The 58,031-nt window shown below is 39.4% G+C and overlaps 3 protein-coding genes across 8 annotated transcripts in view; 1 reads left to right on the top strand and 2 right to left on the bottom strand.

The window, feature by feature from the left end:
* Positions 1-9,303: 9,303 nt before the first annotated feature.
* On the bottom strand, positions 9,304-41,406 carry cgnb (cingulin b). Of its 5 annotated transcripts, none has more exons than XM_041809964.1 (20): positions 41,288-41,406; positions 32,883-33,988; positions 32,696-32,790; positions 32,537-32,606; positions 25,854-25,951; positions 24,771-24,903; positions 24,472-24,684; positions 21,395-21,522; positions 18,044-18,164; positions 17,580-17,792; positions 17,337-17,423; positions 16,625-16,879; positions 16,370-16,540; positions 13,750-13,911; positions 13,458-13,547; positions 13,251-13,334; positions 13,033-13,154; positions 12,766-12,874; positions 11,918-12,081; positions 9,304-10,546 (listed from the first exon to the last, which is right to left on the bottom strand). In XM_041809964.1, the coding sequence occupies exons 2-20, from the start codon at positions 33,957-33,959 to the stop codon at positions 10,411-10,413; spliced, it is 3,528 nt and encodes a 1,175-aa protein (XP_041665898.1). In that variant the 5' UTR covers positions 33,960-33,988; positions 41,288-41,406; the 3' UTR covers positions 9,304-10,410. The 5 variants fall into 5 exon arrangements, with proteins under 5 accessions (XP_041665898.1, XP_041665903.1, XP_041665900.1 ...); XM_041809969.1 differs by having other exon boundaries at positions 24,481-24,684; XM_041809966.1 differs by having other exon boundaries at positions 41,298-41,391.
* Positions 41,407-44,103: 2,697 nt separating this feature from the next.
* Positions 44,104-49,871, bottom strand: pygo2 (pygopus homolog 2 (Drosophila)). 2 transcript variants are annotated; one of them, XM_041809610.1, is made up of 3 exons: positions 48,856-49,871; positions 48,188-48,240; positions 44,104-47,525 (listed from the first exon to the last, which is right to left on the bottom strand). In XM_041809610.1, the coding sequence occupies exons 1-3, from the start codon at positions 48,905-48,907 to the stop codon at positions 45,861-45,863; spliced, it is 1,770 nt and encodes a 589-aa protein (XP_041665544.1). In that variant the 5' UTR covers positions 48,908-49,871; the 3' UTR covers positions 44,104-45,860. The 2 variants fall into 2 exon arrangements, with proteins under 2 accessions (XP_041665544.1, XP_041665545.1); XM_041809611.1 differs by having other exon boundaries at positions 49,681-49,871.
* An 808-nt stretch (positions 49,872-50,679) lies between these two features.
* The window catches only part of LOC121524477 (SH2 domain-containing adapter protein E-like), an 18,561-nt gene continuing 11,209 nt past the window's right edge, over positions 50,680-58,031 (top strand). The window contains exons 1-2 of the mRNA XM_041809893.1: positions 50,680-51,619; positions 56,428-56,554. Coding sequence (XP_041665827.1) covers positions 51,104-51,619; positions 56,428-56,554 — 643 coding nt within the window. The 5' untranslated portion in view covers positions 50,680-51,103. The remainder of the gene's footprint in view (positions 51,620-56,427; positions 56,555-58,031) is intronic.

Here is a 58,031-nt window from a genome sequence, read left to right as displayed (position 1 = left end):
ACAGGTTACTGTAGCTACAGAAGCCCCTAAGATAGGGGTCCAAACTATGACCTGGGGGTCAAATATGTCCGCAGTAAATATTTGATTTCCCTGTAGCAAGTTCTTGATATAACATTTAAAATGGCCAACATTAGAGCATGAAGCTTGTGCTTGACTGTATTGTACTTTGTATTTTCAGCACAAGACTGTGCTAATTCTGTAAACAAACATTTTTACAAGAATTTATTGATGTTTTTTGTGAAAACACTTAGACAACACAGTCAAAGCTGCCCAAAGGTGGGGATAAAGAGGAGAGTTTTGTGGTCCATTTTACAGTTAAGAAGTGATAACTGTTTTTTGTTTTTAACGTGAATAATAACAGCTCCTATCAAAGAAACAAAAACGAATTTCATTTATTTATGCTATGTATGCTATAGCATATTGAATATGCCCCATTTCAAAGTGTAAACTCCAGAATTACCTTTTAATTGGTAATGTTAACAATGTGGATGGGCACACTGATAATAATGATTGGGAAAGTAATGTCAGACATCAGGAAGTCAGAAAATAAAGTAAAAGAAACAGAGACAGCTTTATTGGTATAGATAAAGAAGACTCAAAAATGGGCAGAAAGTAGCAAAAGTCAAATGAAGTAGGAGTCAAAATAGGCGAAACCTGGCAAAAAGTGGCAAAAATATGTTAAAAGTGGCAACAAATTTTTTTTTTTGCAAAAGGCAGCAAAATGGGTTAAAGTGGCTGAAGTAAGTAGAAAACACTGAGGAAAAGCAACAAAAGTTAAATAACTGTTACAGAAAAAAGGTCAAAATGTGGCAAAAATTCACCAATATGTGTTTAAAATTGCACAAAAGCAGCAAAATAGGTTAGAGTTGCAAAAATGTCCAAAAAGTAAAAAAGACGCAAAACTGGTCAAAAAAATGCAAATTGGTTAAAAGCAGCCAGAAAGGTGACAAAAAAAAAAAAATGGGCAAAAAGTGTCAGAATCTGTAGCCAAAAGGGCAATAAGCAGAAAGGTGGAAAATTTCAGTCAAAAGTGGTAAAACAGGGCAAAAAGCAGAAAACGGGGTTATAAGTGGCAGCAATGGCCAAAAAGGGCAAAAAAGGATTAAAGTTTGCAAAAGAAGTGGAAATAATCTGCAAAAGCAGCAAAAGAGGGTTAAATCTGCAAAAATGGGCAAAAAGCAGTAAAACTGGTTGAAAGCAGCTATAGAAACTGCTAAAAATAAATAAATAAAGTGAACCTTGAACCTTAAAAATGGACAACAAGTGACAAAATAAGGAGCAAAAGTGGTCAATAGGTGTCAGAAAGGTGGATAAAAGGGGTTTAATAGGACAAAAAGCAACAAATTGGTTTAAGTATGCCAAAAAGAATTGGCAAAAAGGGTTAAACTTTGTAAAAAGAAGCAGTAATGGGGAAAAGTAGCCAAAGTTGGTTAAATTGGCAAAAATGGGCGAAAAGTGGCAAAAATTTCACAAAAGTCAAATAAAAAGGGGTCAAAACGGGTGACGAATGGCAAAATAGGTTAAAAGCTGCAAATTTGATTCAAAGCCTAAAAATGGGCAAAAAGGGCAAAAAAGAAGGTCAAAAATGGATTAAAAAATGGGTAAAAACTGGTTAAGAAATTGTGAATCCTGGTTAGAAAGTACCATGAAAAAATAATATCAACATTAGAACCCAATAATTTTTGCAGCTTTTCAGCTCCAATGCTGCTGATCCAACAAACATGCATTGACATCGTTAATAAATCACAACTGGGGAAGGGCCATTCTCTGGGGGTTTTCAGGGGCCCAGCCAATTCTGTGGGCAGGCCTGAACACAGTAAACTGTAAAAATATAGACAGTTATGGTCTTGATTGATAAAGCCCTGGATTGCAGCCTCAAACATCAGTACCAGTAGCATTTTAGGGTTGGACTCAGTGGTAGTTGGAGCCAAACAAGCCCCCCTGGATTCTTATTAGCCAAAACTTTAAAAAAATGATTGCTTTATTTAGTCAGCTATTAAGTAGCCATTTAGGCATGCTCAGTCACTAAGCATAACTACATAACATAACTTGAACAAGTTTTACTAACCTGAAGATTCCCAGGGTTAGGTATAAGTGACCCTTCCCCTACCCTAAGAGGACACACATCTATACAGTTCAATCTTAAATATGGGGAAATTTTAGTACCTTTTCCAAATATCACCATATTTGGGAAAATCTGACCTGTTATCTTCGGATAACAATAAAAAGATGGAATCTCAAGAAGGCAAGTGGAAATTTCTTGATATCAGACAAAAATTCCACCTCGGGCTTCAGTACGTACTGACAAAGACAATTTATTCTAACAGTTGGAGATCTGAAAACGTCACTTTTTTGGACAAGACTGAGTATTCAAAACTGCCAAGAATAAACAGTTTCACATTGTAAAGTTGTATGTGGCAGTCAGATAAACTGCAAACTAAGAGAAGAATGTAATCTAAGTACAACTAAGATATGACTTTTATTTTGGGGATATATACAGGAATGATTAGGTATTAGGAATGTATAGTGAACACAAAGAGCCGAAACAAATCCTTGTCTGACCTCAGAGAACCTGGTGATCCCTCCATCCGTCACACATTTGGTATGAATGCTGTTGAACCACGGCATTTTGTCCTCTGTAAACTGCCTGATCTTCTTCCGGATGGATCCCATCAGCTTCCTCTCCTCCTCCTCCCGGATCTTGTTTCAACAAATCGTGTCCACCTTTTCCAACACCATCTTGGCAGGGAGCAGTAACAGCTCCAGGAACTTCCAGTAACTGGGATCTGCCAACCATGTACCTCAGCTAAGTCTGTGTCAGACTTGCAAATTGGATAGAGTCCTGTTTGATAACAGTCTCATCACATGGCAGGCAGCTCTGCTGCCACTTCTGGGACCATGGCTGAACTCATTTACCTTTGGTTCTATATAAGGAGATATTTTGAGACATAAATTCTGTCATACATCCCAAAGAAAGTGTACTTCTTTTTATGCTTAGAGTTGTGACAGCATGAAATCATCATTTGTGTAGCACAAGAGGTCAAAACAGTCTGACATAAAAAGAGCAGTAAACAGAATACAAGTACTTTAAATTTGTTAACCTTATAAATAATTTTGATCCATATGTTTTCAGAATAGATAAAAAATAAGATGTAAAAGAATATTCGTGAACAGCCACATTTAAATTATGAGATGATAGACAGGCTTTATTTATTGTACTTGCTTTGTTTGAGGGTGTGGCAGAAAAATAAAGAGAGGCTGTTGCCATATAGAGAGACCAAGTCCTAATCCCCAAATCAGGTTAAACCATTTAAGTCTAACCTGTTATTTCTCTACAATGATGTCCCGTTTATGTAATTAAGTTTAATCTCAATAGCCTACTATAAATATAGCACATCTGCTTTGTGTGAGGAATCTACAGTGGATAAACAGACTGCAGGTAAAAATGACACAGATTCAAAAGGCAGCTTATTTTAAAAAAGCACCGCCCAAAGTAAACATGCACTGGTAGAGTAATAATAATGGTGTGCCCTTTCAGACACCTTTGTGCATCAATGTCAACAGTTCATGTTACCTTAGACCTTCTCTACTGCATGTCTGGAAGTTGAATTATAAGAAATCCCCCTTTTCATAGACAGTAATGACTGATTAATAAAGCCATTGTATGTATGTTCTGTAGTGTGTTAACATGCAAACTTCTGTATATGGGTGTGTAAGGACAGTGCTGTTATGAAATAACCATAGTCACATGGCTGACCGTTTATATTTAGCTTATTGTAAAAACACAGTTGTGCTGAAACCCTTGTTGAGGGTTCTTCAAACTAAGATAAAGACAAATATATGACTCCATACAGCAGGGCTATTCAATTACAAATTCAACTGGGCCAAATTTTAAAAACAAGAAATGTAGCCGGGCTGCACATGTTCGGCACCCATTAAGCATTTGGTAATGTCAAATTTGGAACCAATACAGATATATTTGGTGAAAAATATGCACTTTTTAGTCATAGTCTCCCTTTTGAATTTGGCAACTGGACAAAAGTACATCAAAAAGTGCATGTAAACACAATGGCAGAGCTGTATTTGAACATAACCTGAGGCAGTACAAATGTTTTTTCACTTAAATACAAATAAAGTAAATAGAATGAAAAGATAAAATGAAGTTCTATAAATAATCATTTTGGTTACATCTCACCTCGGCATATCTTATAGTGCATAAAATTTTAATTTGCACAGTTTTAGCTACAGTTGAAAAGGACATGTTACTCAGTATTATGGGGCTACTTCTATCAGCATCGCTAGCCATGCTTCAAAACAATGCAGTATATTAGGTAGACTGTCGCCAGGCTACACTAGTGTTGCATTCCCAGTCTGAAATACGGTGGAAATTTATGAAATCTTGTAAAACAGGTTGCCCTCTGCATCTCTGGTACAACCACAGGCTGGGCCGCTTGAGGGTTGCTTCTGGGCTGCATGTGGCCCCCGGGCCGTTAATTGAATAGACCTGCCATACAGGGAGACCCTTGTCAGGTTTCAAACCCCAAATCTTTACACTTTGAGGCAACACTCTTAACCACTACACCACTATAACTATCCTGTCAGTCCTTGACTATTTTAGTTTACGTCCCTTCAATTCACTTAAGAGCGCTCAAAATCATGACTTTTGATCCAGTTGGTGAGCCATAACACTGCTGTTCTGCCTGAAGTGCTTGATTTTTTAAAATGTGGCTGCAGACCTCAAATCTCAGACACCCCCTCTTCTACACCGCTGAGACCCATCTGTCAGAATGGAAGGGGTGGAATTTGCTGGTGCAGCATTTTATACGTTTTTAAAAATTAAACTTTATACAAGATTGAATTATGTATATACCTTTTTTAGCAGTAGTTACGCAAATGGTAGCTCGCTTTGGCTTTCCTAGCTTTAGCTAAAGCTAATATAGCTTCACTTCTTACGTAGTTTATAGTACCATAGATAGTATAGACGTTAGTATGTAAGCCAATGTAGCTAAAACGCGCCACAGTTTGTGTTACTAATTCTAAAATGTTAATTTTGTAAGTGTCACCCATGTAGCTGAAGTAGATTTGTTCCCTTTAGATTTAGCTACAATGATTATGTATCCATGTTACCCATGTAGCTTTATTTGCTTTAGCTTTAGCTTCATAATTTATGTAGCTAAGTTACCCATGTAGCCAATATGGATTTGTCAGCTTTAGATTTAAATTTAGCTATGCAGCTAGGTAACCTACGTAGCTTATATAGCTGATATAGCTTTGTTAACTTTAGATTTAGCTACAATGATTATGTATCCATGTTACCCATGTAGCTTTATTTGCTTTATGTTTAGCTTCATAAGTTATGTAGCTAAGTTACCCATGTAGCCAACATAGATTTGTTGGCCTTAGATTTAGCTATGTAGCCTACGTAGTTTATATAGCTGTTGTAGCTTTGTTAACTTTAAATTTTGCTACATTAACAATGTAGCTCTGTTATCTACATAGCTAACACTTTAGCCTTAGCTATGTTAGCTGCGTTAAAGTGGTATTCCTGTAAGCAGACTGTTTACTTGGCATTATTAAGCATTTTGTAATCAGGTTTTGCCTTTTATCTTTTGGTATTGATACCCTGACCCTTACCCTCATCCTAACCTCACACCTCTTTTCTCTGCCCTTCCCCCCTCAACTAATAAAGTATCTCTTCCCTTTTTTTAACCAGTAGGGTTGCACTTTCAAGGAAATGATCCTCACACTCATTTGATCATTGAAACTGATCACAGCTGTGCAAGCCATCACTAACAATGGCCCTCAAGTGGACCTAGGTTGTAAAACATTGGCTATTTTAATACACATTTTGCCATGTACAGTAAAAAAAGTGTACTCTGCCTTTGATTGCTATTTTAAGGACAAATTGAGTTTTAATTTTTTGATTGAACTCTTTTTTTACACATGTATGCTATGGCCCTTTTACAAAAAAAGCTTATACTCATATGTCAGTGAAATTTTAGGTGGAGTTTTTACAGAGTAAAGAAAAAGTTTAGGGAAATTCCCTATCTGTAACGGTGACTTAAGGACAGACGAGTGAATGAGGTGAAGTAAAGACTTCACTTTGATGTCATCAGTAATTACAGCAGGCTTTACCAACTAAGGATTACACACTGAGTCTCTGAGGGCGGCAAACCCAGCCAGAGCTAAAAGAACATGCGGCTGATGTGTTACTATTTAAACTGAATGAAAGAAAACGGATGTGAAACAAGAATACTGGGGGAGTATTGAACTAAAACTAAACTGTGTTTGGGGCTGTTATAGATATAGCTTCTGAATAGAAAGTAGCTACCCTCTTTGGCTTCTGTTGCATAACTCTTATTTTTAGACCAATAGAAAACATTTCACTTCTGTGTCTGTGTCAATTTGTGACTTCAGCACTGCTTGTGGACCAGCACCCCACTGCTAAACAAGCAACTAACTATGACCAGCCACCTGGCAGCCCACTAGAGAGAAAGGAAAAGACCAAATTCACCTTCTTGGCAACTACACAATGCAATTTTTAGCTGCACTAGTAGATACCCCCTGTTCTGTTTTTGATACCCTTAGCTGTTTATAAAATTCCTTTAAAAATAAATCACTTGACTATATTCTACCAAAACGTAAAGTAAAAAAACCTGACCTGCAAAACCTAATTAAAAAATGTTTAATAAAGTCGTCTGCTTACGGGAAAAATGCTTATCCTCCATGAAAACATCCTATTAAACTTGAATAGTTCACAGAATTTATGCAGCTAACATAGTTCTGCTGGCTGCATAAGGTACATAGATATTGTAGCTACATAGCTAATGTAGCTAACATAGCTAAAGCTCAGCTTACAAGGCTCATGGATATCTATACCAATGAACCTACGAAGCTAAGGTTAGCTACAGAAACTGTATAGTTATATATTATCTATGTTGCTGCATTAGCTTTTACTATGTTTGCTTAAGCTCATGTTGCTAAAGCTGGCTTAGCTACATAAGCTTACGTAGTTACATTAACAATGTAGCTAGCTATGTTAGCTTTAGCTATAGCAAACAAATCTAAGGTGAGCCACTGTTCCTGTAACAATTATCCTAAACAGGTCTATACTGACCTTTTTTCCTGTTTCATTCATGCAATTTCTCTCAGCCTGTAATGTTTCTCCAGAGTCATACAGAAAGGGCTGTATGACTCTCCAGAGTGATTGTTCTAATCATCGATTGGCACGGTCTTGATTTTGACAGATCATATAATTCTGCTTATTAATACTGTAATCATTCATTGAAGATGTATGGAGTTTCTGACCTTTAAAGAACACTTTACAAGAGGGACTTTCAAAATAAAAGCCTGAAGTCTTGTTTGAAGTCTTGTTTGAACACAGAGGTGAAAATGGTGCAGTGAAAGGTGAATTGGGTGGGCGGGGTAAGGTAGGGTGGGATTCACTGGATATGGGTTCAGACCTGCCGCTTACAGACACACCTCCCGCAGGTACATGAACACAAAGCAGTCAGGTATGATGTCATGGCTACACCCATGAGATAAAATCGTACGTGTCAAACAGCCCCTAAAGGGTTAGAAAATATATCAAAAACACCCTTACAAAACCAGCTGATCCAAAGAAACTCTTCTTTTGCAAATGTTTCAACCATTCAAAGTTTCTTTTCTTATACAATATACACATATAAACTTTCACACTATTTTTTCACTCACAGCACAGCAGGTTTTATGCGTACAATTTAGAGGCCTGGATATAGCTGTAATGGCTGTGGTTTAGAGGTAGAGTTGGTCAATCAGAAAGTTGAGGTTCCTGCTGTCACACGCAAACATTTTGTTGGGCAAGAGATGAAACCTCCAAATACTCCTACCTTTGCATCAGAGGCTTCTGCCAATGTTTGTGAATGAAGTGTGGCCAGATAGGTGAGACCTGCGATGCGGAAGTACTTCGAGCAGTCAGATGACCAGAACAACGAGTGTTTACCATGAGGCTTAAAGGAATGGCTAAAAAAAATGTTCAGATCTTTATTAATACAAATGTTTGTGTCGGTGTGAAGAATTGGAAATATTAGTGACATCTAACATTCAGATTCAGGATTGATAACCGTGGCAATCCATTGGAATCTAAAAAAAAAAACAACAAAAAAAAAACCTATGAAATGGTCCCTTCTGTTGTACTCAACATAGCGGTGCAAGATGGCAGAGGTTGTGGAGGAGGGCCCTCCTTATCTATGAATACAAAGTTTATTCTATTTTAAAAAGTCTAAACATTATTTAGGTGATTAAACACTTATTTAAAAACACTCAATACCATGGTTCTTTAAACCCACCCACGTTGCCACTTTTAACTACTTTGGCACTTCAAACACACTTTTTCTGCCTTTATCAGTTGTCAATATTGGCCGTATGATGAAATGTAAGTGGAGTTTTAGTCTGGACCAACAGACCTAATTCAACTTAAGTGTTTTCTTCATCATTCATTATTCTTTACACTTTAAAGTGTGTTTTAAGAACTGAAATGTGTTAATGTGTTCATCTTCAAACTTTAAATTATGTGTTGTAACGTTTGGAGTTTTATGCCTTAACTACATTCAAATGTCCGTATTGATGTTGGCTAAAATTATTCTGTACATTTTGGCATATCTGATATCAGCAAAAATCCAATATTTTGCACTCTTAATAATAAACTCATTGTCACAGGAAAGCAAGCATTGATATCCCAATATACAGGTATGTAGAAGTAAAAAGCTTGAGAAAAAAAAAATAGAGTTTATGTATGCATGTCCTCTAAGGGTCCCCATAAACAATCTGCAATATTACAATATTCCTAATGCAAAATCGGACATTCTGCAAAGTAATGGTGTTGATGAGACAAAATCCCCATCCTTTTGTTTCCTGGCTAGTTTAGCAGCACTGCAATTATGGAATAAAAGTAAATTACTTTGGGAGATACCCTCTTTATTTTCTAAAACCTGAAACTTTTGTTAAAAAAAAGTTCCACACTGTTTTGCACAAAAGCAGAATATCTGAGTTTGTCTCCCTTGGCTTACTTTAAATGGTCATTAAGAAAGGATCTTTTCATGTAGATTTTGAACAAAACAAATAGAAATACAGCAAGAAAAAAATGTTCATGTATATACCTTACTAACCCTTTCTTTTCCCAAGTTTTGCTCGAGACTACTCTTGCGTCTCTCTTCCTACTTTCTTTAATACGTTGGTTGAAATGTCAATAAAATTCTCACATTGTTGAAAGCCTTAAATATTAAAAAAGTCAAACATTGAAAAATACAATATACCTCTATTTATTGTGCACATGGTCCAAAATTAGCGTAAAATCTGTCAAACCTTTTTGGAATGCTTACAAAGCTTTAAAACACATTTCATTGTCTAAAAGTGACATTTCAAACGTAATAACACCATAAAAATGTCAGTAAGGGAGCATAATCCACATTCATCAAAGCTAGGTGCAACAAAAAGAAATGTGAATGCTATGAAATCTATTCTCTTAGTTTGGATGTACAGCGGATATAAAGCATATCAAAGATATTTTCTAAATCATTACAGCAGCAGCAATTAAACAGAGCACATGCAGAAATGTGAAAATAAAGACATTACACGACTTTTAAGGCGTTAGAGTGAAAACATGCACATAAATCAAGCTGAATAAAGCAATATATTAAAGCACCAGATAGAGAAGGGGGTTAAAGTAGAAAATGTTAATGAAGGGGGTTCATCTCTGAACATACACAGTGCTAATTTACAAATATTTGATTGTCACAAGAAATGAGTATGCACGGCTAATAACAGTGTAAAAATATAGGCTCAGTTCAAGTGGCCAGTTATGATCACATTTAAGGTTTAAAAAAAACACAAAACATCACTTCAATAAACAAAGAAACACTTTGAGCTGCTAACAACACTGACACATTTAACCTCTCATGCGTGAGCAAACAGATAGAAGACGTGAGATCGTGTTATTATATTTTTTGGTTTAAATTTGTTGCCTCTGAACATAAACCATGCCACAGTAATGTGCTACCACAGTAGTGTATTATAAATGTACAATCTAATATAAAGAAGACACAGTAAGGAGCCTTTCTGAAAGAATGATTCAAGTTTAAAAGTGTACCTGTAAATCTTCTACATAAGAAGAAAAAAACAGATTTCAACACATGACAGTACTGAAGCTATCAGAATCACTGCTGAAGGCTCAAAAAATACAATCTAATTATTCTGACAACCTGTCTCTGCGCTAAAAATAAAACCCGAGAACAACTGCAAGGCAAATTTGTAGTGCATGGCAACCGAGTTCTTCACACAAGCGAGTCCTTCCTGGTGCCCTGAGTTCCTTGCTCTCAAATCCCACAAGCTTATGCACAGGAGAGGAGATAAAACCTAATCATTGTTCTTCCTTCAGCAGTTGGTGGTCTGTAGGTGGCTCTCGTTCAGGATGGCGGTGATGTTGGAGTCATAAAAACCGTCCTCGTCTTCAGAGCTTAAAGTGGTGGAGCCCAGAGCTGACCGGTGTGTTTGGTGTTGAGACTTCCTCCTGAGAAGAAACGGATAGTAAAAAAAAAGGCTTCCATACATTCCTGCTCAGTGCAAAGCATGCATGTGTATGGTTAGTTACTACAGAGTGCCACCTAGTGTCAGAAAGACACATAGCGCTGATATGGAAAGTTAAAACACTAAAATTCCTTAAAAAGGATAACTGCGTCGAACGGTTTGTCTCTAGATGTGATTCGTGACAATAATTTGAATATATAGGGAGAATAAACAGCATTCAAGTGGTAGAAACCTTCCTCTGATGACATGCCTAAACAGCAGCAGGATCAGGAATTGATCCCCAAGCCAGTCTGATGAAGACTCTAGCCTCTGCTCTACCAACTGAGCCAATCCAGTGCCCTTTCGGGTGTAACTGGTCCAATTAAATACATCATATTTGGGAATACAGCACAGGAAACTTTACCCTAGAGCAGAGATACTTGACTCACAGTGCTTGAGCTAAATGGTGCTTGGCTATGACCAGTTGTGGCTGTTTTCAGTAATATATGTAAAAAAACTCCCTCCTTATTTTTTTATTAAAAAAGGTTCATTTTGGGGCTTTATGCCTTTTTGAGAGGGGGACAGGTGGACAGAGGTGTGGAAATAGGGATGCAGGAGTGGGGAATGGCATGCAGTGAAAGAGCTACAGGCTGGATGTGGACCTGGGCCGCCCGTGTACAAGGGGTTATTTTAAAAAGGGAAAACTATCGGATTGTCGTCAGAACTTATTGATTGCGAGTCACATCGATCAAGTTGTACCCATTTGGGCATTCAGTTGATGACTGCTAACCTTTTCATTTTTGTTTTTCTATGAGAGGGACATGCACTGATATGTCTCTCCAATAAGTCTACCTATTTAGCTGTGTTATCCGATCTTAAAACTGAAGCAACTTATGCTTTAGTTTGAGTGGTTTTTAAATATTTCAGGTTTTGGCTGATAAATACTGTAACTCTTGGGATATTATTTTTTGTCATTTTGTCTCCCGAGTAGTGCAGGGTTGGGCACCACTGCCCTGCAGTATCTTGTAACACAATCAAAGATGACATTAGCTGTGATGTGGTTGAATGCTAACATTAGCCCATGCCTTGCAGAAGCCAATATGCCTACAAAATTGTTGCTTTACCTTGAAATATGATTTCAAATTATAAGTATTAATTTTATTTTGTCAGTAGTTGATTAATATTGAAAATGACATAATAAGAAAATGTCAGCTGCATAAATGTATAAAATAACTGGCTCTTATTGTCTTGTTAACTCTCGCTAATTCTGCAATTGCACTGAACTATAAAGTTATGCTATACTGCAAATAATGTTTCAATAAAATTCATTCTTTAAGAAAAAAGGGGGAAATGTGTAAATTAACTTCATCCCTACTTTAGTTCAGCCTCCAGTGCTGTCACTTTGGCACGCAGTGCCTCCTGAAGCTCCTGCTGCTCTTCCAGGTCCCTGAGAACCTTCCGGCGCACTCCTTCCAGACGCTCCACCTCTCCCTCGCTCTCGTCCACCTGCCGCTTCAAGGCCTTCACACGCAGAGACAGCTGGGAACGGAGACAGGGAGAAGCAGAGGGTTAAAGGGGAACACAGGAGGTCACAGGTGAACACATGGGCCGCAGGAGAGCAAAGAAGACGAAGACACGCCACAGAGGTTTGATGAGTCGACAGGGAATCATCTATGGCTTCATGTAAAATGGTTGAGGCAGCAGAAAGATGAGAGGGTGAGGCTAGTTAGGGGGGATTCTGAGAACCAAGTGGGAGAGTCAAGTCAGGAGCAGTGAAGGTGAGACTGTTTTGTGTTAGAAGAAGGAAAGGAAGGAATTCTGCACTTTGATAACTGTGCTAATGATAGTGCAGGTTTTATAAATCTAAACCTCTTTCTATATAAACCTGATACTGCTTAGCTTGTAAACTTTCAAAGTCAGAAAAATCCAGGAAGATATAATGTCTGTCTGACATTAGAATAAAAGCACAGAATTTGCCCACATTTGCCATTTTGCAAAGAATGAGATGAGAAGAATGATACCTGAAGTGAGTTGATATTGGAAATAAGCCGCTAACAGTCAGTTAGCTTTAATATAAAATAGAAATAAGAAAACAGGTAGCCTGGCACCTTAAAGGTGCCTTATTTAACCCATTAAATCATGTTTTAGTTTGAATTAGTAATTGTAAGGGTTCAGTCTGAATGTTAGCATTATTAATCAGAAAATATTACCACAAACAGTTACCTGGTCCCTCTGTTCAACATGCTGAGTTCTCTCTTGGTCTAATGTGGCGTTTAGTTCTTTCAGTTTCCTCTCTGTTCGCCGCTGTGATGCTTGGATGCTGGCCTTCTCTCTGCATAGAAAAACATCAGACATTTTTTTATTTAGAGCACCTTTTGAAGTATGTGATTTATTCTTGTAGAGCATGTTAAGATGCTCCAAGCCTACTTTTTATGGATTGATAACATCTGTGCCCTCCTTATTTTGAGGAGACCAAAGGTGCTGTCATACCTTTCCTCACTGCGTAGTCTCTCCTCCAACTCTTGAATTTTGTTTTCCAGCAGGGTCGTTGCTCCTGCTGAGGGACGAGACTGTCCCTCCAAGTCTGCCACACGAGACTTCATCTCCTTCAGCTGGGAGAGAAATCAATCAAATTAACTACTTGAAAAACAAAAAAAAAACCCATCTTCTGTTTTTTTTGTTTGTTTCACTGAATGAATGGATGGTACCTGTCTTTCAATTGCACTCTTGTCCATTTCCAGGTCATGTCTCGCTGATCGCTCCTGCATCAGCTCTGACCGTAGCTGGTCCACCTGATGGGTGAAAGTGATACAGGATAGAAGTGTCAAAAGGTTAGCTGTTGTCAGGTGTACTTAATGTCATAACTTCTGCTGCTTATTTGCATGAGTATTCAAATATGTCTGTGGCACAAGCACCTGATCTCTGCTTCGTGTTATGCGATCGTTCAGAAGCTCCACACTGCTCCTCTCCTCGTCCAGTTCGATCTCCAGTGTCTTAATTTTATCCTTTGAAACACACAAAAAACAGATAAATATACACTCTTAAACATCTTGTTTAAACCTCATCTGCCTGTACTAAAATCCACTATCCTCCATCCCAACAAACAAATGATCTTCTATAGTCAATTTACCGACACATAAACCCCTAAATTTGACCCCATGTTACTTCAGATTCCATGGTTCATGATCTCTGACCACCCAGCCTCACCTCCAAGCCTCTGATCTCTCTGGTGCGGTCAGTGTATGTGCTCTTCTCTGATTCTAGCTCGCTCTCTAAATGTTTGAGACGGTTGTTGAGGAGGTCTCTCTCCAACTGTGCGCTGTCTCTCTCCTCACTGCACACCAGAAGCTCCTTCTTCAGACGAGAAACCTAGAAAATGTGGTGGAAAAGACCAAAACACATAATAATCATAGCTGTTCTTTTCCCATTAGGTTTCGGTCTTCCACTTAAATCGTGGTTTGTAAAAAGCAAACATACTGTACATGTTTCTGTATTAAAGTGTTCATGAGTTCTTCTGCTGTATAAAATGTAGCCTTGATTTTCGTATTTTAAGTCAAAATCTGCAAGAACAATTCTGTGAAAACTGCTACACAAAACTGTACCAAAGTCATATTATGTGCCATGGGCAGTAGAGAGTAGATTCTAGATGCCACACTGTAGGAACTTAAATCTCAGTGTGTGTATCTAATTCCTGAAAAAAATATACCGTTACTTTACATGTAAAATGTAATGAAATGGAAGGTACCATCTAAATGAGGCTTAGTAAACATTTGAGCAGGAAGACTGCTTGAACTCATTCATCCATTCATTTGTTACATCATCACTCATTCATGTGTCTCCCTGCTGTGATCAGCTGATTACAAGTTTACTCACTTAAGTTCTAAAGCCTAGGATGGATTAGTGTACAAGCAATGGCAGCAGCCTACAGGTCCCACATGTGCAAGGGCTCCTGGACTGGCCAGACAATTTATAATTTAGTTAATTCAGAGGAAAAAGTGGTTTTGACCTGTATCGGTCCATAAGAAACATTTTTTTAATTCACACCTGATTGGTTAGATATAATGTCACATAGCTATAATAGCCACATCTAGCCTACCTAATCCGTGTTCATAAAGTCAGTTTAGTTTTCAAATGATGTTACTGCTCTCAAAGTGCCAAAATGTCAGAAAAAACATGACAGCTTAAACTTAAACATTTCTTCAGTGTCCAGATCCACCTCCTCCATGGCATTCCCATCACCAGTGTCTGGGGGGTGTCCTTTCCTTCTGTCAGCCTTACTAACCTCACTGAAGACTTTATGATGGAGTCTAATTACCAAATACAATGCACATTTCTCTTTTATCCAGACCTTTAAAATAAATTGTTCAGCTATACTAAAGTCCTGATTGCTATTCTAAATAATAATTACCTGCTGCTTTGCCTGATATTTTTACTTAACATATTAAATTCAGACTTTATTATCTGCTTATGATAATATGAAATAAGATTTTGTCTGGACTTTCCAGGTAAATGTGACTTTAAAAACTGAAGATCTAATAAGAAATATGATTAGAAAGAGCACAGTGTCCTCTATAATTCTCAGAAAGAAGAAGTTTGGCAAAACCAGGACTCTTTCAAGTGCTGGTCGCCCGGCCAAACTGAGCAATCGAGGAAGATAGGCCTCAGTAAGAGAGGTGACCAGGAACCTGATAGTCACTCTGACTAAGCTCCAAGAATCATGTTTGAAGATGGGACAAAGTTCCAGATGGATAAACATCACTGCAGCCCTCCACTGATCTGGGCTTCATGGCAAAGTAGCTAGACGGAAGTCTGTCCTCATAGCAAATCACATGAAAGCCCACTTAGAGTTTGCAAACAAAGCATCTGAAGGGCTCAGACCATGAGACACAAGATTCTCTGGTCTGGTAAACCCAGGGTTGAATGGCTTGGCCTAGATTTTAAACATTATGTCTGGAGGTAACCAGGTCTGCTCATCGCCTGCCTAATACCATCCCAACAGTGGAGCATGGTGGTGGCAGCATCATGCTGCGGGGGGTGTTTTTCAGCAGCAGGGACTTTTAGACCAGTCAGTGTTGAGAGAAAGCTGAATGTAGCAAAGAACAGAGATGTCATCAAAGAAAACCTGTTCTGCGGTGTTCAGGAGCTCAGACTTGGCCGAGGGTTCACCTTCCAAACATGACAATGACCCTGAGCAAAAAGCCAGGACACACAGCAGTGGCTTAGGGTCAACTCTGTGAATGTCTTAGAGACTTCCCTATTGGACAACTCTTGAGGGACCTGAAAACGGCTGTCCATCGACAGTCCCCATCCAACTAGACTGAGCTTGAGAGGATTTGCAAAGAAGAATGATAGAAAAACCCCCAATCCAAGTGTGCAAAGCTTTTTGTGTCATATTCAAAGACTCAAGGCTGTAATTGCTGCCAAAAGTGCTTCTATGAAGTACTGAGTAAAGGGTCTGAATACCTAAGTCAGTGTGGTATTTCAGTGTTTTATATTTTAAAAAAAAATCAATTATTTCTAAAATTCAGTTTTCACTTTGCCATTGTAAGACACTGAGTGTAGATTAATGAGAGAAAAATGAAAGATTTTTTTTTAATTACAAAACCATGTACTGTTTTATATTTAAGAGGTTCTTGGCCACTTCATGCACTTACTTAAATTTCCTTATTGAAATTAAAAGTGAAAAAAGCATGAAAAAAAAATAATTTTCATTAACTTCAGATTGGAACAAAGTAGTTGAGCAACCCACAGGCCCTAAGATTTAGTCTGAATCTTGTTCCTTCCTTTTCCGACTTATCCTTTCTATTTTTAACCCATTAGCCCTCACCTCCTCCTGCTGGGCCTTGAGATTGCCCTGTGCTCTCTGCAGCTCAGCCAGTCTGTCCTTGCTGTTCCTCTGAGCTTCGAGCAGGTCTTTCCTTGAGCGCTCCCTGTAGTCGTCCAGCTGTGTTTGTAAGGTGGTGATAGACTGACGAGAATCTCCCATCATAACCTCCATCTGAGAGCGCAGAGATACATTTGTATATTAAAACATTTTTACAAACAGTGATTGTGTTGCTTTCACTTAGGCAAACCCACACACCTCTTTGTTGATCTTCTCCAGCGCTCGGTCCAGCAGCCTCTTCTGCTCCTCCAGGTCACTCTTTCCCCTCCTGAGTGCGTCTCTCTCCAGGTCTCTCTCCTCCACCCTCCGGGCCAGCTCATCCCTCTCTTTAGTCAGGCGAGTTGCTCCTCTCTTGGCCTCATCCAGCTGAGACTTCAGAGAGCGGTTCTCGTCCTCAAGAGCTTCCAGTGCATCCTCGTTGTCTGGGCTGTGAGGCACAGAGTGAAGCCGCGTCTGGAGAATAGGAGAGTTACCACTGATGAGCACAGGTCATAGAGCAACTTCTATCACTATCAAGCTGTGGGTGAAAGTTCTCTATATGTAGTTATTTATATGTTTGTATTTTATGAGGCAATGCTTGAAAAAGACAAATATTTATCTCAAGTTTTCTAGTCTTTTCTGATTTGCTGTTGCACTAAATTAACATTGTTTTGTACACTTATTTTTGCAGGCTTTGCTTAAACCTTCTCCCATCCAACGCACATGGAACAATGTCTTATACAAATTTATCTTGCAGGGATTATTTTCTAGGCCTACATGTTGGGAGTTTTTCTTTGGATCTCATTTACTCCCCGGGTTGAAAATAGCATCTGTGTGGGTGGCTTTTCCCTTTGTTCAGATACAGTACGTCTGTTTTTCTAATTTTGCATACATATGTGTGAGTGCCTGTGGACAGCTGTGTATCTTGTACCATGCGAGCCAGTCTCTCTCTGAGGCGAGTGTTTGCTTCCTGGAGCTCCGTGTTGCTGCCGTCCACGACAGTTTTTCCTGAAGATGACTACAGAGAGGAAGACGCAGAATTTCCTGACAATTCTGATCCACAAAATCTCCTATTCCTTCACTTTTGCAGTAATTTAGCCCAATCAAAATGTGACTTAAATATATTCTCTTTATACTTCAATTACTTTTCTGTAGTTTCCAAATGATTCCTCACCTCCTTTGCCTTCTCGAGCGCCTTTTTCAGCTCATCTTTATCTTTATGCGACTGCTCCTTCAACTTGCTGATCTCAGAGAGCAGCTCGGCCTCTTTCTCTCCGCTCGATCTCTTCAGGGCTTCGAGTGCCTCTCTCTTCTCATCTAACTGGCTCTTTTGTTTGTCCAGATCGGTGCGAGCCCTCTTCAGATCATCATGGCAACGCCGCAGCTCCTTAGGATGAGCAATCAGTGATGAATAATGTGTGTGAGTAAGAGGAATGAGCCAGGCCGCATAACAATACAATGACATGAGTACTAGTGTTTGTGAATGTGCATTTGTATGTGTGCTGCAAAAATGAATGAAATTATAGGAAAATTACAACAGATTTGAAAGAGCAAAACCATGTACAGCAGAGGAGATGAGCTCCTGCTTTTCACCCACACAGTCAGCTTAATCTGCCTCCTGCCTGACATGTGAATTACCTCGGCTAAAGAGCTGTTATCATCAGATGCAGGCATCTGTTTCTTCATGCTGAGCAGTGAATCCTGAAGATCCTTCAGCTCGCCCTCAAAATCTTCTTTCTCCTGACGGCATTTCAGCAGTCTGTAGAAAGAAAGTCGATGTCAAAGAGAGTGGTAACAGAACCTCTTCAAGCTGAATACACCCTCACTGCAAGGCCATAATAACACAGCAGGGACTAACAGCAAACCAAGCACAAGGGAGTCAAACTAGAGCACTAAAGCCCAAAAAAAATCAACACAGTCAGTCTATTCTCAACAACAAGGGGTTTACATACAAGATTTTAGCTCATGTGTTGTCAACAAGGGATGATTAGGAAAAACAGAACAATGATTAATAAATATTCATCAAAAATCAATGAAATCAAGTGATTTTTCTGCTCACTGATTGGTTGGAAAGACTGACATGATTGGGTTCATATTCACTGTAATTCTGTAAGTAAAAATTTAACAGATCCAATGATCAAAACAGATGTCATCAGATCTGAAATCCACTCTGGCATTTGAGCTTTCGGATTGAATCTCAAGGCTTTCAGAGTGAATTTCAAGGCTTTGGGAGTGAATTTCAAGGGAAGTATCTCTGAGCATCTGATTGAAAACTAGTCTAAAGCTGTTCAAACCAAAACACAGCAAGATTGATTTTCTCCCTCACATTCGCCCGTCGACGTGCTTCCTGCTCCTGCCGAACGAAAAAGTCAAGTGAAAGAGTGCATGTGTTAAAAATAACTCAAGAGAAATGTCATACTGCAAGTTTGAAATAAGAAACAGAAACTTTAGGAAATCCACATAGATTTAATTTTCAGTATGTGCATCAGATTTTTTGGAGTAAATGTCCTGATTGTGAAAACTATTTAATATGATGGGGATTGTTTGATGCTTGGTTGAGCCTGGAGTGTGTTACATCTGTAAAAGTATAACAACAAAGAGTATCTGTGCATGTAAATCTGCTTTATGAGACACAGTAGCCCTGCTGCTCATGTGTTTATTCATCTTTTATTTGATTTAAAATCAAAGTTAGACTCCTTCGTCACTCCAGTTCAGCATGCAAGTTTAGAAACAAAGGCTTCTTGAAAAGACACATCGATTTTTCCCACTTTTCATGGTCTTTGAATGTTGCTTCTTGCTTACACTGTTCTTTTTCTTTGAAACTCTTTGAAGTTTGATGCTGAAACTAATACCGTATGTGTTTTCTGAGCTCATGAATGATTTGTGTTTAGAGAGGCTTCAGAAGCTTCTGATGTAAGAACAAAAACTCACAAAATGCAGCAGTAGAAGCTGCCATGTTGCACAACAAAATGTTTGCGTTTTTTGGAGATATTATGACATTCCTGCTGAAGGAACAGTCTCAAAAATCTGGGATTTTTTGATATCTGCCCCACAAACTCTGGACTACATCACCCTTAAGGTGAATTGCACTTAAGACATTACGGGCACCAGCCACTTTTATCTACTTATTTACACTGTTTCATTCTACTATCCTCAGGTCTCCTCACACTTACATTGCACTATTGGCACTATTTTTGCACTGCTTTTTAAACAAACAGTTTTTATATTGTTCATATTGTTTATATTGATGTTTGTTGTTATATTTACATTCTAATTTTATTGATATTGCACCATAGATAAGAGAGAAATGCAATAGAGTTGACTTTGATTTAATATCTGCTATATGACCACTATCTGTCAATATCAGTTACATTTCCTACATCGTCTGAGAGTTCACTGTGTTGGCTAGAAGTGTATGTTCATTTGTATCAGGGTATCTTAGCTTAATCAGGTACGGTATCACAGCATGGTTTGGTAACATGTGCAGTTAAAATCCAAACTGACACAACTGATTAAGAAAAATTGGAGATGAAAATCAAACATCCCTGCAGATTTTTTTTAACAGGCTGCTCTCACGCAAGATTGGAAATAATGAATCTCATGCTTTACATCCAGATTTGAATCTGTCCTGTCTCTTTCCCCTGGTTCATGGTTCGTTTCATTGTCTTTTTTAAAAAAAATGCACGTAACCAAGTGGTGAAGTGGTGTGCAAACTTATAGGTGAACAACTTAACCGTTAAGATCTTTACTCTTCACAGTTGCAGTGTATGGCCAGTTCTGTTCTCTATGACTGTTCTCATCCTTAAAATTCAGACTTTCAACTTTTTCACGCTGGTCATGGCTTTGTTGCTCCTGGAGGGAGAACTAAATACTACAGGGACACTCTTGTAACTGCAGCTATTGAACTTCTCAACAAAACTGGCACAAGATGACGCACCTTAATGTTAATGACTGAGTTTTAATCATCAATATTTTTTTTTAACATTTAAAAGTTAGTTTTTAATGTATTTTGTCTGATTGTGTCATGAATCGTGAATCAGTGTTGTTATTTGCTGTTTCTGTCTCTGGGTTGCTGAACTCCTGCTGCACAACAAATTAACCTTTTTGGGTTTCTAATAAAGAACCTAGAACCTTGAGTATGAACTACTGCCCTGTGGTAAGAGGTTCATGGATCCTCTCTAATAGGTTTAAAAATGTATCTATTCCTGTGTCTATACACCTACTCAATAGCAGCAAATAAGGCAGGTAGGGCAATGGACTAGACCAGTGGTTCTCAACTGGCGGGTCGGCAACAAAAAGTAGGTAGTGGAGTAGTTTTCAGTGGGTCGCGAATGTGTGCCAATAATCTATCAAGAACATGCAACCCTACTGTTTATTTTACTCGGTTCAATTGTGATAATGGGTAAATTTAAATGTTTTAGCATTATTTCAACTCATTTATCTCCTTTTCTTGCAATAAAAGAGCTGCTTTTACCATGTTAATGAAGTACTTTCTCTAGAAAATTGGCTAAAATTTACTCATTGCATGGGAAAAGAGGGGTGTAAAACATGACAGTTTTCCCTGCCTCTTGTTACTGTGATAAATTTTGTTCCCTCCAACATCTTAAGTGAAATATTTTTATTCACTAATTGGCATTGTTGAAAATATTTTGAAATTTGGGTTATGATTTGTCATCAAAGGTATTGCTGAGTCCAGTGGTCCTGAGGCTAGACCATTTGAGAACCAATGGACTAGAGTGATTTCTCTTGCATTTTTGCAGCGGTACTCTGAGAATATTATGAAATGTATTCCAGGTTTCTTTTTGATACTAATTGTATATGCTGAAGTGTTTTTCATGTGTAATCTGTATGCTGTTGATTGTTGTCTATGGCTGCAGCAAAAGTGAGTTGCACCAGACAAATTTCTCACTCTGTGGGACAATAAAGTTTATCTTAGCTTAGCTGATATGCAAAGAAAATGAGAGGAACATTGGACTTAAAGATACTGACTCCTTAGTGGTGGCTTCCAGCTGTGTCCTCCACTTGTCTCCCTGCTCTCTGCTGCTCTCCAGCTCTTCCTCCATAGTCAGGATGGAGGCATTCACCCTCTCCCTCTCCTCCTCTATCTGCTCCTGGGACTGAAAAAGAAACAAAAAACATTATCCCAAGCTGTAAGAGCGAGCTTCTTACTTTATTCTTTACCCTTTTAACAATATATCATGAGGAAGTGGTGATTTAAAAGAACTGAAATTAATCACATTTTTTAGTTTAGTGATTTTTTAAGCAACTTTTTATCATAAGGAAACAGCAGATTTCTTGCTTTATGCCATCATCTGTGGGTTTTTAACTTCTAAAAAAACTTCATGTAAGGAGTAAAAACCATGAAATGTAAGATGGAGCTTGATGCTGTCATCGCAAACAGCGATCCAACTACTTTAATCCTCCTCCCGCCAAATAAATCACCACATCAAACGCCGCTGCCAGCCTGTCTGCTTATCTCCTGCTCTCTGGCTGCATGAGACTTTTTTTTTTTCCTGACACCGCTGCTTCTGTTTCCAAATTCTGCATAATGATCTATTCCTGTACATACCGATACGCTTCAGATTTCCTCTCCACCACATCCTAAAGTATGACGCTGGTGAAACTCTTCAATGGAGGCAAAAAGTTTTGCAATCACAAGTAGTGAAATTCTCTTTTCTATCTGTGCACACAGGGCTAAGCCTGACCTGATGATACCCTGAGTCAGTGTTTGAACACTGGCTGCATACTGACACATAAAACAGAATGACAAGACAAGGCCTGGGTGCATAATAGGGCGAGCGCAACATCAAAGCAAAATTTAATATCGCTTAATAAAGCATGCAGAGTGCACAAACTGCCTGACAGGTAGAACCTGACTGTTTCACCGCTGCATTTGCACGGAGAAAAATATTTTTGCTATCTTCAGAATTCATTAAGAGACTTTGATGTTATTAAAAATATAAGAACTTTAATAGCCAGAAATTGAGAAATAACAGTTCTTGCTTCAGTGCAGGTTTTTCTGTGGTCTTCAAAGGGGTTTTAAATTCCTTATGGGTAAATCCCCTCCTAGTTAACCACTGAAACAAATAAACACATAAAAAAGGGGAATTTTGTTGCAATGCAAGTCTACTTTCTGTCAAAAATATTGTGAAATAAAGGCCAAACAGGAACAGAATCATTCCACTAGTAGTCTGCTGCTTGCATCCACTTTCTCCTTTACAAAGTGACTTCAAGCTGTTTCTTTATGAAGGATTTTTTTTTTTGTTTTTGTTTATGAGTAGAATCTCCTCTCTGTAAGACCTCCTGTCTATAGGAAATCCTTGAGTGTGACAATTGAAGTAAAGAACAGGAACATCTTTCTCATAAAGCAGAGCTGCAGCTCACCCATTCTTCTAAAGGGATGTTAAGCAGTGTTTGCTTTCCTCTTGGCTGAGTTTATTGTAACATAAGAGTTTGTTCAGTGATACCAGGGGTACTTCACTAGCATTTTTTAAATGAAGAAGATGTGAATGTCTTCTGAGACTTTCCCTGGTCCAAAACACACCAGGACTCAGTCAGCTCCCATCAAAGTGACTGTACCTGTTGTACATGCAAGAAAAGTCAGATTTAGGAAGAATTTATGGGGAAAAATGCAGAACTTGAAACACAGTTAGAGTTGTTTTTCTTCTTCTTTGAACATTATTCAAGTTTTTCAGTCCAGGAGTTTTTAAGTCTCTTGGGTTTTTTGTCTTGTCTGCACAGTTTTCTTCTGTTAGAAACAGAATTTAAATCATTTTTTCCACTTCAGATCTTTCTTTTGGATTAAAACACTGACTGAACTACAGATTTTTGTCCAATAAATAATATATTTTGTTATTTTCTTAACGATTAACTGTATTTTTCAAAGAAAAACTCAGGATGTGCACTTTAAAAAAATAAAAAACTTAACTTCTGGGCTTCTACTTGATTTGAGTTAAAGGTACAGTATATAGTATTTGTAGCTCAAATGTCTGTTTTAATAAAAAAAAAAGAAAACTCCAATGTTATGTATATTATAGTTGAGCTCTTACAATACCTTAAATATTTGCAACAATTTTCAAAACCAAAGAACTTCTTAATTTTCAAAATTTTAATGGGATGTGTCTTTTTACGGTGTCACATAGACACGACTTGTTTATTTTTTGCATGGAAATGCTGTATGTTACGCTAAAGACTGCTAACTTATGCAGAAGAAACTGCTCCTGGGTGCTGCATGTTTTGTGCTGCTTATTTGTGATGGACCACATCAGTAGTCGGTTCAATTAACTAAGCTCACCCCTGTAATGCAGAAACTCGCTTCCAACCCCCTGAAACATTGCAGCCCCTCTAGGTATTTCCAGGTGGAGTAGAGACTATGTCTGCTGCTCAGCATGTGAAATTCAGAGGCTTACTTCTTGTTTTGTATTGAGGACTCTGTTCATTAATATCTACACCCCATAAACAGTGAAACAATGTTGAGTTTTCATGGAGGAATTTTTCAAAATGAGGGAGTAAAGCTGTTAAAAGTACCCTTCATAGTCTGCTGTTACTTGAGGGGATTGTGGACAGGGCAGGGGCACATATTTCTGTTACAAAAGCCTGGAAAAGTGGTTTTTGCATAATATGTCCCCCTTAAGGTTCAGTTAATGTTCTTTTATCTATCTCCTTTTTCTCTTTCAAAATAAAAGCAGGTCTTTATACAAACAGGAAGCCAGTTACCCTTGGTTAAAGAGACTGCAAAGATCCAAAATGAAACTAAGAAAGTTCTAAATAAGAAAAATAGTTGAATTTTAAAATGTGTAAAATACTGATGCTTAATCACAACTAATCACAGAAACCCTGAGATTAATCATGATTAAAAATTTAAACGGTTTACAGCCCTACTGTTTAATAGAGACACATAAGAAGTGCTGAACAGAGTCCTTAATTCAAAACAAGAAGTAAACAGCAGAGACAGGTGAAGCAGGGCTGGTCTCTACTCTTTCTCATGTTTTGGTTTGTTGTTGAGAGCCCTGTGGCGTTGGAATCTACTGTGCTTTTAAGAAAAAGCAAAGGACAGTTCCCGCCACCTGTGTGACCTGCTCCATGGTCCTCCTCAGGTCTTCCATGTCGTGGGTGTACTGCTCCCTCAGAGCCTCCATCTCTTTGTCATGACACTCCACCTCCTCCTTAAGCGCCCCCTTGAGGGCCGTCAGTTCCCGCTCACGCTGCCGTAGGATCTCCTCCTGACGCTGGCGCAGCATGTTGGCTTCAGCCAGGTCTGCCTGCAGGGCCATCACATCCTGCAGAGGAGAAACAGAGAAAGTTTGATACGTAGACATAAAAAAGAGGGATGATTGTGTGTCTTTGTGTTGTGTGTGTTATGTACCGTCTTGAGTAATTCTGAATGAGGTGAGTTTTCTTCAACCCTCCTCAGCTCCTCCTGAAGCTCAGCCAGCTGATCCTCTTGCAGCCGCAGACGAGACTCTGCAACCTCCCTGGCCATACGCTCCTCTGCAAGTCTGCACACACAAATACACAGTCATACACACTTGCAGGTTATTGATATCAAAAACTCATTAAGAAGTCTATCAATCATCATCATCCATCAATCAAGCCGAACTGAAGGACCTTTCAAAAAAGCCACCAGAGCAATAAGAGCAAGCTGATTGTTTGTTAAGTGCACACACTGTTTGTGCCAAACCACACACACAATCCACACCGACACTCAGACAGTCACAGTGGCAACTCTAGATGTCTGAGAGGCAGGGGCAAAAAAAATTCACCTGCTTTATAGTGAAGTGACATAAAAAAGATCAGGAATGAATATTTAACCATTAACCATTTAACCATTAAAAAAAAGATACAAAAGCAGGAATGTCTGTGAAAAACAACCCATGGCATTTTCTCTGCTATTAGATATAAACCACAGAGGGACATTTGTCCAGTTTGAAGACATCAAAGAAGTCCTATTGTCAATTTTTGGCCATTAAGAACTCCTAAATAGAGCACTCGGTCAAATTCTGTCCATTAAGAGGACCCAACAAAGTATTTTGTTAAATTGTGTCCATTCAGAGGATTTTCAAAAAAATATTATTCAAATTTGTCTATTTAGAGGTCCAAAAAGAGCCCTTTGTCAAAATTTTTCCATAAGAGGGCACCAAAGTCACCACTTTTACAAAGTTTGCCAATTCAGATTGCACCACAGAGGGCATTTCTTAGTGCATTTTAATGAAAATGTGTCAGTTTAAAGGGAACTAAATATTTATTAAATTTGACCATTTAGAGGCCACCAAAGAGGGCATTTGTTCAATTTTGTCCATTCAGAGAGCACTTGAGGTTGCACTTCAACATACCAATCTACAATAAAGGTATTCAAAATGGCACTTTATAATATTAGGACTCCTGGAGTTAGATGGCTCCCCCTACCTCCACTCTAAGTCTACTATTGGACAGACATACATATCCTTACTCATCATGGGCTTGCTGCAGGTCTTTTTTGCAGCGACTGAGTTGTTCCAGAAGTTCTTCAAGGTTCCCCTTCTTGAAACTCCCATCAGACCCTTCTTTCTGTCAAAATACAAACACAGAAAAGTGTGAGACTTGAGGGTGAGTCAGAAAGAAATGGGGCACAAAGAAAGAGCATATTCAGCATAAAGAAATGGACAGGACGTCTGGAAACTTCCACAGAGTGTCACTGCCGACCTTGCAGGAACATTATTCGCTCTGTCTTGTCTGAAACTTTAAAAGAGTAAAAAAAAAAAATCCCTGACTTGGATTCCTTGCCCTACTTTCTGACAGTCAAAAAATCTCTGGGAGAACGGGGCCCCGCCAGTGAGCTCAGACTCCGTCAAAAAAAGACAATCTCCCCACGTTAACAAGTCTTTCTGACAGGCTGCAGGGGAGCAGAGCCGGAGCGACGTCGCCCACATCCCTGCGCTGCTCATCGAGCCTCCCTCTCAGTGAAAAAGAAGGTAAAAGAAAAGCCTGCCCATGAATCCTTTCTCATCCTCCTACACAGTCATTAAAGACATGCACACAGAGACAGGAGGAAGAGACAAAGTGAGGATCACGCACGACTGGGATCCTTAGGGGACCTCACATTTCTGTTATCGGTGATAGATTATGAAGATGAATTTTGTACAAATTTGTTTCATTTTATTCTGGCTCCCTGCAGGACAGTTTGTAGATAATCCCACTGTGGGACTTTTCAGCTCCTCACAAAGACATAATTAACGAAAGATAACATAATTGAGAAGATGCATGAGTTCTTTTGAGCACTTTGAGTACATTGCATCAGCTTTATCCTTATGTGTATTAATCTTCTACAATGAAAGAGTCTCTGCTGCCCTGCTCTACGCATTAGTAGTCTTAGCACAAATACTGGAGGATGAAGTGATTACATAATGTAAAGGAGATTCAATTAAAGCTTGATCTTAAAGAAACTGATTTGGTCTTTCAAGCCTTTAGTGCAGTGGTTTCTGGTATGGGGGCTGGGACCCTGTAAAGGGGTTGCTACAAGTCCCAGGGGTCATGAGATAGTTAGGGGAATGGTAGAAGGAACTTAAACAACTACAGCATGCTTTGTTCACAGATAGGTTCATTTTTGTAGTCTTTTTTGTTTCCTTTCTCTTACAGTGAAGGATTGTTTTTCGCTTCAAGCCTTTAAAATGTACAGAGCCGTCAAGTTGGAGGGAAAGCTGAGTCTGGAAATGTTTCCGTCTTTATTTACTCCTAAAGTTGGAACTTTTCTAACTATAACCTTTATTCAGCTTCACATAAAAACACAGGACTCCCCAGGATAATTAAACATTTAGAAAGCATTATGTAATGGACAAGAGTTTGAAATTTATTTCCTTTGATTTCCCAGAAACAGAATCAATTTTTTCCATAGCTTTGTTTTTAAAATACAACAATCCTTTACTGGACTTGATTTAACAGATATCTTAAGCTATGCAATTTTAGCAGTTCAGATAAAAACTTTTTTTAAAAAGTTATTTTATAGGAAAAGTATGACCCTATAGATGTGTGTGTGCATGCACACACTTTCATACTGCTAGGGAGTGGAGCGCTACAAACTCAATTTTATATTTGCACTGATTATAAAGTCATTCAGACTGAGAAGTCTAAATTAATAAGGTTCTTAGTTTAATATTTCAACTGGAACAACCATGAAGATGGACTTCCAACCAGAAAAACTGCACTACAAAAATGATTTTTGTAATTCAGATCCAATCAAATTGTTTAAATTAAACTTAAAGAAATTAAACAAGAAAGATAACTTTATTATGGTAGGTACATTTTATATATTTTTATGAACAATAATGGTTACAAGACAAATACATTTAATGAACTCAACTCTCCCAAAAACACTGGATACATACTGCCAGGTGCACACACATCATTACTTGCTCACTGCCTAAGGCTCTGCTTTGGCAGAGTTTTCCCAGCATTCCCTGGGGCATTGTGCTTTTTGCTAAAAGTCAAAGAAAACTGTTTCTTCTCATACAGTAATCACTGTTAAGATTATTTTGACCATGCTCTTGATAAAAGTGTCACTAGACCCACTTAGATCGAACAGTTGAATATTGATGAAAAAATATGTTTTACTTAAAAATTAAAAAGAGCTATTTTATCTATGTTTTTCTGAGTTTATAGAAGGCACTTTTAGTTTCAAGTAAACAGTACTCAATCATTACGAGTGTTTTTGTAATTTTACTCATTCCATAATTCGCAGGGTTTTCCCAGGATGCCTTTGGCTGTACCATGAATGAAGTTACTGACTCAGTTAGAGGAAACCTGCCTGTGGGGAGCAACCACAATACATAATGGATGGTATACTAAAAATAATGGAAGAGGACTTCCTGGTTCAGCGTTTATCTTTCAGTCACTATCACTGAAGTTTGCCTACCTTGAGTCACATAAATATTCAAGATTAAAGTATATGATAGAAATAATAAAAACTGCAGTATATAAAGAACATTTATAGTCCACTTTAGCTTAAAAAAGACAAGTTGACCCAACATAAAAAAATGAGAAATGTTCAACCAGAGGTTTCCCCTTGTTTTTTATGGTGTTGAGGAGCCCCACAAATACCCAAAGCCTTAGGGTGTTGCTCTGTATAATGAAGTGGAAATCTTCAGGGTTGAAAAAAGAAGTCAATACAGAAGCGTAAAAACTGCAGTTCCACAATTGCCCACTAGAGGCAGTCAGCCTATAGTGGGCAGTTAATGTTACTGTGGCAGTGACTTTGATTTAATTATGCATAATTAGAGGCATAGCTGATGACTGCAGGCCTGTACAACATGTGGAGGATTAAGACACATTTCAACTCCAGCTCTTATCTGTTTTCCAGTTAGTTTAAGAGTGCATTTCCATTATGGTGCCTGCCGCTGATTGGCTTTAAAAGGTCCTTCAGTTACCAAATGGCTGATATATGTGCAGCAACACTAGTAAACAGGGATGCACAGATGCATTGGCTTAGCATCTGTATAGACCCTTTAAACAGACATCTGCCAATGGCAAATAGTGTGGGCATGATCTGATGTCAGTAGCAGATGTCTGTTTGTTGCGTTGTATAAATTTAATGCTGGCATTTGGCACACCTAACTCCTGATTTAGAGAAGAGATTTATTATTGGGAAGAGGAAGTCACATGTTGGACAAACTATAATCTGTTACCATAGTCGAACACAAGGGAAAATGTAGGCATTGTGGGAGTGTTACACTAAAAGAATCTATAAAAAAACATTGGCATCGGTATAGACCATTGGCTAGAATGTTACTTTAAACGTCAGTTTCAGCATCAGTCCTGAGTTTTATAATCTGTGCTTCTCTAGTAGTTGAAGTGAATAAGTCCTCATGTGCTTTGTTTTCTTAACACACATCGATAATTGATTACTGTCTAGACAGATATCACTGTATTTGACTCAGGTAACACAATAAGCCCGCATCTGATCCTCTAGTAAGCAGAGGACAATCAGGGTGTCAGTGCATCATTCTCCCACTGACACATATTTAATGGTAACGGCATTAAACCTGTCACAAAACACTAGCTGTTAGAAGAGTGCAGGGATGTGAATCCTGCTGAAGCCAGTGCGCTCTGAATTCAAAGTAACTGCAGAAAAAAGGATAAGAATGTGTCAGTTGATTCATGAGGACATCTGTTTTTATCACAAATGCCCCAAAACGGTGTTTGGCAGAGCTGTTTAAAACACGCTCATCAGATCCTTCTCTGATGTTATGTTTTGGCTTCAAATACACAAAAGCAAAGCTTTGGTTTGGAGCCAGAGTTTGAGAAGAAATAGCCTCAGGCAAAAGGAAAAACCCTACAGTTTGAAGCTGGCTGTGGATGTTTAAGCAGCTTTATCACTTCAGAAGAGCCTGAGATGACTTCTGCGAGAGAAATCAGCTGCTAAATCTTCTAAAATGGTCAACATGGTAAGTGCGATGAAAAAAAACCACTTAAATTTTGCACAGCAAGAGCTCTCTAAGAAGGATCTGTCCCATCTGAGACAACCCCCAGCTGGTGCAAGGTTCCAGTCCAACTCAATTATTGATGGTTCTCAATGACGGCGCCCTGGATGCACACTGAGCCCTCAACAGCTCTCCTCTGCAGGTGCATCGTTGCCGAGAGACAAGACGGGCAGATGATACACAGGCTGCCATGGTCACAAACACACTGAGAATGCATAACAAGAGGTCATACATAATAAAGTGTGCGTAATATAAGAAGCTAATGACACAGAGGGATAACTTCAGTATGTAGATTTATGCAAAAGGATGCAAATGTAAAACAAGTGGTGCGCTTGTGCGCGTAAAAACATTTTAATAAGGTGTCATGAAGGAGCAAAGATGCCACCAGAAACGAATGAGGCATACTCAGTGTGCTCTGTCATTTTTTGTGCATGTTTTGGGTGTGCAGAAAAAGGATCCTTAGAGACAAAGTGAATGAAATAGAAACTTCATGTCCTCAGAAAAGAACTCAGCCTGCCCACCATCTGCTACAAGATCACTTTGCTAATAAGATGCTCAGAAGAAAACAATACTACCAACCTTTTATTGGACACACAATGCTAAAACTAATTGGATTTTGTGCTCTTTTGTTTTAAATACAAAGCCTTAATTTATTTATAGGAACAAAACTGCCTGTGGAGGTTCTAGTTGTCATGTTGGAAGCTTTTAGTTTAGATGGCTGCACACCAAAAACAAATAAATTATGCTATTAAAACTTCACAGGGAAATGCTGCAAGTATCGGTTCAACTGCTATCACACGAACACTACATATGAATATACGGTGTCTCTGTGTTCTAGCCTATTATAAGAAATTATGGCTTTTTACTCCTGCAATGTCAAGAGGCTACTTTGCTAGTTTAGCTGCTACATTTCAGCTTGTTCAATGAGTTTCAGTTTGTTTAACATTTTCCTAACTACTCTTACAGCACATTTTATCAGGATTTGATAAGAAAACTATCATAAATGTTTTCATAATGACAGCTGCTTATCTTTACTTAGAAAAAAGACCAACTAGAGGTTAGATGTTGCTACGTATGTAAAACCAAAGGGTGCCAAAAATAAGGGGCACATACTAACTAAAATCATAGTAAATGGATAGATAGACTTGAGCTTGTGTATGCCTTTCTGGTCAGCAGATTTCTCATAGCACACTAATTCATTCACCCTGTTCACGTTATAATGGCAGAAGATGCTGACAACTTGCCTGACAGTATAAGCTAATCCCATTCATAAACATTCACACACCATTGACACAGTAGTGGCAGCAATTTGGGAATAAGTCTCTTGCTCAAGGACACATTTACATGTTGCTGCAGGAGCAGGCTCCTGTGTAGGAGCTTGGCTTTTCTTAGATGCAAGTCAGTGTTCATTTTTCAATTTTGGTCTTATGCCCTATTGACACAGGACTAGTATTACCTAGGGACCTACATGGCTGTAATTTGTGGAGTAGAAATTCCAGGGCAAATTATTTAACAGCTGTTAATTTAGGGCAGCTGTGGCATAAACCTTACTTTGGTCAGAGTTAGGGTGGTCTAATAAATTTGTTAAGCACTGTATTTAGTGCATGTTGTCCAGTGGAAACTCTAGTTAACAGTATGTATAGGACACATGCAGGGAAAGACACCTGCAGAACATGGTGTGCACAAAATTGCATTTTTTGTATGATTTCAGAAATAAAATTTCACAGTGTATTTTCATTACTGCAGCCATGCAGCACCCTTATGTTTTCCTTCAGAAATGTCTGTAAATTCACGTACATTGCAGACCTTGCTTATCCCCTGCAAATGCACCAAACACTGGCGTCAGGGGTAATTCACAATTGATCAAGGTCCACTGATACTAGACCTAATCGGAATTGCACTTAAGTCTTTAGACTAAAATGCCTTTTAGTTTCAGTCACATTTTAGTTGTTTCCACTCTTGAAAGTTTAAATCTAGTTTTAGTCAACCCAAAGAGATTTTAGTCCAGTTTAGTCAATTAAAATTCCTGACATTGTAGTCTTAACTTTTCAAGTTTTTTACTTTTTAAATATAAGTTTAAACATTCATATGTATGTACCACTAATACTTTTATTAGTTTGAAGTACACTGAAGAAAATACAGACACACCTTGAATGCTCTCTCACCTAATCTCTGCTTGTGTTTTTTGTGATAGATACACAGAAGATGAATATCATGGATTTTGAATGCCCTACAGTCCAGCATTGACATTTAATATTGCTTTTGTCTCCTTAACAAATGCTTAGTGTACTTTTTGTCAGAGTTTTGTCCTCAGGTAAAAACATTTGTCAACTAACATTTTACGTCATAATTTTAGTCTTCAATTTAACACTTTTGGAACCACAGCATAAATGTCCTAATCCGTAACTGCACCAAAAGATGCTGCATTGCTTGAAAATGCTTACTGAAAAAGCAGAGCAGTTGGACATCTGAGTTTTCATTACCTAGCTCACATACTGTTTCAGTTATTAAGACTATAATTCAGTGCTTGAATTAAAAAATTAAATCAAACCTGTCCTGCAAAAATACACAATTTTGCTCATGAAACTTTGTCAAATATTTTACTTGGTGTGGATGATGCAAGGCTACTCATATGTGCTGCATATGGTCAGAAAAATCATGTTAAAATGTTTTTTCTTACCTTAAAAGATCCTGTAGTGTCACATATGAGGCTGACCTTTCTTTTCAGCGAGGCCTCACTCTCACTGGAACTGATCAGAAAAAAAAAGTAGAGGATTACATAGGAGAAAACAAGTTACATTGACTTTACATTGACATATCATGCTGGTAGTTTATTTACCCATCTTTGAGGATGTTGTAAATCGCCTGCTTAACTTGCGTGTCCTCTCCACTGATGACTGCTGTGTTTTGACTCAGGCTCCTTGGAGGTATCTCCTGGAAATAGAACATAAACAAAGTAGGATACAAACAAAGGGGCAATTTAAACCCTGCAAATAACTCATAATCTTCTAATCGCTTGTACTTACAGGCTTTTTTGCTACAGCTGGAGAGGTGTCCTTGGCAGCAAACTTCCCCAGTGACTGAGAGCTAGGCTTAGGGACCTCAAGGGCCGTCACCTTGGCAACTGATGCAGGGCTCCTTCCAAGGCTGGATGACGTCATCAGGTTGTAGGAGGAGGAGGAGAGAGGAACGGCATAGGGGTTTGGTGTTGGCGAGGGAGGGGAAACCTCTGGTTGAAGATCTTTTCTAGAATCCAGACTTCTGGACCTCCTGCGCTCGTCGAACCTGAGCCGTTGCCTCGCCCCGGAGCGTCCTCTTGTCTGTGGGGCGCTGCCTGGCGTCCCATTGTTGAACTTACTGATGAGCTTGTTGATGGGAGCCAAGGAGTTAGTGTCGATCACTGGGACAGGCTCCTCTGAAGTCGATGGTTGAGGTTTTGACTCTAGAGGGGATTCTGTACTTTTAGCACGTCTCCCCAAAGGAGCAATAAAACCAGATCCACCCTGCTTGAACCCTTTGGGTCCAACACCGTTTACTTTAACCCGTTTAAGCCCTGCTTCATTATACTCTTCCTTATCTGAGTTTTTCTCTGCCTCTGTTCCTCTAAGTCCTGCTTTTGGCTTTTCCACCTGTCTGTCTCTCCCAGCACCCCCCTCCTCCTCCCCTTGTGTCCCTGCTTGACCGTCCCCTGGAGGTCTTTTAAGAGGACTCCCAAAAATCTCCCCATCCTCGTCCTCTGCTGCAGAAACAGGAGAGCACGCTGTAGTAGCAGCGGGGCTGTAGGGGTTTGCTACTTCTGCTGGTCCTTTGTTGATTTTGGGGAGGCTGTTAATAGGCGAAGGCGGCCCCGAGGTGGGGCTGGTGGTGTTTAGCTGAACCCCGTATGAGTCACCTTTCTCGCCATCTTTCAGGACCACGTAAGGATGCCCAGAGATTCCCTGAACCCGCACCGCCACCCCATATTTACTGGAAGGAGAAGCTGCTGCGATGTTTCCTTTGGATTTATCAGTATACCCTCCGCCTGTGTCATGGAGGTCTTTGATGAAGCGGATCTGGACTCCATAATCCACAAGAGGCTTTTTGTCAGTGGAAAGGCCGCTCATGTTGACTTCCTGGTTTCTATGCAAGTAGCCTGGGCAGATAGGGAGGGAAATGGCAGAAATGCAAATCAGATGAATCAGTGAACAAGCCATGAAAGCAATGAAACGCTGAACATGATGGTCCAGAGATCCTTGTGTTTTTTAGTTTTATTTATAAAGCCCCAATCTATCTAATGGCACTTTATACTTACAACAATTATTGGCATCATTATTTAGAAAGACACAATTTAATCCACCAATCAGCAAGCAATTAGCTGAAGTGGGCAGGAAAGACTTTCTTTCACAGGCAAAAACCTCCATCAAACCAGCATAATTAGTGGACAGACATCTGCCTAAACCAAAGAAAGACCTGCTTTAAGAGTCTGCACGTCGCAGCTCAATAAATCCCTCTGATGTCTCCTTTTACCCTGAATATAATCCTGCTTCCTGACAAGGTTTCTTGTCTTTTGCATAGCTTCTTTCCAGGAGGATCTACCCTGATTCGGTTACTGTGTATATCTTGATGAAGCTGACATATTTTCATGCTGCTCTTCAGGTTATTTCTGTCTCAGACATAATGGACTGTATTCTTATTGTGTTTATCATACCATTGGGGCACTGAGGCTTTGAGGCTTTTATCCAGAGGGTGTGTTCGACAGGCAGGGAAACAGACAGTAGGAGTGGATGGATAAACATGCTTAAAACTTACAGTGATACCATTTGTGTTAATGTTTACATAAAAAGATGTTAAAGACACAACAGGGACATTTTCTTGACAAATTGTTGGAGTTTTGAGTATGTTTTAATAAATTCAAAAAGCTCTTACTCAGAAAAAGAGAGACAAGATCTACGTGTCTTACTGATAAAAACAGAAACAAAGATAATGTGGACATTTGTCGATGATTTGAAGGTAGTTAACATGTCATTAGGAGTGCTTCTGTGATAGGATGAATGACTTCTACTGCTCTAGATGAGTCTTTTGACCCCTATGATAACACCAGAGTTGACTTGGTGTAGGACTCAGGTGAGGCCAGGTCAACTATAGGAGCATATTGCAGTCAACCTGGGTCCTGTACTGCTCTGGCCTCCTGATAGCCATTCTCCACGCCTACAACAGGCCTATGCCCTATCTCTCCAGGTATCCTCCCAGCTGTCTCCTCCATGACGCACAGGGTCATGCCTGCAGTGAGCTGGATCAGGTTCGTATCAGGCAGCTGACTCTTCCCATATACCTGCTCTCTTGAGCACATCAGCATTAGAGACACGGTATCACGGAGGGGTCCAAGTGGCACCTATGGCCATTAGTCAACAACCAGACCTCACAAGAGTATACGGGGAACACTACTGTCTCGCTCAGGGAACCGATCACCCCAAGCACAAGTCCAAGTCTGCAGTTGATCTCATCATTGCAGTCGAAGGTGGTTGGACTGCTCTACAACTTCCACACTCTCAGCATTCTCAGATACAGATTCGATGGCAGCATCCAAAGCATCCTCAAATGCCTGGATCTTTGTTTCAGACCTGGAGATGTGCATTACCAATGCTTCAGCCTCCACACTCAGAAAGGTACCACAAGGACATCTACAGTTTCTGCAAGCATCACAGCATCATCAGCAAAGTCTAGATCAGTTATCTGGACATCGCCCCATTATCCAGTCCATACAGGTACTGAAGAGCGTAGGGGCTAAGACTCACAGCTGACTCACCCCAGAATCAACTAAAATGCATAAAAGCAAGTTTATGTTACAAATTGGAGATTTATTAAACTAATGTGCTGTTTACTGCATGGTGGGAAATGTAGGATCAAGCATTTTCAGAGCTATACAGTGGTTTTTATATAACAGGATATTTTGGACTGTGGTGCAACCATTTATTTACTCCTTTAACTTTTGTTGGTTGTTAGTCTTCCAACTAATTCAAAGGCAATTATAAACTGTTCACGGGTCCCTTTAATTAAGTGGTTCTCAACCTTTTTTCCTTGGAGCCCCCTCCACTTGTATCTACAAGGACTGGGTATCATTTTTTATTTATTTTTTTTTTGCAATACTGGTGCTAGAACGATTCTTTTTAAAAGGTGTCATTGCCTAAACTGTGCCTGAAACAATACACCTATCAGCAAGGGGAAAAAAATTGTTTTTAAAGTTGCTGAATACAATCTCTGTATCATGATTCAGAAACAAGATACCAATAAAGCATAAGCAAAGACTAAATACATGTATTTAGTACTGATGTATTCTCATTTACTCAATTAATCCTATGATGGTACAGGATAGGCAAAAATAAGCCACTGGGCTTCAGCCTATTCCTTTTTCAGTTGCTGTCTGATAAATTATGTATAAAACGATTTTATTTTTGTTTCCAAACCGAAATAAAGCATTCATTCATTCATTCATTCAGAGGAAACAGATCTTCACACTTGTGCCTTTCTTTAGAGTGACAGAGAACACACTGGGGTTGGGAGGTACAGAAATGAAGCACCAAAATCTGCCTTTTAATTTAGTACACTCGGTATCAGATGCATTGGTACCAGTATTATGTTAGTACCAGGTTTTGATTCTCATCCCCATGTAAGACCTGCATAAAAGAAGTCATACATTTCTGTCAAAAAACAACATTGGGTCTCACTGTTACATTGATAAACACTGAGAAAATTGGTGTAAAGAATTCAATAAGTGTTTTATGATCTTGTTAAATATGTGCAAATCCAATTTTGACAGCCCAACATAATCTTTCCTACTGTTTTAAATATAGATACAGCTGCAAGTAGATTGTAATGATACCTAAATTTTAAACTTGGATATGATGTCGATTATTAATAGATGGCATAAGTGACTGCTTTGATAACATGGCAACCAAAAAATAAGCCTAAGGCACCAAATATTGGAAATCTTCTTGTTTTAAAACACCAAATATTTCACTAAAGCTCTTGCACACCAACAAAATTGCATAAAATCTGGCAGTGTTTTGATACAGACAGGTTTATGTGCAGTTTCGACAGTGTGCTGGAACTTGTCTTGACTCTTCGTCTTGACTCATTACTCTTTTATACATCTGTCTCATAATATAGATGCTCTACTTTGAAAGTTTCTTTCATTATTGTCAATAATTGAGATCTTTAAACATGTGGTACCAAAACTTTATCTAAGGACCAAAGCTTATGAAAACCTTAGCTGTGCTTGCATTAAAGCCTTACAGTTCTTTCACATAAATCCTCTTTTCTAATAGCTTAATGAGAGTTGAAATTGTAAATTATCACTTGTGTGGTTAATCTTTTCACTTTTGTCAATTCTAACCAGCATGTTAACCAAAAAACCTGTTATATTATAAAAGACATAGAAAACTGATCACATTTAAAACACTGGAATCAGTATAAATTTCGGATTATTTTTCCCTTTTTGCAGATTAAACTCAAGCAGCTCATTCATGTGCAAAGTTAGCAGTATAACCTCAGCGTGTGTACCTAATAAGCTCTTAAAATGAGCTTGGTGATGAGAAGGAGAATACTCCTCTTATTGTCCAGGCTCTGTGGACCATTAAACACTGGGGGCTATGTCAGGAATGGGCCTCTCTCTCTTTCTCTCTCTGCCTTTGCTGAGTCTCCCCAGTCACCAGACTTCAGAGTAGAGTCACTCAGGCGTAGACTGTTTACTTTGAGCTGCGCAGACACACACAGAAGCACAAGCTTATGAACAAACACACATACGCAAGGGTGCGCACAAACACTCGCACAAGCCCGCTGTGTATTCCCCATCTGGTAGCAGGTAGTTTATCTAATGAGCATCGCTCCTCCTCAGTGGCTGTGAAAGTGGAAGGAAAGTACCAGGTAATGTGGAATCGTGTTAAACAATGCTGTGACTGATTTCCTTTTACAACATGAAAGAAAGTGTTGTTCCTCTTGTATTTAAGCTCTACTAAAGCTGCTTAACAGATACCACCGTTACACCTCCACCACATTTTCTTTGTCCAGACCTTCACTTCCCACAGATGTAACTCAATTAAAAAGTAACCAACTCTAACTGATGCCTGGTTACAGTGTAACACCGGGCGCCTCGACTAGCAATGAGGTTTCGATTGGTGAATCAAAGTCAGCCTTTGTCTTTCCTAAAAACATTCTTAGGATTCCAGACGTTCTCTTTACACTCGGCATTGCGCGTGGTTTGCATTTGTATTAATAAGGACAGATTAAGAGGAAACTGAGAACTAGGGCAGCGGTTACTGCAAAGCCTACACATGCAGAGGAAACTGTCCACCCCGGCAGTAAATAAGAAAGTTAGCAGACTAATTAGAAGACAGACTAAAAATACTGCAGAAACAAAATTAATTCACTAACATAACAAGAAGCAACCAGGTTTGGAGATCACAAAGCATACTGGACATCAAAAGGATGATCTCAATTTAAGAAAAAAGACATTTTAGAGCATTTTCAATCACACAATCTGTCCCTACTGTTTTCTCTGCATTCAGCCTGCTGGCCACCCACAAAACTCCCAGGTGTAAACACTTTTCTTGGGTAAATTTCAACAGAAAGTCTCTGCTTTGTTGTTGCACACGTTCAACTAGCAGTAGCAGTGCTCTGCTTCGTGACAACTGTTTCACCTCTTCTGTCTCCTGTCACAAGGAATGGCTGTGTCAACAGAGACAGGAATGTCACCAAACGGGACGATCTGCTGCCACTCTTCCCTTTCTCCTCGCCCAGCAGGCATTTCTCCTTTTTCACTTTTCCTCAGGCCCTCATCCTAACCTGCACCCTCCTCTGCTTCCAAACACACGCCTGGTCTCCAACTTTCTCCCACCAATTCTCTTGTCCTTGAGTATCTGAAGAAAGATACTTTGATACAAAAGAGCCGTAAGAAGATGAATAAAAATCAACGATTCTTCAGATTTTAAAGTATTTTCAAACTTGAAACTGTTCTGGCTTCCAGCCTCCAAATTTCTGATTTACAGCTTTTCTCTGTTTTGTATGGATATCCTGTGAGTCAAATGCATATCAACCTAAGATTAAGGTCAAATTTAACATACTATGATACTTTTGGACACCATGTGTTATCGAATGATACAATTTGTTCCTCTTATGACCGATAATATCAAAAAGTACAGCTAAAAAGAAAATCTGCATAAATCCATCAGAGTTCAACTGATAAACTAAACATAGACTAAACCATATATAAGTTAAAATGGCCAAAAACAAACAGCAAAGACACGTTAAATTGAGCTCTAATGCTAGGGATGCAAAAATGCATTAGTTTAACCTCGGTATCGGACAATATCAACCCTTTGACAAATACTGGCCGTTGCCAAATAATGTTGGCATAAAGAGTATATGTTTATCTGCTGTGTCAAATTACTTTAATGCTGCTAACATTTCCTCTCATATTTGGCCATGAATACAAATCAGTGCTTGTTCAAAAGGTAAAAAACATTTTTTTATTCAGCTATTAGGTGTGCTAGATCATAGGGCAGGGCCATTGATCAAAAATTAGATTAATCGCAATATGTCCTATCAGATGTGTTGGTACTGGATTTTCATATTTATCCTTACCTGAAATGTGTTTTATAATACTAGATTAATACATTTCTTTAGGCAAAGATGTTGTGTTTTTGCACATCAAACGTTAAATCGTCTTTTTTTTCTAGAATAACTTACAAAGTTTGTTGACTGTTGATGACGACAATACATGCCGCCATGGTATGAGACGATGAATAGCCAAACTTTGTGATATTACAAATTATAATTTCAAATATAATCACTACAGTGGAGACCAGGGGAGAAGAAAGTCACACCTATGGTTTGAAAGCAGTTTGAAAGCTATCAGTAACAACAAATGTAATGAACTGCAATGGATTGTGGGTTATGTAGTTCCTCCCTCCTTGTATAAAAATATGTACAGTCTTATATCTTCTTTTTTTCACTATTTTTGAATGACGTTTATGCACAGAATCAAATGTGTCATGGTTATGAGTAAGGTAGCTGGTTAAGTTGGTTAATGCACACAAAGCACTGTGATAAAGATTTTACAAAATGTCTAATGGCTTAATTTGCTGATAGCTGGTCATGCCACATTATTTACCAATACCAATGTCAAACTGATGCATCTGGACATCCCTACTGGTACCTGATTATTCTAGTATAAATCAAAAGTAGTTACACTGATGGATAAATGAGTTTTCAATGAGCCGGTAAATTAATTAATTACTATTAAATCAATTTTTAACTAATTTTAAGTGAAAAACTACACTCGTTTAGCCTGAAATATACTTCTGAAACCGTAAAAAATCACATCCCAGCTAACCTGATGATGTTAAGTAGGCCTACAAAAGGTCTGGAAAATTAATAACCAAACATTTGGTCAAACTATTATCACATGTCAAAGTGCCATGGTACCAAGGAGGTCAAGAGGACAAAACTGGATTGATAAACTACAAACGTGCAGGTTTGGCTGTGTATTATAGCAACAACACGGTCCCTTATTAGAGGTATGTTTACCTTTACAACTCTTAGCTAGCTTGAAGTGTGCCCTCAAGCATAAAGTTTAGGTAAGGACTATTTCTGGGGAAATTTACTTCAGATGCTACCAAAAACATCAATAAAACCAGACAACTACCAACACCTCTGTGTGTAAGCATAAAGTTAGCCAAGATATGAGGCTTATGTTACTTTTAAGTGAGCCACGTAGCCTACATGTAGCTAACAAAGCCTGCATTGTGTTTCCCTGGCAGAAGTGTGTGTTGACACAGCTAGACCCATGAATTAAAAAATACCACGCTTATATTTTTCTTTTTGTCAATTAAAAGTATTTTAAAGGGGAAACCCCTGGCTTACAGCAGTCGCCCCTTCGCACCTGTCTGCTCCAGGATTAATTGCGTCACACCCACCTATCCGGTCAGTCAGTATCGGTGTGCGTCGAAACCACCACCGGCTTGTTTACACGAGCCAGGGCGAGCACGAGCCCAGGAACAAGGTAAACAACCCGCACACCTGCCCCCAACGACTCCCCGTCGCATCCTATTTGAAGCCCTTACCTGCTATAATAGCCCTTCATATCCTCTTTACGCAGCGCAGCCAGATCCAATTATAGCCAGCAGCGGAGAGCACACACTACAAACACACAGTATGCATCCAAAAACACACCGAAAAGCATCATCAAAGGGGTTTTATTGAAGCTTCTTTTCGGTCATTCTCGAAAACAAGCATTAGAAAGAGGTCGAAAATCTAACCACAAAGCCACAGGTGTCCATCTCTGCTCGTCCAAATGATATAAAATGTCCACTCAGCACAGCACAGCTCAGACACTTTCACCACAGATACAAAAGTACATGTAGAGTAAACAGACAGCAGCTGTGTAAACACTTACTCTGCTGCACCTGCTTCAGTGATCCAAATCCTGAAATGTTCCTCCTTCCTCAGTCAGGGTTTTCTCCAGCAGCAGCAACAGCAGCACCGCTCACTATCAGTGGGATGAGAGGATGTAACTCCGGGAAATTTCTCCCCCGCTACCAGTGCAACCTGTTGCCAGCACATCGGACAGTCCTCGTCCCGCCTCAGGACCGATTCCATTGGTGGGAGGCGCCCCGAGAAGGCGGCGCCTGCTGCGGGCTCGATTTCATCCTTGTGCATTCAGTGAGCGAGTATGTGACCCATATATGAAAAACTGACTGAGCAAACAATTGATGGGCAAACAAATTCTCAATGCCCCCCGTATTTGCATGCCAGTTTGTATGCTCTTTAGTGATTCTCAACTGGTGGGTCGGGACCCAAAAGTGGGTCGTCAACGAGTGCAAGGGAAATAAATGTGGCAAAAAGTCCATAATGTATGGAAGCCCTAAAAGAACATGTTTTTATGTTTCTCTGATGGCAGGTTAATTTCATTTTCTGTCTTTTTCCTCAAGATTCCAACATATTGATCCCCTTTCACCTACAGAAAAAGCCAGTTTTGCCAAGAAAATAGGGAGAATTAGGATCCAAACAGCAATATTTTTCTTGAAAAAATTTGAGTGGTATAACATTTTTTTAAAGTTGGTCGAGATATCTCATAAGAGGGGAGAGGTGGGTGCTGGCACCTGAGAACTACTGTTCTATATCTATGCCAGTTATATTAAAGATGATATGGCAAAAACATTTGTTATAACTGACTTTGATGCAATTATTAAGAATGACATTTGTCAATAAATTCAAAAACCCTTTCCTTTTTTTGCTTGGTTACTTACCTTTAAAGTCAAAGCCACAAAATAATTATAAGGCCACTTCAAAAAAATAGGTACAGTATTATAACCATGACTTTGACCTAAAATTGATGTCAAATGTCCTAGAAATATTTTCCATTAAAAAATGAGCTATTGTCTGAAATTTGGTTAAGTAACACAAATAATGTGATCTGAAATTGATGATTAAGTATCTAGGCATATACAAACAATGCACGTAACTTTTCTAAAGATAAGTAGGCTTCAAAATAATATCCTTCATGCCTATTCTCAATTACTTTTTTGGATAAGAAATAGGGCTGCTAAAATATATATATATTTTTTATTATGATTAATTTAAGATTTTTTGTAGTTAATTATGATTGGTCTACACTTTTTGCAGCTTAACAAATTCCACTATTTTGTATTTTAAGTTTTATTTTATTTTGAATGTCTGCACTGTCTTTGACTAATGGTAACTGACCTCCTGTTTGGATGCAGACCTGCTTTTATTCTGAAAAGAATTTTGAGTAAATCAAATATTAGGTCATGAATTTAACCACAGAAAAAAGGAAACTGCTATGGATTGAAAATGAAATAAGAACAGTTAAAAGGTCAAAGTTTGATAACACAAGGAGCATATGAATTTTGACTTGTCTACTGAGCTGTCAGTAACTTTTCTGAAGTGAAATGATCATTGGAGCTATCCCAATATTCCCTGAAAGTTTGGTGAAGATCCGACTTTCCGTTCTCGAGTTATCTTGTACACATACAAACAAAGATACGGAACCCTTTACATAACCCCCCCTGCCGATTTCATCGGCGTGGGTAAAAATTAGTACACTAACGGTTCTAACTGCTCTAATTATAAGACAAATAGAGAAGTTACAAGTCCATATCTTAAAACATCCGAAAACGGTGTCTCAAAAAGATTTAAGAATCAAAAAATGACCTTGCATTTCTTAGATGGCATCCATCTAATGTGTATCCGAGTTTGAAAAATGAGTTAATGTTGATAAATATGAGATTCTTATAATGGAATGAAGTCATTCAATTGATAATTAAAGTGACTAGTTCAATTAATGGGCCATTTTTAGATTCTTTTGTATGACTTATAAGTTGCAACATCATTTATGGACACATTTAGTTTTTAAAGTGTGTGTGTGGTTTTTTTTTTTTTTCAAACCCCATTGCCAGTTATGGGCTTCACTATCCAGTATCAACACAGATCACAAAATATATTTTACTACTCATGCAACAATCAAGTAATGACAAAGAAAACTTTTGTTTAGTCATATTTATCCACTAAGTAAACTCAAGATTATTTAGGCCCTTTAAAATTGGGTTAAAATGTCCTAAATGGAAATTCCTTTTAATTATGTTAGAAATTATACAAATTCAAACCACTATTTTTAATTCATTTTTTTAAACCATACTGCGTCATTTGAAACCTTCTGAACAAAGTGTTTAGTATTGCAATGCATTAAAAATAAACACTCATATTATCCAAAAAAGATCTTCCAGGAAATGTTAGACATTGTTTGGAAAGCCATAATTAATTTATATTCCAGTGAAAAACATTTAAGCTCTGTTCTTTTACAGCAGTTTTTCCCCTAGATAAATTTCCTTAAAGGACAGACTTATTCAAACCTGATTAAATTTTCACCAATTTATCACTGAGAGCTTAATTATTCATGCAGGTTTGCTGCTTTTACTGTACCATTATAATTTGTGATTAATCAGAATTCATTTCAAATGTACCACTTGAGCAAAGCCTCTATTGTTTAAAAGCAATCACCAAATTGTGTGATTTGCCATTTGCTCTTTGGGAAATATAATTAAGAATTTATAGACTTTCTAGTAAATAAAAAGATGAAGAAACACCACAGGGACAACTGTTCATCCCTACATTAAATATTAAAAAACACCCTCAGTGAATTCTCCAATCCTGCTCAAATTAATTCCATCATAAACTAAAGAAAGCAAAAGTTTCTGTTTAACAGACCGATCATTAAACAATTAGAAAATTTGGTATGCTGTATCATGACTCTGAGTATTAGGACAATAAAATTACATTTACATCTTTTTAATCAGGTTTTTCAACCCTAATTTTAATACAATTAGCAAACAAATTTTAAAAAATGCAAAAAACCACAGACATGGACAAGTACAAAAAAATCTTTCTTTACTTCAGAGATCAGTACCTTTCCCTTCCCCACCTGGTGTGGGACTCACTGGTTCTTCCAGGATCCACCAGGAGGCGCCAGAGCAGAGCAAGAGCACAGCACAAATACCAGTACAAAATTAAAAAAAAAAAAAAAAAAAAAGAAGAAAAAGAAACAGCAGAGAGAGCAAGGAAAGAAAGGCAACCTGGACATTGAGTAAAGACATAAGAAAGAGAGAATGAAGGATAGTTTTAAACACCTTATACCATGACAGAAATGTGAAAAAGGGTATTTTTCGCTCTTAAGTTATTTGGTCTACTTCACGGCCTCTTACAGCGCAGAGACCAGAATATAAACAAACAGATCAGACAGTTACTGCATTGATTCACATGCAACCCTCCCCTCCCCTCTTTTTTTTTGTTTTCTTTTGTTTTAAAAAAAGGACTATGCACATCTGATATGACATGATGTTACTACTTGCTATGCCAACACCATCTGAAAGCACTGATTTCACAATTCATGTGGACTGCAGAAAGAGATAGAAAGAAATGGTTGACTCAAATATACTGTATAAAAACCAAAACGTCATACTGTACACAACCAAGACACACAAATTCAACTTCGTATTTTGTTCATTGGTCAACTCTGTGGCATGTCCACAACTTATAAGGAGTTGAACTCTTCTTTTTGCAAGGTGAGAATAAAATCTAAGCCTGGGTCTCCTTTGGATTCAACATCACTGTTTACAAAATGACAGATTGAAGAAGTACAGTGTTGGAGTGTTTATGTCCATTTTTTGAGACTTGGCAAAAGAACTTTAAATATTTCCTCCCTCAAAGATCTTTAAGTGTGCTTATGATGTCATTCTGAAATATGTTTTACATTTGCTTCAATTTAAAGGTTAATTAAGGAGAGGGCGGTGCAACAATGGAGCATTTTATGGCAAATGAAGCTTGGGATAAATGTATTAATAAAACCAAAGTTTCTCTTGGACTTTTAGGCACTCTTTCAATATTTTTTGAAATTTAGTTTCTCTTATAATTTCTGTTTAAGGTGTGAGATAGAGAATAAAACTGGTGGCTTTGAGTCACTGTAGCAATAAATGGCTGGGGAAGATTTTAATATTGTGTGCTTTACCAATGTGTGTGTGCCCAAGAATGTTTTAAATACCATCACATGCATGTGGTGCACGAATGTGAAGAGCCAATCACAGTCAAGTCAGTGCGGGAGCCTCCGTGCCAGTCAGTCACAAAGTGTGTGAGGTAGTGTGTTGGTGTCAGTGCGTTTCTGGTTGGCAGGCTAGATGTCTGAAGGACTGTGTAGTTTAACATTCTTTAAGATTTGAATCCTTTTAGGGAAAGGATAGGATGAATCATTTGCCACGAGCCACTCAAAGTGCTATGTATCAGCATGAATATCAGTGAGTGTGGATCTCGGTGTAGTGAACAAGTAAAGGGCTAGTCAAGAGAAAGTTGGGCAAGTAGCTGACATGACACAGGTCATTCAATTACATCAGAGCAAAGAGTGTCTCTGTTTGTCCTTTTGCTTCACACCTCCACGTTGCTCCCTTGTTGTCCACTCCTCAACTCTCATTAGCTGCCACCAGCTGGCCTAACCCCTGGCGCACAAAAACGGCCTGAATGTCCTTGGTCTTGATGCAGAAGTCACAGGCCCATACGGCGGCACTCTCTCGAGTAAGCAGCCCATACGCTGGCTCAGTGAGGCCTGTGCAGTCCCGGTGGAACCAGCGTTGGCACGATGCCTCGCATAGGATGGCGTCCTGATCGTCGTGCACCTCTGCCATGCAGAGGCCGCAAGGGAACACCATCCCGGGGCCACCAAGTTTTCCAGGGCCAGAACCAGGCCCAGTCGAAGGGGCAGCAGGGCCGGGGGGCAGAGGAGACTGGGTGTTTGGGGTGGAAGTAGAGTTGGAAGGGGGGTTGGGGTTGCTGCCAGGAGTGTTGCCGCCATTGTTGTTGGCCATGTTGTTCTGACCTGAATTGGAGGCTGGGTTTGGCAGGGGACCACCAGCACCAGGAGTGTTATTCTGCTGATTGTAAGGAGTAGAGCCAGGAGCAGAGTTAGGTGGGGTAGATTGTTGCTGCTGCTGCTGCTGGTTTGAGTTGTTCGAGTTGGGGGTGTTTGTATTGTTTGGGGGTTGTAGCTGACCGGGTGGAGGATGCTGGGGCTGGCCTGACCCATTCAAGGGACCAGTAGGAGAAGAGTTGGGGTTAGGCTGGGTTGGCGCTGAGGGGGGCTGACCGGGTGTGTTTGCGTTTGGCTGCTGGACGTCAGGGTGGCCAGGGAAGCCTCCTCCTGGCTGTGAGGGCCCAGAGTTAGGAGGAGGACCAGGAGTTGTATTATTAGGAGGGGGGCCGTTGGGATTTAGGTTAAGCTGTTGCTGCTGCTGAGGTCCAGGTGGTGCCCCTCCTCCACCAAAGTTCTTTCCATCCTCACTGCCTGGCCCTGGTGGGCTGGGGCCAGGGTAAGGACCATCCTGTGAGGGAGGGAATTGTCCTTGAGGGGGCATACCTGGTAATCCTCCCACCATGTTGCCTCCTGGGCCACCCCCCATGCCCCCCATCATGTTCATCCCAGGACCCATACCTCCTCCCATGGGAGGCAGTGGGCCATGTGGGGGCCCTCTTGGACCTCCACCACCAGGCAATGGTGGGCTGTTAAATGGATGTCCACCCTGTCCATGCTGCTGCTGTGGTGGCATGCCAAAGCGAGGGTGGGGTGGCCCCCCTCCTCCAGGACCTCCCATAGCTCCTGGGGACAACATAGGGTTGAATCCTGGACCTGGGTGCATGGGTGGACTGAAGTTTGGAGGCATATTAAACTGAGAAGGCCCGCCAGGAGGAAATCCCCCACCTCCTCCTCCTCCGGCCCCACTGCCTCCCCCACCACCTCCTCCGAAGCCAGGCATGCCTCCAAAGCCTAGCTGGTGGTGTGGTCCTGCGTTGGATGGGGGGCCAAATGGAGGCCTCCTTCCTGGCTGGCCACTGCCTGGTCCACCTGGGCCTCCCATGAAGCCCATGCCGCCACCCATCCTACCTCCACCTCCATAACCACCTCCTCCACCTGCACCTGGGCTGGGGAGAAATGGAGCATTGCCTGGTCCGCCTGCGCCACTGGGTCGGGTTGGAGGAGCAAAGTCATCGTCAAAGGGGTTGGAGGCAACCAGGTGGTCCACCATGGGGGTTGGAGGGGGTGCAAACTCGGTGAGGTGAGAAAACCCTGCCGCCTAAAAAAAGAGAAAGAAAACAAACAATATTGTTTATTTAAATATTGCTTTCATCAAAACATAGGTTATTTAAAATGACGCTCTAGCGCAGTGGTTCTCAACTGGTGAGTCGGGACCCAAATATAGGTCACAAAGCTATTTCCAATGGGTTATGATATGCACCTGGAAAACAATCTGGCAAATAGTCTATGCATAGTAGCTTCAAGTGGACAGTGAATTCATACATGTACTTTTAGGTTATCCTATGATAACAAGTACATTTTAGTGTGTCTCAGAATTACTAGTAATTTGTTTCCTTTTCTTTAGATAAAAGGAACAGAAATTACCAAATTTCCATGCCATCTCAGAGAAATGGAGTAAAATAAGATGCCTGCATGCATGTCCTACTGTAATAATGTCCTTTTGAAACATGATTGTTTGCCCTGTATTTCTATTGATTCTGTTATGTTGTGTTCCTTTTTGGCCAACACTGTAACATTTTTCATTAAATGAATATCGGTGGTTGGAAATTTAAAAAAAAAATTGGGTCAAGCTGTCCCTTAAGGAGATGGTGGTTAGTCCTGATGCCCAAGCAGTTTAGAATCACTGCTCTAGTGGGTTTGAGCACACTTAGCAAACATTTATGCTGTGGTCACACAGTAATACGAAGTCAGAAAATTAACCTGAGTGGTGGATTTCCTGGCCTTCTTCTTCTCTGGGCTCTTCATCTGTGATGCTGCAAAAGTAAAATAGGGAGGAAGGGGTTGATAGGGGAAAATGTAACATTAGCTACAACAAAAATAGGCCTCTATGCTTCATGCTATTAGTCCACCACCAGTAAGGTGCAGCATCACATTTGGATCGGCCAATACCCCTTAGTGACAGAGTGGAGCAGCTTTAGACCTAGGGCCTCTTTCTCAAGTCCAACAGTTGGGATGGATTCAATGATGGGACATAGACTGGCATGAGGACAAGATGCTGAACATCCAGGCGTTATCATCACCAAGGTTATGAAGCCTTGAATCGCAAATGACCCAGGCAGACCAAATGACCCAGGCGAGAGGGAGAGAGGCCGCAAACAGAGGCAGAGAAGGTAAGGTCAATGAGGGAGACAGGAAGAGACGAAGACATGAAAACGAGGAAACGGAGCTGAAGGTACATTGATAGCAAGATAGACATGAACCCCGCTCACAGATCCACTCTGTAAGAAACAGCCACCACCGGAGACAGTCGTGAAGTTTACATATGGGGGAGGCGAGAAGGGATTTGCTAACAGCACCAGTGCAGCCCATTGCAGCGCAGTAATGGATGATTCCGATCTGATTGGGAGATGGGTGAAATTAAGTCCTACCTTTGCTTCGTTTTCCTTGTCCCGCCAGTAGTCTCCCCGATTCGGCAGCCATTAGCTAATATGACTGTCGGTGAAGTGGCATATCACCGTTCATATGCAAGAAAAAAAAAGTTAAAAATGACGACGTCTTGAAGGCTATGAGCCGAGTAGGTGGAATCTGCCTTCAGATCATTTCAATATCGCTAAAATGATCATAATCACAGCAATCACTAGCACGAATTGATAACTTATTTTGATTACAAAGCCGGCCCAGGTCTGAAACTCCTTTCCAGCTGCAAATCTTTCGCCACGGTGTCTGTCACGCCGGGATATGGTCACCAAATAAGCTTCAGGTAAAACGGAGCTGGTTTCACGCTATTTCGCACAGTTAGTCCTGCTGCAAGGCAGTTTTTACGAGCGGTGTGAAAGTTGTTGCTTGCTACCTGGCGTGACTGCCAGTACAAGTAAGTTACAGAGTACCCCACCTCCCTCTCTAAAATGATCACTTACAGATGTGTAGCAAGGAACCCAACCAGCTAGCTTAACGCAAGCTAGTTACTATCTCAGCTAACTAGCTAGCCACGTTACTCAATGTGGCTTGCTAGCAGGGTAGAGATTTCACACAGTAGCCTCCACACCGACAAAATTAACCCAAACTGTGATTTATATTTCTACATTCATTACTGAAAATGTGCACTTGTTGTTGCTAACCACAGTTGAGGTGAAGCCATCGATCATGTTTTGAAAATTGTTGTTTACTATGCTATCATTAGCTGGCTAGCTAACGTTAGCATGCCACTGAAGATAGCTAGCCATCTTGCAGACTGTCTTGGAAGCAAACTGTACCCTTTCTCCGTTGCTTGCTCTGCTGTCCTTTAAAATGAAAATCTCTGGTGTGTCATTGCCAGCAAACCAGTCCTCACTCGGTGTATGCTTGTTGATCCACCATTCAACTATAATTCATTCAAAAACGCAAATTTTGCCATAATTATCATGGCCTTCTATCGCCACCGGACAAAGAGGGACTAACAGGAGTATCGCGCACCATGGAAGGTTCCATCTCACCGTTAAAATGGGGGTGCCGATAAGTATACCTCATGAATATCTAAATTCATTTATCAATGAATGATTTCAGTTCAATTTGTAATGTTAAGGATACATCCATTTACTGTAGAAATTTTTTCAAAATCTTCCTGGCCAAAAGAAGTTTACGCTATTTATTTGAACTTTTAGATTCAGTGGTCACCCTTTTACTGGCATATGTGGAGCAGCTCAGAACGGACCATTTTCCAACTCTTGCCTTTGCAATTAAAGAAGGGCCGGACATTAATTAGACAGCCAATTAAGCACATTATCAAGTGACACTATGATTAATATTGAATTAACGTCCAACATCAAAGTATTAATATGACTGTCAACTTCAATTTAAGTCGCTATCTAAGTAAACTTTCACATGAATGGAGATTAATAAATACTGAGCAGATGTTTGTGGTAGCCTACTGCTCCAGATATGCTAATCAACAGTAATTGTGATGCCAGTAAAGACGCCTTTTTACTTTTCTGATACTAGAAACTGGTTATCGCAAAAATATTTCATTTTACACTACAGGTAAAACAGAGGTAGGAGTCTGTTAATTTTCAAGGATCAATAATGATCTCAAATAAAGGGAGCCATTCTTGGGGGGCTGAGTATATCCACGTTATATTTAACTCCCAAAGTAGTTGTTCTATGTCTACTATTAAAAGCTTATCGCCGCCCACCAGGTCCTGCCTGCCCCCTCTTCACTACAGACAACCCCCCCTCTTCTATACTCCAGGCGCAGACAGGAGCTTCACTGCGACAGTAGCAGGCTGCAAAGGACCAGATAAGCCACTCTGGGAATGGGACCACAAATCAGAAGCAAGAAGAACTTTCCCTTCTTTCGGGTATTCCCACTCCGGAGACATCTGTTCATTCAAAGGGAATAAACTTTTCCTCTAAGTAGTAGGAGAGACAGGTGTAAGAAGGTACAAATGGGATAAAGTATCATTTTTCTTGTGCCAGAAAGGCATGCAGGCTGTAAGCTTTTACTTACATATTGTAAAGAAAAGAGCCATTTTGAAGCCTTTAAGTGAGGTGTGGAGATCCTGTTGGTAGAATAAAGCAGCGGAAGTCTTTTGTTAGAAAAGCTGTGATTTCTAAAGGTGCGTCTCTAGGGCCCTGCTGGTGCATGGCGCTAAAAGGTGTCGAGGCAGGCGGAGAAGTTTATTGGTTTCCAGCTGAGTTACAATGGCAAAGTGGTTCAAAGAGTTCCCCATCAACCTGAAGAATGGTACCGACAGGATCCGCTCAGCCTCCGAATCAGGCTCACAACCAAGAGCAAACAAACCCGGGCTGGTAGCTAGCATTGGTACCAAGACAACAGGCTCCAAAACGGGCCATCGCAAGAACTCCTCTTCTGACAGCACAGGAGGAGGAGGTGGTGGAGGAGTCGGCTCTCTCCTGTCCGGGAGAAACCGAAAAAACTCAGCGATAGAGTTGGGAAGAAACGGTGTGAGCCCTGTGAAAGATGGGAAAGTTTGGGACAACCTGCTGTCTGGGAAGAGTCGTAAAAACTCCAAAGCAGAGGCGGTGTTTGAGGAGCAGCAGCATCGACCTCTGAAGAGTTCTCCATCTGCTAACGCTTACATCAACCGGCTAATCAGGGTGGACAAACAGGACAAAAGCCCCAACTTTAACAGCAGCACCATCACCAACCAAGTGGTACCTGAAGCTGAGAAACCAGCGCAGTGCAAGACCGAAACTGTGAGTAACTAAAGCTGGATCCACTTTTAACAATGAGACACAGAGAATGAGTTTATTTTCCTCTTTTGTCAGTCGTCATGTTGGATGCCAAGTAGTTATTTGTTCAAAGCTTACTTATCTTATTTGCAATTGTTATTTTTATTCTCCAAGTTTTATCATATTGTTTGTTTTTCAAGACTTACGTAGCTTGGGCATTTGTATTAAAATAATAGTTTTACTTTCTTACTTACTTTCTTACTTTTCCAATCATCATGCCGAGGAAGCTGATGTAAGTTTATTCATATTAACAGTCTTAAAAAGCACTTAAGTGCTTGATATTTTGTCCAAATTTGAGCATTTATACTGAAAAAGGCTACTACAGAAATTAATGTTGTACTTTACACCTTCTGTACAATTGTCTGGCATCCAGCCTACCACTTTAGTTTCAAACCTAGAAGTTGCACTGACAAGACATGTTAAATTTCCAAAATGATGCAAAGTTAAGGATCAATCTTCAGAATTCAAAGGTGTTCACATGACCTTTGAGTCACACTTGCCTCCTTATATATATTGACATGTCCTAGCACTTCACTCCCAGTGTGGAAAGTAACTAATTACATTTACTCAGATTACTGTAATTCAGTAGTTTTCTGGGTACTTGTACTTTTTTGAGCACAACTGTACTTTAACTTGAGTATAATGCTCTTGTACCTCTTCCAGCTCTGTTGACTGCACCGTAACACAAGATAATGATTCACATCATATCTCACAATAGCTGATGTACTCAGCAAAAACTGGACTATTGAATTCTCAGTGTTAAACATTTCAGAGCTTATTTTAACTCTCCAAGTGTCATTTCAACTACATTCTGAATGAACTGCACTTCAGTGTTGGAGTTAATTGACCGTGTTCATCCATCAGTGTTAGGTCAACTTTATAGAGAGTCAGTTAATCTAAACTCCATATGCTGCAATTTCAAATCTGGGGATGTGTGGGCAGAGTTTTCCATCATACCCCCTGGCAGAGTTTTTAGATGTGTTTTATATGTGTTTAGTGTATGTTGCCTGCTGTAAAGTGATGCTTACTGGAGTTCTTTTGCTCCTGTTTCTGATAGATTGTTGTTTTTTTGTGAAACACAGTTGCACCATGAATGAAGTTATCCACTGAGTTAAGAGTTTCTATCTGTGACTTTAGGTGAGCCTAATAGTGCACCAATATGCATTGCCTTGCTGCAAGAGTTACTCCCCCTCTGTCAAATTGTAAGATGTTTAACACTTAAAAAGTGCAGTTTCACTATCTGTAGTGTGGACCAATAGACACTTTAAAAGTGTTAAAGTTAACTATATATGACTTTAATTAACACTGTCAAGTATGCTGTGTATTTGACTTTATAATAGAGGTGTGACTTTGTCTGAACTATCTGATTACAGATCTATTCTCTTGATGTTTTTGCCAACAAGGAAATATATTTCACTGTATAACTAATCAAAAGCTACTCAGTACTTAAGTAAATTTTGAATTAAATACTTTTTACTTTTACTGGAGTAAATTTTTAGACCAGTACTTTTACTTAAGTAAATTTAACCAGGGTAACTCTCCTTTTACCTGAGTACAATATTCATGCATTTTCCACCTCTACTTTACATTTTATTTGACAGCTGGAGTTCACTGATACTTAAATAAAGATGTGCAAATGTAATTAACATCACCTTAAGCCACTGGTCAAGGTATAATGCAATAGATTGAATCCCTCCTTAACAGCTGCTTATTGAGGCTTATGTGAATACATAAATGGATCAGTACTTAAAATTAAATAATACACTATAATTATTATTAAAAAAGGCCATCAGCATAATGATTACCTTAATCCTATAATAATATTATTGATCATTTCATTTTTTAAACTTAAGTGTGACATCTCTGCCCCCAACAAAGTATTTTTGGATTGTTTTATGAGTTCTCTAACCTTTGTAAAATATCTTTAAACTTATTCCACTACTTGTTATTGCAATTTGATTATAATGCAATCATTAAATGGCAGGAATCCATCTGCTTTAGAATAGTGACTTCAACTTTGTTAATTTTGCATCAAACCAACTTTTTTAACTGTGCAATATTTTAACTTTATTCAAGCTAACCTCTCTCTAATGTTCAGTATAGGATGTAAAATTGAAGAAATTTGACCTCATTTCCTCTAATTCTTACAGTTGTTCAACGACTAGGCAAAAATAACATGCGGCGTCATCAATAGTGCTGACTGTGAAGAAGCCATGACCCAGTCCAAGCTCTGAAAATTGATATTATTGTTTCATTTTCTCCCTCCTCTTTGTCTCCATGACTCCCATTGTGTCCGCTCCTCCCAGTCTGTCCTCCTATCTCTCTCTCTTCCTCCCACCCGTTGTCCTCACACCCACCTTTCTGCCTTGAATAGAAAGCTGCAATCAGACATGAGGCTTCACCTTCCTCTCCTGTATGTAATCTGGCTCAGTATTCCCCTTTCTCACCCCTCCTTTTCACTACATTCAGGCTTCCTGGTGAAGGCTATCATGTTATAAAAAGCATCGTGTTACTCGACACCTGGGTGCTAACTCCAGTCCCCTCCAGCTCAGCTTTGAAAAAAAGGGTAGAAGATTTAGAAGTCAGGGATAGTGATAATAGAGAGATGGTGAGAAAAGTGACAGATAAAAGAGATGTAGAGTAAAATCTGAGTTTTATGTTTCAGGATTTGGGCAATCCCCGTTTTTGATCTGTTTTTTTTTTTTTTAAGTTTGCTGCCACCTTAAGGTTTTGATTGTGTTGTGTGTAATGTGTCTTCATCCTTTTACCTCCTAAAGTCTTTATCAGTTCAGTTTCATATAAAAAGCTACACCTAACTTGTATGAACTAATCCACTATCCTTAACCTTAAGTTGGGGTTCAGCTTTTCAAGCATCTTCTTCTCTATTCAAACACCAACTAATGCCAACATTTCTTTGGTAAGGGAGCACAAGTGGAAGTGATTAGAGAGGAACAGCTTCATTTTACAGCCTTTACCCTTGTCTCCTGGCTAGTGGCTCGTAAAATAAACAAACCATACGGCACTGATAAGATGACAGAGGAGTCGGGCATGATTGGTGGAATAGAAGAGAGGTTGTTGACAGAGAAGAGGAAGGCCTTTACTACTAAAGTGATGCATAAAATCAGGTATTCTACCTACTAAGTGAAGCCTGAAGTGTAGTTTGCTGCAGCTCTATTGTCATCCTTTTTTTCTGTAACACTCATAGACTGTAGAAAGACTTGGACAAAGTCTGAGTGACATCTGCCATTTGGTTACCAATGGAGGCGTTTAAAGCCAGTCCTCAGTGGTAGCCATATTAAAAATGCTGTCTCAAATTAACTTAAGATCAACATAGTAAAAGAAATGGAACTGAAGTGGACCTCAACCCTCCAAACAGACAGCTATCTACTTATTAGGACTTTATGGATTTACAAAAATATAGGCAGATGGTCAGTAATCAAGAAAACAAAACTATTCTTAGTCTTGATTAATCATTTTAATATGTTGTGCACTATTTGTTAATGACCTTTTGCAAGATAACATATGGCTACTAATATTTAACTCATTGAAATTAGGGCCATCTTCCTCAGGTATCATCTGAGAAGTTAAATTTCTAGCAAAAAACTACAGCTAGTCAATTTCACTTGATAAAATAAGGTTTAAATAAGCAAAGTGCAACAGTAACCTACAGAGTAGCTTACATTACTCTCTGGTTGTATGGGGAAATGTTGTCAAATGTTGCTTGGAGTTAGCCATGTGTAACCACTTGTATAAAGCTAACGTTAGCATTCAGCCTGTTACCAGCTTAAATGATCCGTTAGCATGTAATTTGTATGGTATATCATTTTGTTCTATCCTAAACCATGGCTGTACAAATCCTCAGATTCTTGCTACCATTTTCTTTAAATTGCTTATCAATGGGGAAGCAGTTACAATTGATGGATTACCTACGTTTTAAGGGTTATAACCTGGAACACAGCAGGACCTCATTATTACCACATCTGAGCTATTAACCCTGAACATAATGCAAGAGGGAATGGTAACCATGTAAATGTAGGGGTTACTTTTAGATGGAGAGAGGACTGGCTGCAGACTGTAACCCTCAGTTGCCCCCCTCTTGTGGTTCTGTTAATGTGAGACAGCGTCTCAGTCAGAACGTAGATACGTTTTGGAACGGTGGCTCCTTTGGGCTTTATTAGTTTTAGCTAAAGCTAGCATAGCTACTCTAGTTTACCTAGTCAACATTACTACAGAAGCCAATAGCGCTAGGTAAGCTTTAGCAACATGAGCTCTAGCAAAAGTGACCAAAGCTCATGTAGCTATGTAAGCTTTGTAAGCTATGTAGATAAGGGAGGTACATAGCTAATGTTAGCTTCATAGCTTTGCTAGTATAGATATCCATGGGCTTTTTGAGCTTTAGCTTGAGCTATGTTAGCTGTGTAGTGCCCTTATCTACATGTCAGAATGTTTTCATGGAGGATGAGCTTTTTTCCTGTAAGCGGACTGTTTATCGGCTTTATTAAACATTTTGTAATCAGGTTTTGCAGGTCAGATTATTGACTTGTAACTTTTGGTATCCTAACCCTTACCCTAACCTAACAGGCAGTTTAATTTGATTTTATTTAGAATGTTTTATCATGTATTTCTGCTCTGACAGGAAATACACCAGTCAGTGAGAGGGCTACTATTTGCAGCCAGACTGTCTTGTAGCTATCTGAGCCACTGGCTTGTACTACGTTTTTTTCATATTTTAAAGGTGCTTATTTTCTGTTTCACTGCATGCTTTGATCCAGCTGATCATCCTTGAAGATTATGCTGATCCCTTTGATGCTCAGAAGACCAGAGAGCAAAGGGAGGCAGAGAGGGTCGGTGAGAACGATGGTTACATGGAGCCTTATGATGCCCAGCAGATGATCACGGGTAAGACTGTTACAAACTCTCATTGCATTTCTAGAGATCAATTTGTACTAGATGTCAGGATTATATCACATCAGTTTTTCTGTGCATTGTGACAAAAAATAGACAGCTTGCTAACATTCTGCCACCACTGCCTACAAATACAAAAGGTCTAACCAGGCGGGTTCTCCAGACTGAAAATTCTGTCTCACACTAACCCTCTGTCTGCCCAGACATGGGTGAGGAGATGGAGCTGATGCAGGCCTTTGGCCTTGACAAACAGCAAGCTGGCTTGGCAGTCAGATCAGCCATGCCTCTAATAATGTAAAACTTTTAGCCTCAATATAATCAGAATAGATGAGTTATAAAGAAATTCACCCTCCACACATTGTGCGCCAATCAAGTCATGAGCTACATAGACAAAATTTGTTATTTGAATCAGACTGGAAACATGTTTATTTCTTTGGTAAAGATAGGCATTTTAGTATGGGTGTATATGGGACATCTGGGGCTTTTGCAGGCAACCCCAAGTGGACATATGAGGAACTGCAGTTTTCCGCATCTCCACGTTGACTTTATTTATGAACACTGGAATTGCTGCTTTGTCAGAGGTACAAAAAAGACAGCTTTATGCTCATTTCCAACAAAGTCAGTTTTTTAACTCTATTCTATAACAAAGGCTTCTAGAAAGACAGCCATCGTTTTATGACAAAGCTCAGGTTAAACCATTTACATTCATTTTTTTAAAAATGGGCAGTTAACATTATTTTACACGAATACCAATGCTTTCAATCATCCTCCAGCAAACCAAAGTACAGGACAATAGCTTTATAAGAGAAAAAATGAACACATTTTCCAGCCAATTTTCCCCTCTTTGAATTTGTGGTTGAATATTGTGAGCCCACCACTGGCTCTCCTGTTATTTTACTATGTTTGATTATTTTCTCCTCTTCAGTTTGATGTATTCAGTATTATTTCCTCTCTATTTTCAAAACCCTGGTATTCACACTGCTTTTTCATTGCTTTGATATTTAATGCAACAAAGCAATGAAAAAGCAGAGTGACTCCCTTATACATGCCTTTTGGTATTGTTTCAAAATAAGAGAAACTTGGGATGATATGGATCTCAGACACCTGTAATTTTAAGTTTCAATTCACCCCAGTGATTTGTCTCTTTCAAAATTGTGGCAAAATAAAATATCCAATGGGATGGCAAATCTTATTTTCATCATTAGTTTATAAAAAGCTTGGGTTGCAACACTGGAAAAACAAAGAAGCACCTACGCTACAAAACGGAAAGCGTTAATGAACTGTTACCTAAATATCGAAAGGACATTGTTGGAATACAGCAACAAAGAAAAACAATTTAGCAGTATATGGAGCACAATTTACAACGCTCTGTAGACTAACTAGAGCTGCAAAACCACCCAACTTCCATAAACTTTTAAAGAACCCCTAATTGTCCCATGTCTGTATGTGTGTGTATGTATGTGTGTGTGTG

This window comes from Cheilinus undulatus, linkage group 16 (genome assembly GCF_018320785.1).
Source record: "Cheilinus undulatus linkage group 16, ASM1832078v1, whole genome shotgun sequence".
In the NCBI taxonomy this organism is placed as follows: domain Eukaryota; kingdom Metazoa; phylum Chordata; class Actinopteri; order Labriformes; family Labridae; genus Cheilinus; species Cheilinus undulatus.
Note: the sequence above shows the minus strand (reverse complement) of the source record. Positions and strands in the feature narration are given on the sequence as shown.

Excerpts from the sequence above, each read along its gene's own strand:
- cgnb (XM_041809964.1), bottom strand. The coding sequence starts at position 33,959 with ATGAGCGGCCTTTCCACTGACAAAAAGCCTCTTGTGGATTATGGAGTC. Across the intron at positions 32,791-32,882 it reads CAGCTGTAGCAAAAAAGCCT|GAGATACCTCCAAGGAGCCT; the intron begins GTAAGTACAAGC and ends TTCTATTTCCAG. Across the intron at positions 32,607-32,695 it reads TACAACATCCTCAAAGATGG|TTCCAGTGAGAGTGAGGCCT; the intron begins GTAAATAAACTA and ends TTTTCTGATCAG.
- pygo2 (XM_041809610.1), bottom strand. The coding sequence starts at position 48,907 with ATGGCTGCCGAATCGGGGAGACTACTGGCGGGACAAGGAAAACGAAGC. Across the intron at positions 48,241-48,855 it reads ACAAGGAAAACGAAGCAAAG|CATCACAGATGAAGAGCCCA; the intron begins GTAGGACTTAAT and ends TTACTTTTGCAG. Across the intron at positions 47,526-48,187 it reads CCAGGAAATCCACCACTCAG|GCGGCAGGGTTTTCTCACCT; the intron begins GTTAATTTTCTG and ends CTCTTTTTTTAG.